This window comes from Cetorhinus maximus, chromosome 1 (genome assembly GCF_964194155.1).
Source record: "Cetorhinus maximus chromosome 1, sCetMax3.hap1.1, whole genome shotgun sequence".
In the NCBI taxonomy this organism is placed as follows: Eukaryota; Metazoa; Chordata; class Chondrichthyes; order Lamniformes; family Cetorhinidae; genus Cetorhinus; species Cetorhinus maximus.
Window position 1 is genome coordinate 238,502,625 of NC_135879.1, and position 71,853 is coordinate 238,574,477.

Sequence of the window (71,853 nt, forward strand, 5' to 3'; positions counted from 1 at the left end):
AAGTCAGATGCAGTTGTTCATTCTACATGATCCTTTCTGGCCCTGATTCTTCTGGCTTGGTTCCTAGCTTTTTCCAGGAGTGTTTGGCTGGGGGGGGTTGGGGGGAGGAAACCTGCTTGGTTTATTTCTCCGATTTGCAAACACGCACGGAAGGTTTTCACAAAGGAGCTCATTCTATTAAGATTTGCATCCCTCAGTTTTTAAAATCCCTCACCCCACCCGCTCTATCCTAACAATCTCCTCCAGCCTTAGGAACTCCGAGATCTCGGAGCTCCGACTATTCTGGTCCCCTCTGCATCCCTGGTTTTAAACACTCCACCGTGGCTCCTGTGCCTTCAGTCGCCTGGGCCCTCATCTCTGGAATTCCCTCCCTGAACCTCTTCACCTCTCGTTGGAGGGCTGTTTTGCGGAGGGCACTAAATTGGTTCCATCTATTAAGAGGCACCTGTTTAAAAATCAAGTTTTAACCTGCAATTTGGTGATTGATTGATTGATTGATTTACACATGCCTGAGACCTTCACATTGAACTTTAGGAGCAATTTTTTGTGGAGCATTGAATGTAACCTGCACGGAAGGTGTGGAGTGCGCTGGCTGACAGACAATGTCATGCATCAGAATTGCTCAAGGACCAAGGGAGAGATCTTATAGAGGAGGCGAGATGTCCAGTACCTGCATCGACAGGGGGGGGAAGAGGTCACAAAGGAAGAAAATGCAGCAGGTATGGCTGAAGGTCACCAAGGTGGTCACAGCCAGGAGCCCTGCCCCTAGGACTTGGCTCCAGTGGCGCAAGAAGCTTAACAATTGGACACGAATGGTTAAGGTAAGGTCCCAGCTCATAGACACACTTCACAATGAATAACTACAACACTGCCAGCAAGGCAACCTCAACCCCAACTCTAACTGTACACTGACACAAAGCAAAATACTGTGGAAAAAGAAACAAGAAATGCTGAAAATGTTCAGCCGCTCAGGCCGCATCTGAGGAGAGAGGAAACAGAGTTGACGTTTCAGATCCATGACTTCTCATCAGGACTCTGCTCCTCTCTCCACAGATGCTGCCTGACCTGCTGAATATTTCCTGCCTTATGGTGGATAGAGATGCGCTGCAGATTAAGGTACATGCACATCACATCACAATAGTAACGGCCAGTCGCTCATGGTCTCCAGGTTGTGGGGCATCAGCACAGACCCGCAGCACCTCCTGTTCCACTCTTCTCCGGCAGCTGGTGCTACTCTGCCTGCCCTCAATCGACCCTCACCTCTCTCCTCCAGGCCTCACTAACCAAACACTCCTTTTCTCCTGGTTACTCCTATTAGATCTTCAATAAGGTTCAGCAGTGTAGCACTCACTCACTTTAGGTCTTTCAGAGGGGACAGTGCGCTTGCTTGCACTATGTCCACTGGCGCATGCGTCTGCTTTCTCCCACCGGCGCTGGTTTGTGCCTGCACTTGGTAATGTCATGACACGCAGGCAATAGCCAGCTGTTCGCGCTCAGCTGCTCTCTCTGGCTCTGTTGTAACAATGTGTAGGCCAATCCACCACTTGCTGCCTGCAGCTGGGAGAGCCGTCCTGTTCGTCACCCTTCTCCCGCACCCTCACTGCTGGTCCACTCCCTCTGCTGCCATCCGCATAGCCCTCTCTTCTGAGCCCTCGCTCTCTCCTCTACCAAACCCTTTCTCCCTCCCCTTCCAAACATTCTCCCCCCTTCCGAACCCTCTCTCTCCCCTCGTCCCAAACCCTCTATGCACCCCCACCGAACCCTCTCTCTTCCCTTAAACCCTCTCTCTCTCCGATTGAACCCTCTCTCTCGCCCTCTCCCTCCCAAGCCCTCTCTCCCCTCATCCCAAACCCTCTATGCCGCCCCTCCCGAACCCTCTCTCTTCCCCCAAACCCTCTCTCCGATTGAACCCTCTCTCTCCCCCTCTCCCTCCCAAGCCCTCTCTCTCCTCCCCTCTAGTCCTGACTCCTCCACTCTCCTGAGCTCTCCCTCCTGAACCCTCTGTCTCGCCTTCTCTCAGCCCCTCTTACGCCCCCTTTCCCAAGACCTCACGCCCCCTGACCTGCGCCCCTTCATCCCCCCTCTCACACCCTCTCCCCAGCTCTTTGCTGTCCCCTCTCTTGCCCCCCTCTCCTGAACCCTCTCTCTCTCCCCCCCCTCGCCCCCTCTCCCAAGCCCTCACTCACCTCCTCTCTCACACCCTCCCCTGAGTATTTGGAAAGGAAAGCATTGGAGGATTATGAGAGAAAAAAAAGGGCTAAAGTTTGACTTTGAAGAAGAGTCATACGGACTCGAAACGTTAACTCTGCCTCTCTCTCCACAGACCCGCTGAGTTTTTCCAGCATTTTCTGTTTTTGTTTCAAACTTTTCACAATGGCTTAATAAAAAATATTTGCATTTATATAGCACCTTTCACAAGCACAGGATGCCCCATAGCAATTTACAGCAGGAGTCAGTGGAGTGGTGGTAATGTCACTGGACCAGGAGTCCATGCGTTAATGCTCTAGGGGACAGGGGTACAAATCCCTCCACAACTGGTGGAATTGACATTCAATTAATAAATCTGGAATTGAAAGCTAGTCTCAGTACTGGTGACCATAAAACCAACATCAATTGTCATAAAAACCCATCTGGTTCACTAATGTCCCTTTAGGGAAGGAAATCTGCCGTCCTTACCCAGTCTGGCCTACATGTGACTCCAGACCCACAGCAATGTGGTTGACTCTTAACTTCTGTCTGAAATGACTGAGCAAGCCACTAAGTTCAAGGGCAATTAGGGATGAGCAACAAATGCCAGCAATACCCACATCCCATGAAAGAATTTAAAGAACAGTCAACACAGTGATTTGGAAGTGCATTCACAGTTGTAAGGTATGGAACACAGCAGCCGATTTGCACACCGCAATGTCCCACCCAGCCGTGGCTCAGTTGGTAGCTTTGTTTGCCTCTAAAGCAGAAGATAGCAGGTTCAAGCCCTGCTCCAGAGATTTGCCCACAAACTAGGCTGATGCACCCAGTGCAGAGCAGAGCTGAGAGAGTGCGGCACTGTCAGAGATGTCACTCAGAGCCCCTTGCGTGCTTGCTCAGGTCGATGGGAAAAAATCCTATGGCAATTTCTGAAGAAGAGCAGGGGAGATCTTCCTGGTGCCCTGGCCAATATTTATCCCTCAACCAACATCCCCAAAGCAGGTTAGCTGGCTATGACCACATCCCTGTTCGTGGGAGCTTGCTGTACATAAATTGGCTGCTGTGTTTCCTACATTACAACAGTGACGACATTTCAAGCTCCACAGTGCTCCAAAAGTACTGCCAAGCGCATTGGAACATGCTGAGGTTGTGAAAGGTGCTATATAAAACGCATGACTTTCTGTTTAAAACTGAACGTATCTAATAGGAGCACTTGATGCTGACAGAGGTGGTGAAAGGTTCACTCTGAGAGTAATTACCAGGCAGTGTCTTGCTTACATTGTAGTGATTGCAGACTGAGCAAAGGTAGATTTGATTCGATTTGGCGGCAACATTAAGAAGGAAATAAAGACAAACTATTCCCTCCAATGGGGGGAGTTTATAATAAGGGGCACAATCTTAAAATTACAGCTATTTAATTCAACTAATCTCCCCTGCCTGCTGCCCCATCACAGAGCTTCCCTTTTGTTCTTTCCTCCCCTCCCCTGTTTCCCTGCCTCTGCACCTGCTCAAAACTTGTGACGCCCTCAATGTTTGCCAGTTCTGGTGAAAGGTCATCAGCCTAAAACATTAACTCCCTTTCTCTCTCCACCGACGCTGCCTGACCATTGCACATTTCCTGGATTTTCTGTTCACAATTCGAGGAGAGGAACATAACATGAGCTGAAGTCACTGACACCCGGGAGGCAGTCAGTGAAGTTGACAGGATGTGTCTTCCTACACTTCTGGTATTGTATGGAATCAAACATTGAAAACAAAGCTTAGACAGAGTCCTTGGTCATAATGCGGCTTCTGAAGTATCCAGGGACTGATTGAAAGAGAAGGTCGTTAATAAGTTACACGCACTCTTTTGTTAACATTTGGCATGCTTTTCCTTGACTGAGGAGCCTACCTTGCTGAGGCTTTTAAAGCCTCCCTTTAATCCAGTGTGATGGTCCACATCTGCCCAAAGCTTCCTGCATTCTGACTGTGTGGTGGAGGGAGCAGCCTAAGGTAGTTTGCAGCTCAAGGGTGACACTGTGTGGCCATTCCATGAACAGCGACTTCAGGAAACAAGAGCATTCCTTCTCCAGAAAGGCCCTTTTCTGCGCGTATCGGCATCGACCTTGTGTGGATTCCACCGGCACCTCCTCCTCCATTCTATGTGTGGACTGAAGGCTAGTTGACCATGAAGGAAGGAAGGGAAGGGTCTACAATTGGAGCCTGGGCCTAGTCTCAGCCAACATGACCAGAAAGAAGAACGACAGCTTACCCTTAGCTCGCATCATTAACGCGATGAGGTGCTCCACAGACACTTGGTCGGAGAAGACAAAGAAGGAGGCATTAGTAGCATTCCGCTTGGTTAAAGAGGCGGGTTTTAGAGACCATCTTTAAGGGACAAGGCAGGGGTTGTTTTGGGAGGGAATTCCAGAATTTGGGACCTAGGCGGCCAACGGAGCAGCTGCTCCTGCACATGTGTGGAGGGAAAAGGTATAAGAACCCAGGGAGGGAGAAACACAGGGTTCAGGGAAGTCACCCTGTGCACACCCTCCACCTCCCTATGTCCATCACCCTCAACACTCCCCCCACCCTCTGCCTCATATCCTGTGGTTGTATAAGGTGCGATATGTAAGTGTTTTTTTCCTTTCAATGGACTGTCACGATGGCAACCACCAGGAGATCAGACACTTGCTTTGCAGGAGGTGTTACTACTGCTGGTCAGAAATGAGTGGGAAATTGGCATTATTGAGTTGCATTTGTTTGGCGCCTGAGACGTCCACAGGGCACCACGTAGCATTGCACAGAATTAACGGCCCAGAAACAGGCCATTCGGCCCACCTGCCCTCTGCAGCCATGCTGCTCTCGTGAATTCATGACGAGTGGCATGATTTCTAAATAAAATTAAACCTCACTGACAATCTCGCTACAGAGCTCTGAAATCTTATTCACATGCGTTAAAAAACACATTTTACGTAGGCTCATTGAGTCATAGAGGTCTACAGCACAGAAAAAGGCCCTTCAGCTCATCAATTCACAAGTGCACATCCAAATACTTCTTCAATGTTATGAGGGTTTCTGCCTCTACCGCCCTTTCAGGCAGTGAGTTCCAGATTTCCACCACCCACTGGGTGAAAAAATTCTTCCTCACGTCCCCCTTAAACCTCCTGCCCCTTACCTTAAATCTATGCCCCCTTCAAGGGGAAAAGTTCCTACCTGTCTCCCTATCTATGTTCCTCATAATTTTATACATCTCAATCATGTCCCCCCTCAATCTCCTCTGCTCCAGGGAAAATAACCCCATTCTATCCAATCTCTCCTCATAACTAAAACTCTCCAGCCCAGGCAACATGCTGGTAAATCTCCTCTGCAGTCTCTCTAGTGCAATCACATCCTTCCTATAATGTGGATTCCAGAACTGCACGTAATACTCTAGCTGTGGCCTAACCAGCGTTTTATACAGTTCCAGTATAACCTCCCTGCTCTTATATTTTATTCCTCAGCTAATAAAGGCAAGTATCCCACGTGCCTTCTTAACCACCTTATCTACCTGTCCTGCTACCTTAAGGGACTGGTGGACATGCACACCAAGGTCCCTCTGATCCTCAGCGCTTCCCAGGGTCCTATCATTCATCGTGTATTCCTGTGCCTTGTTTGTCCTGTCCAAGTGCATCACCTCACACTTATCTGGATTAAATTCCATTTGCCACTGATCAGCCCATCTGACCAGCCCATCTACATCCTCCTGTAATCTAAGGCTATCCTCACTATTTACCACCCCACCAATTTACGTGCAATCCGTGAATTTACTGATCAATCCTCCTACATTCAAGTCTAAATTGTTTATATATACCACAGACAGCAAGGGATCCAACACCGATCCCTGTGGAACCCCACTGGACACAGGTATCCAGTCACAAAAACACCCCTCGACCATCACCCTCTGCTTCCTGCCACTCAGCCAATTCTGGGACCAATTTGCCAAATTGCCTTGGATCCCATGGGCTCTTACCTTCGTTATCAGTCTCCCATGCAGGACTTTATCAAAAGCCTTGTTGAAGTCCAAGTAGACTACGTCAAATGCATTGCCCTCATCAACACACCTGGTCACCTCTTCGAAAAATTCAATCAAATCGGTCAGACATGCCCTCCCCTTAACAAAGCCATGCTGACTGTCCTTGATTAATCCCTGCCTCTCCAAGTGTAGATTAATTCTGTCCCTCAGAATTGCTTCCAATAGTTTCCACACCACTGAGGTTAGACTGACCGGCCTGTAGTTCCCTGGTTTATCCCTTCCTCCCTTCTTGAATAAAGGTACCACATTGGCTGTCCTCCAGTCCTCTGGCACCTCTCCTGTGGCTGGAGAGGTATTGAAAATTATTGCCAGCATTCCTGCAATCTCCTCCCTTGCCTCACTCAATAGCCTGGGATACATTTCATCTGGGTCTGGAGATTTATCTACTTTTAAACCTGCCAGACCACTTAGAACCTCCTCCCTTTCTATGCTAATTCCTTTAATTATATCAGTCTTTCTGCCTGATTTCCATACCCACATCGTCCCTCTCACTTGTGAACACCGACACAAAGTATTCATTTAGAACCCTACCTACGTCTTCCGACTCCACACACAAATTACCACTATGGTCCTTAATGGGCCCTACTCTTTCCCTAGTTATCCTCTTGCTCTTAATGTATTTGTAAAATAACTTTGGATTTTCCTTTATTTTACCTGCCAATGTTTTTTCATGACCCTTTTTGCTCTCCTAATTTCCTTTTTAAGTTCCCACCTACACATTCTATACTCCTCTTGGGCTTCCGCTGTTTTGAGCCCTGGGTATCTGCCATAAGCCTCCCTTTTTCTCTTTATCCAATCCTGTATATCCCTCAACATCCAGGGTTCCCTTGATTTGTTGGTCCCATCCTTTATCTTTACTGGAATATGTTGGCTCTGTACTCTCCCTATTTCCTTCTTGAATGAGTCCCACTGCTCTGATGCAGGTTTTCCTAAAAGTAGCTGCACCCAGTCCACTCGGGCCAAATCATATCTGATCTTATTAGAATCGACCTTCCCCCAATTTAAAACTCTGATTTCTGGCCCATCCTTGTCCTTTTCCATAACAACCTTAAATCTAATGGAATTATGATCACTATTTGCAAAATGCTCCCCCACTGATACCTCTATCACTTGCCCTTCTTTTGAATAACCTGTGCCTCCTTGCATCGATGTGAGCCTCCTCTCAACAGGATGGCTGCTTCCCCCTTTCAACCTTCCCTCCTCCTCCTCCTGCTCTTCCCTTTTCCTTGTGTGGTTGCTACGCTATATCAGCGGTAACTGAAGGCAAGCCCACGGACCTGGCCGAATCCCCACGTTTTGATGGGCGCATTCAGACAGGGACTGCATCGCTCGAGCTGGTGGCCAGCAGCAGCAGAGGGAGAGGCATAGCAAGAAAGTGGGGTCAGCGATTGAAGCCCATTGTTCCGATTCAATGCAAGAAATACCAACCATTTCATTTCACCTCAAGGAATTTATTCATTCTTTGAAGGCGGCCTTTAACTCTAAATTCTCGGCCATGTTAGACGAGTCAAGGAAGTTCAGCAATGGAAGTAAATGTGTTATTTGAAGTATGTTCCACATTGTCGCTTTTTGCATGTACTTCGAAGCAATTGATGACTGAATCAAGTTCCTTTGGTTATCCTGCGATAGGCAAAGTACAGACCGTGTTCAATCAGCCCATGTTTGCAAAACCCAAAACAAGAAGTCTGCTGTTCGATGTGATTCCGTGATTGGGCAGCACTAACTGAACAATCCTGAGTGCGCTAATAGCTACACTAACGAATGATTTAAGATAATCAGTCAAGCTCATAACATGGCTCATTTACATTTGTTAGGAACAACATGCACTCATTCGCAGCAACCTGTTCTCTGCAAGCAAAAGGAATCTGTTCAAGCCTGGTCTCTCTTTTGAATTACCCGGGAGCTTGGGGAGTCAATAGTCCCCCGTTGCTTTCTCCATGGCAATGCCTTGGCCAATCAGAGTCAACTTGCTGACCAACCAGCACCCTTTTCTCCTTGCAATATAGCACCTTTAACATAATAAAACGCTCGAAAAATCCTAATTCGTACGTATTTCTGTAGTACCTTCCAGAAACTCAGGACTTCCAAAAGCATCCTTACAGCTAAGAAAGTACTCCACGAAGTGTGGTGACTGCTGCAATGATGAAAGCTTGGCAGACACTCTGTGAATAGGAAGATCCCACAGAAACGTGATAATGACCAGATAATCTGTTTTAGTGAAACAAAAAATACAAAATACCACAACTGCTGGAATTCTAAAAATCACAGAATCACAGAATCACACAGTGCAGAAGAGGCCCTTCGGCCCATCGAGTCTGCACCGACACGTGAGAAACACCTGACCTACCTACCTAACCCCATTTACCAGCACTTGGCCCATAGCCTTGAATGTTATGATGTGCCAAGTGCTCATCCAGGTACTTTTTAATGAATGTGAGGCAACCCGCCTCCACCATCCTCCCAGGCAGCGCATTCCAGACCATCACTGGGTAAAAAAGTTTTTCCTAAACCTCCTGCCTCTCACCTTAAACTTGTGTCCCCTCATGACTGACCCTTCAACTAAGGGGAACAGCTGCTCCCTATCCACCCTGTCCATGCCCCTCATAATCTTGTACACCTCGATCAGGTCGCCCCTCAGTCTTCTCTGCTCCAACGAAAACAACCCAAGTTTACCCAACCTCTCTTCATAACTTAAATGTTTCATCCCAGGCAACATCCTGGTGAATCTCCTCTGCACCCCCTCAAGTGCAATCACATCCTTCCTATAATGTGGTGACCAGAACTGCACACAGTACTCCAGCTGTGGTCTCACCAAGGTTCTATACAACTCCAACATGACCTCCCTACTTTTGTAATCTATGCCTCAATTATATGCCTTTTTCACCATCCCACTAACGTGCCCCTCTGCCTTCAGAGATCTATGGACACACGCCAAGATCCCTTTGTTCCTCAAAACTTCCTAGTGCCATGTCACTCATTGAATACTTCCTTGTCAAATTACTCCTTCCAAAGTGTATCACTTCACACTTTTCAGGGTTAAATTCCATCTGCCACTTATCTGCCCATTTGACCATCCTGTCTATATCTTCCTGTAGTCCAAGACACTCAACCTCACTGTTAACCACCCGGCCAATCTTTGTGTCATCCGCAAACTTACTAATCCTACCCCCCACATAGTCATCTATGTCGTTTATATAAATGACGAATAATAGGGGACCCAGCACAGATCCCTGTGGTACGCCACTGGACACTGGCTTTCAGTCACTAAAGCATCCTTCTGTCATCACCCTCTGCCTCCTACAACTAAGCCAATTTTGAATCCACCATATCAAATTACCCTGTATCCCATGTGTGTTTGCCTTCTTGAAAGTCTCCCATGTGGGACCTTGTATTCATTCAACACTCTACCGATGTCCTCTGGCTCCACCCATAGATTGCCCCTTTGGTCCCTACTCTTTCCCTGCTTATCCTTTTCCCATTGACATACTTATAGAATATCTTGGGATTTTCCCTACTTTTACCAGCCAGAGCTTTCTCATATCCCCTCTTTGCTCTCCTAATTGCTTTCTTAAGCTCCACCCTGCACTTTCTGTATTCCACTAATGTCTCCGCTGATTTGTCCCCCATGTACCTGCTAAAAGCCTCTCTTTTCCTTCTCATCGTAACCTGAATATCTCTGGTCATCCATGGTTCTCTGGGCTTGTTCCTCCTTCCTATCACCCTAGAGGGAACATGTTGAGCCTGTACCCTTCCCATTTCCTTTTTGAATGCCCCACACTGTTCCTCAGTAGGTTTCCCTACAAGTAGTTGTTCCCAGTCTAACTTGGCCAGATCCTGCCTTATTTGACTAAAATCCACTCTTCCCCCAATCCAAAACATTTTTTTGCAACTTGTTTATTTCTTTGTCCATAACAAACTTAAATTGTACTATGTTGTGGTCGCTATCACTAAAATGCTCCCCCACCACCTCAGCCAGCTGTCCGGCTTCATTCCCCAGAATTAGGTCCAGCACTGCACCTTCCCTTGTTGGACCCTCTACATATTGAGCTAAAAAGTTCTCCTGTACACATTTCAAGAAATCCACTCCATCCAAGCCCTTAACACTATGTCTATCCCAATTAATGTTGGGAAAGTTGAAATCACCTGATATAATTACCCTAGGAGTCTGGGAAATGGATAATGGAAAGTGGGGAGATGGCGGATGAATTAAACAGGTATTTTGCTTCGGTCTTCACTATAGAGGACACAAATAACATCCCGGAAATAGCTGTAAATCAGGAACTGGAAGGAGGAGGGAGGGACCAGGGAAAATTACAATCGCCAGGCAAGTGTTATTAAGCAAATTGTTGGGGCTGCGGGCTGACAAACCCCAGGTCCGGACTGACTTCACCCTAAGGTCTTGAAAGAAGTGGCTAGTGATATACGAACATACAAATCAGGGGCAGAGGTAGGCCACTCGGCCCCTCGAGCCTGCTCCGCCATTCAATAAGCTCATGACTGATCTGAATGTAACCTCAAACCCACATTCCTGCCTACCCCCAATAACCTTTCACCCCCCCTATTAATCAAGAATCTACCCAGCTCTGCCTTAAAAATATTCAAAGACCCTGCTTCCACCACCTTTGAGGAAGAGAGTTCCAAAGACTCTCAACTCAGGGAAAAAAATTTCTCATCTCTGTCTTTAATGAGCGACCCCTTATTTTTAAAGTGACCCCCCTAGTTCTAGATTTTCCCACAAGAGGAAACATCCTCTCCACATCCACCCTGTCAAAACCCCTCAAGGCATCCCACCCGTTCCTGGTATTAGCCTAGTAAACCTTCTCTGATCTGCTTCTAATGCATTTACATCTTTCTTTAAATAAGTACTGTACACAACATGGTGAGATGTGGTCTCACCAGTGTGTGTTTGGAGCCTTGGACAGTGAGAAGGGAGGAGGTGAAAGGGCAGTTGTTGCATCTCTTGCACGTGAAGGTGTGGTGGGAAGGGGAGGGTGAGTTGGGGGTGATTGAGGAAAGGACCAATGTGTCATGGAGGGAACAACCCCTTCAGCATGCGGAAAAGGGGGGGGCAGGGGAAGATGTGTTTGGTGGTGGCCACACACTGGCAGTGGCAGAGGATGATCTGTTGAATATGGAGGCTGCTGAGATGGCAGATGAGGGTATTGGGAACTCCACCCTCGATCTGGGAGGGGAAGGGATGAGAGCAGAAGTGTGGGGAATGGGTTGCACATGGTTGAGGACCCTGTCAACCACAGGGTGAAGATGGGGGAGAAGGAGAAAGATTGAGAAAGGAAGTCTCATTGGAAACAATGGTATAAATGATGAAGAACAGCACCTCATCTTCCGACTAGGCACTTTACAGCCTTCCGGACTGAATATTGAGTTCAACAATTTTATATCATGAACTCTCTCCTCCATCCCCACCCCCTTTCCGATCCCCTTTTTTCCAATAATTTATATAGATTTTTCTTTTCCCACCTATTTCCATTATTTTTAAATGTATTTCCATCCATTGTTTTATCTCTAACTTTTAGCCTATTTCGATCCCTTCCCCCCACCCCACCCCCACTAGGGCTATCTGTCCCTTGCTCGTCCTGCTTTCTACCCTTAATGTCACCTATTAGCACATTCCTTAGATAACATCACCACATTCAATACCTCTTTGTCCTTTTGTCTATGACATCTTTTGGCAATCTCCACCTATCACTGGCCCTCTATCCAGCTGTACCTGTCCCACCCCCCCTTAAACCAGCTTACATTTCACCTCTCTTCTATTTTTCCTTAGTTCTGTTGAAGAGTCATACGGACTCGAAACGTTAACTGTGTTCGTCTCCGCAGATGCTGTCAGACCTGCTGAGTTTTTCCAGGTATTTTTATTTTTGTTTTACTTTAGTAAGGCTTGTTGAGGGATAAGTTTTGTAACAGGGGCAAACTCCCCCGCTTTTCTTTTAAAAAGTGAAATCATTGAAATCCACCTGAGAGGACAGAAGGGACCTCTGTTTAATATCTCATCCAAAAGGTGGATTCTTAGAAAGAACACAGATTGTTCTGTTAGTATACTTTATTTTAACATCAGACAGAGAGATAGGTTGAGCGAGTGGGCAAACACCAGGCAGAGAACACAATGTGGGGAAATGTGAAGTTGCTCACTTTGGCAGGAATAAAAAAAGCAGAGTTTTACTTAAATGGAGAACGACTGCAGAATTCCGAGGTGCAGAGGGATCTGGGCGTCCCAGTGCACGAGTCACAAAAAGTTAGTATGCAGGTACAGCAAGTAATTAAAAAGGTTAATAGAATGTTATCCTTTATCACGAGGGGAATTGAACATAAAAGTAAGGATGTTACGCTCCATTTATACAGGGCATTGGTAAGACCGCACCTCGATTATTGTGTGCAGTTTTGGTCTCCTTATTTAAGGAAGGATGTAAATGCATTGGAGGCGGTTCAGAGGAGGTTTACTAGATTGATAGCTGGAATGAGCAGGTTGCCTGATGAGGAAAGGTTGGCCAGACTGGGCTTGTATCCACTGGAGTTTAAAAGAGTGAGGGGCGAGTATACAAAATCTTGACAAGGTGGATGTCGGAAAGATGTTTCCTCTTGTGGGTGAGACTAGAATGAGGGGGGCACTGTTTTAAAATCTTTAGGACAGAGATGAGAGTTTTTTTCTCTCGGAAGGTCGTGCAACTTTGGAACTCTCTGCCTCGGAAGGTGGTGGAGGCGGAGTCATTGAATATTTTTAAGGCAGATGGACTGATTCCCTTGCCTAACAAGAATCTAAGGTTAATGGGGGGGTCGATGGGGTTGTAGGATTAGTAACACAAACATTGAATGGTCGTGATCTTCTTGAATGGTGGAGCAGGCTTGACAGGCAGAATGGCCTGCTTCTGCTCCTGTTTCTTATGTTCGTGCGAGTTCCTTCAGACTGTAACTTGTGTGTATAATTTTAAACACTGTGAGCATTTGTTGTGGAGTATCTGTTTAAGGGATGCACATGTTTAGTCAGGCACTCTTTTCTGAAGGGGAACCGAATCCTGGTTCAGCTGCACCATCTAGTGGATAGAATAGAAACTACCAAACAATCGCCTCAGCTCAAAGTTATCTTCCAGTGGGTGGGAATGTATTCAACAGCTATTGACCAGGCCTTGACTGGACTGTGCTATAGTGAGAATTGATGCTGATTTACCCCACTGCCTTTCCCCAACCCCCCCCATCACTTCCTCACCCCCCGGGCTTCTTCACGTAGGCCGGCCTCAGTTGGAATGTTTTCAAGGGCCCACTCCAGGACAGGACAGGCCCGCCCTGACCAGTGCCCCGAAGCAACTCTCAAAATCAAGTGATTTAATTTGATCCCGGGGCTGAGTTTCCAACTCGATAAGACCCTCCACCTCTAAGACCACCTACATCCACCTCCACGACGCTGCCTCAGCTCATCCGCTGCGGAAACCTTCACCTTTGTTACCTCGAGATGCAACTACTCCCAATGCTCCCCTGGCAGGTCCCCCGTCTTCCGCCCTCCGTAAACTTGGGGGTCACCCAAAACTCTGCTGCCCGGTGTCCCAACTCCACACCAAGTCCCGTTCAGGTGAAAGCTAATATGCAGGGCGCCGCAAGCGATTAGAAAGATCTAGAGGGTTTTGGGGTACAGGAGTAAATAAATTTTGCTTCAATTGGATATAGCCTTGGTGAGGCTGTGCCTGGTGAATTGTGCAGAGTTGTGGTCCTCTTGCCTAAGGAAGGACATGCTTGCCACTGAGGGAGTGCAGCAGAGGTTCACCAGATGAATTCCTGGGATGGCAGGACTGTGACTGTCCTTTTGAAGAGAGATTGCAAGGCTGGGTCTGTAGTCTCTGGGATTTGGTAGAAGGCGGGGCGATCTCATTAAATCCTACAAAAATCTTAAGGGGGCTTGACCGGGCGGGTGCAGAAAGGCTGCTTCCGTTGCCTGGGAGTTGTGGAAGCAGGGGACACAGTCCCCGAAATAAGGGCCAGGCCATTTAAGACTGAGGGGAGGAGGAGTTTCTGCACTCAGAGGGCGCTGAATCTTTGGAATTCTCTACCCCAGAGGGCTTGTGGAAGCTCAATCATTGAGCATGTTCAAGACAGAAATCGATAAGATTTCCGGAGACTAATGATCACCGGGGATTATGGGGATAGTGGGAAAAATAGCCCAAGGAGTAGATGAGCTGCCATGATCTAGCTGAACAGCAAGAGCAGGCTCGTCGGGCTGAATGGCCTTCTCCTGCTCCTATTTCCTACGTTCTCCTATCACCCTTGTGCTTGCTGAGCTACACTGGCTCCCAGTCAGGCAACACTTCGATTTTAAAATTCTTATCCTGGTTTCCAAATCCCTCCATGGCCTCGCCACCACCCCTCACCCTCCTTCCCCCATCTCTCTGTAATCGCCTCCAGCCCCACAACCCTCAGGTATCTACGCTCCTCCAATTCCGACATCTCCAGTTAGGTTCGCTCCACCATCGGAGCAATTCCTGTTCTTTCGATGCGATAATGGTCAGGAACCTATTTTAGTGGTGGCGCTGCTTGAAGGATAAACATCAGCCAGGTCATAAAAACAGAAAGACCTGCCTTTATATAGCACCTGCCCCCACTCTCAGAATGTCCCAATGCGTTTTACAAGCCAATGAAATGCTTTTGAGGAGCAGTCACTGTTGTAATTTAGGAAGCGCGGCAGCCAACCTGCGCACAGTAAGATCCCACAAACAGCAATGAGATAATGACCGGGTTACTTGACTGACTGATGTTGGTAGGCAATAAACGTTAGCCAGGGCGCCAACTTTTTTGGGTCATTGCTCCAGATTCCCACTCGCCTGTGTGTGAAGAAGTGCTTCCTGACATTACCCCTGAACAGTTCAGCTCTAATTCTAAAATGAAGCTCCCTCCTTCTCGATTCTCCATTTCTTCACATCTACCCCACTGAATCTTAATGTTTAAAGCCTTGATCAGGTTACCCCTTGAATCTCCAAGCGTCCTGGGAAAACCAGCCAAGTTTATGCAAAGCGTCCTCATAATTTAACCCGTTAATGGCTTCAGGATGTCCTAAGGCACGTCATGTCCAAAGTGTAGTCACGGTTATCATGTAATTGTACAAACAGGAGCAATGAGCACAATCAGAACTTGAGCAGAAAAGAAAATAAATTTCCAGTTCAATTCAACTCCCCAAAAACATGCATAGATCAAAACATTCACATAAAACATTTAAAAATATGGAGTACAACACATATTGATTGAGAGGAGAGCATTAACAATACAAAGGCACAAATTTGGTGTACTTCAGTAAATATTGACTCAAAACTATTGCATCTCAAAAATCGATTAAAACAAGGCAACTCCTGACCTTCCTTGTGCTGAATCTGGGTATCAAACGACCAAGATTCATGGGCTTTCATTGGCCATTGCCTCCGTTCTTCCCTCAGCCTATTGGAAACTAGCACGGGAGGACAATGAGGGAGAGGAAGGGGCAAGACACAATATTCGCTTCCTCCCCTGCCCAAACTCTTGCTACCTGAAGGATCACATGGGGTTAACCTGGCTGGGCCGGGGGTGGGGGGAAGGGGGCGTTAGGGTTGTCAACTCTGTTGGACGTATCTCAGTGAAGGTTCCATCACATGACCTTTGGCCGCCCACCCACAGTTCCGCCATTGGCCGCTCTCCGCCTTCCCCCTCACTGATTGGTTAGAGAACAGACTCATTATCCAATTAGACGATTCTTGACTCGTTAAGTCCAATAGCCTCTTTCCTCACCTGCGTGTTATGGCCAGTGAACAAAATCGGTCAAAGGAAACGAAGAAACAGACATTTTTAAAGCTATGATTTTTTCTCCCAGAGTCGCTCACAACAGCGTGCCAGAGGTTAACCTAGCATTCCAACCTTTCCGTGAAGACTCCCGGACAATTCTCTGGAACTTTCTCCCCCCAAAACCCTGGTTGGGGCTGTGGTGTCAACTGAGAATGTCAAAGCTGAGAATACGATTTTGTTTTTTCTCAGGCAGGGTTTGAGAGTCAAGATGGAGTTCAAACACAGGTCGGCCAGGATCTAACTGAACAGCCGGAATGGAATTCCTCCTGTTCCTATTCCCAGAGGGTTTCCAACCTGCCTGCGGAGTCTGGGGGTTGAGGATGGAAGTGTGAAGCTGAAGAGAGTTTGGGGGGGGGGGGGGGGGAGGGGCAGAAATTGGGTGTCGACATCACTTCCCTCTCTGCTGTTCTCCTCCAATGACATTCAACAGAAACTCAAGGAACAGCCCCTCATCTTTTGACCAGGCACTTTGCCATCTTCTGGATTCAACACCCACTTCAACTATTTCAGATCCACTACTCCCATATCGTACATAGCTCCCACCTATCCATTACCTTCCATTTCATTCCACCTGCTCCAACCCCCTCTCAACCTGTCTAAAATCCATCACATTTCCACTTCTCCTAGCTCTGAGTCAGAGGGACTGTGAAACGTTAACTCTGTTTCTCTCTCCACAGATGCTGACGGACCGGCTGAGTTTTTCTAGCATTTTCTGTTTTTATTTCAGATTTCCAGCATCCGCAGTATTTTGCTTTTCCCACTACTTCCATGCTTGTAGACAGCAAGTACTGGTAATGGTTCCATCGCCATTTACATCTCCTCCAGACCCATCTCTTCTCTCCTCATTTACTATCTCCCTTTGGCCTTGCACCATCATCATCTCTTATGACATTTAATCCCTCCTGCCTTTCGGCCTATCACAGGGCTCCTCACTTCTGCTTCCTCCCCCTTCCCCAATTTCTCTGCCTCTCCGCTTGCATAAGGCCTGTTAATCTCCAACATGTTCCAGTTCTGACCAAGGGTCATCCATTTGAAACACTCTTTATTGAGAGAGAAAGGGAGTTAAGTATTTCCTGCATTTTCTGCTTGTAATTCAGATTCCCATTTTAACGGAGGTAAGACTGATTGCCCTGAGATACATTGGTAAGAGGGGACCATGTATTAATGGACAGGAGATACTGGAACAAAAGGAAAATGAGGTGATGTGTACTATATACAAGATGCACTGCAGGAACTCACCAAGGCTCCTCCGACAGCACCTCCCAAACCCGTGATTTCTACCATCTAGAAGGGACAAGGGCAGCAAATGCATGGGAACATCACCACTTGCAAGTTCCCCTCCAAGTCACTCACCACCCTGACTTGGAAATATATCGCCGTTCCTTCACTGTCGGTGGGTCAAAATCCTGGAACTCCCTCCCTAACAGCATTGTGGGTGTACCTACACCACATGGACTGCAGCGGTTCAAGGAGGCAGCTCACCACCCCCTCCTGCGACAAGGGGATTAGGGGTAAGCCAAAATGCTGGCCCAGCCAGCAACGCTCACATCCCTTGAACGAATAAAGAAGCGGGGCAGCAGAGGGACACCTATTTTTACCTCGTCATTCCTGGGTAGCTCAGGCCTCTGATAAGGTGCTAGCAGTAAAGGCTCCACACAACAGCAACCTTGGTGAAACACACACACTGGATGGGAACCAACACACTCCTCAGTGTGTTGGGCTTAAGTGAGGCCGTGGATACATTGGCTCAACTTTGACCCTTTTCCTTCCTGACTTCCCTGAAAACAAGCAACTTCCAAAATGGCTGCCACTGGATGACGGTCAAACTGGAATAAAGGTCAGAGTTCAACTTTTTATATAGCTACTATATATGCATAATCCGATTGTCAACATAAGCCAATTGAGTTTTAACAGTTAACGTAGTTTATATATATATTTTTTTATTTTCTCCCTCGTTTTCCAATCCTTAACACCGTCAACTCTCTTCGTCCCGTAAAGTTGGGGCTAGTCCTGAGGGGTCGTTCCTTTCGGAAAACGGTAAAGATTCCTTGCTCTCTGATGGTGTTCCCGCTGGAAATGGTTTAAAATCCTGATCGGCGTTTGGTGACTCGCTGCACACAGCGTCCATTTCGTCCTCTCCGTCTGTGCCGGGCTCGAGGCCTAGCTCCTCGGCAGGAGCCTGGTCGCAGTCGGGGCTCTCCTTTCCCGTCGCATTTACTGCCGAGTCCCTTTCCTCCGCGGGCTCGTCCTCTTCCAATTCTGGAATCCCGAAAGCCCCGTCGACCCGAGGGGTCTGAGCCCCTTCGGATTCTGTCCTCTGCTGAGATTCTCGGCCTTCGCCTCGGCACGCGGCGTTCTCCCGAAGATCGCCCTGCGGCCTGAAGTCCCCGCTGGAGCCGGGCCCGAAGCCTGCGGCCTCCGTGTGCTCCTCACCACCACCACCACCTCCGGCAGGGGCCGCAATACCATTTGCGTCCCTGTCTCCTGGAGGGGCCTGTCGCTGCTCGTGAGCCTCCTCCTCTTCCGTGGCCTGCTGGGGAGGTTCTGGTGGAGGTGGCGAAGGCTTTATGAGCTGGTGGCACATGGGGCAGGTTTTTTGCACGTACAGCCACCGCCGGAGGCAGGAAGTGTGGTAATAATGTCCGCACACGGTTACAACAGCCGTTCTCATGACCTGGGAGGAAGAAAGAAATCGCAAGAAGCAAATATTATTCAACATGTAGCAACCAAAAGCTTCAATCTCCATTTACTCTGCCATCACCTTGCTGTGGCCAGCAGTGTGTGTACCATGGACAAGAGGCACTGCAGAAACTCACCAAGGCTCCTTAGACAGCACCTTCCAAACCCACGACCACTACCATCTAGAAGGACAAGGGCAGCAGATAGATGGGAACACCACCACCTGGAAGTTCCCCTCCAAGTCACTCACCATCCTGACTTGGAAATATATCGCCGTTCCTTCACTGTCGCTGGGTCAAAATCCTGGAACTCCCTCCCTAACAGCACTGTGGGTGTACCTACACCACATGGATCGCAGCGATTCAAGAAGAAAGCTCACCACCACCTTCTCAAGGGCAGTTAGGGACGAGCAAAAATGCTGGCTCAGCCAGCGACACACACATTCTACGAAAGAATAAAAATTAAAATCTGTGGGAGCACCTTCGCTACTAAGGCCAAGTTTAAGAACGACTTTTAGATTTCCTAGCAGCTGAAATAGTTTCTCTCTATCGACCCTATCAGTTCCCCTTCACATCTTGAAAACGTCAATCAAATCCACCTTTAGCCTTCTGAATTCTAGAGGATACAACAATGGTTTGTGCAATCCCTCCCTGTAACTTAACCCTTTGAGGTCAGGTTGATGCAGTTCAGACAGCCAGGCAGTGAAGGATAGAACTAGAACCTGGACTCAGGAGCTTTTACTTAGAGACACACCTCACATATTGTGCACCTCCAATCGAACAACTGATCTGCTCCTCTACATGATGAGCACAAGTGAATTCCCAATAAATACCCATCACCCTGGAGACAATTAAACACCCAAATGTTAGAATTAACACAGGCTTCATTCTGGTAAACCTACACCGCAATCCCTCCAAGCCCAATATATCCTTCCTAAAGCTGTGGTGATCCTCAGGGGACATGGCAGGGTAGATACCGGGGAGGATGTTTCCTCTTGTGGGGGGAGACTAGGACCAGGGGACAGAGTTTAAGAATAAGAGGCCTCCCTTTTAAGACTGGGATGGAGGAGAAATCCTCTGTCTCTCAGAGGGTCATGAGTCTGTGGAATTCTCTTCCCCAGAGAGCAGTGGAGGCTGGGTCATTGAACTTATTCAAGGCGGAGTTACAGATTTTTGATAGACAAGGGGGGGGGGGGGGGGGGGGTCAAAGGTTATTGAGGGAGGGAAACAGGAAATTAAAGCGGAGACCACAACCAGATCAGCCATGATCTTACTGAATGGTGGAGCAGGCTCGAAGGGCCGAATGGTGCTCAATTCTATTCGGGACGATCAGTATTTAGTGGGAAGAACCTCCTGCTCCCAAGTCCCAGGTTCCAATGGTGCCCTGAACAGTTCACAGTATTCCCGGTGTGAGCTAACCAGACCATTGTACAGCTCAAGCATGACTTCTGCCCCCTTGTATCCTAGTCATCTAGATATGGAGGCCAGCGTTAGCCTGTCTGATTATTTCCTGTGTCCATTCCTGACATTTTAAATGATCCATGCGCCTAGACCCCTGACACCATCCCTGCACCGCCCAACCACATCCCAACCCATCCAAAGTCTCTTTGAATCTCCACTATCCCTAGCTCATCACCACTGAGGAAATTACCTGCTCAGTCCTCTGGAGTCACCACGTGACAGGTTTTGAACACATTTGCCCACATTGAAATCCATTGGCCACAGTTTTCCTCCATTTACTTCACCGATGAATATCTCCTTGCAATTTTACATAATTCCCATCATTTAAAAAAAAACACCAAGTTTGAGTTTCAAACGTCCGCAGGAGGAAGGGGACAGGAGGAAGGGGACAGGAGGAAGGGGACAGGAGGAAGGGGACAGGAGGAAGGGGACAGGAGGAAGGGGACAGGAGGAAGGGGACAGGAGGAAGGGGACAGGAGGAAGGGGACAGGAGGAAGGGGACAGGAGGAAGGGGACAGGAGGAAGGGGACAGGAGGAAGGGGACAGGAGGAAGGGGACAGGAGGAAGGGGACAGGAGGAAGGGGACAGGAGGAAGGGGACAGGAGGAAGGGGACAGGAGGAAGGGGACAGGAGGAAGGGGACAGGAGGAAGGGGAAAGGAGGAAGGGGAGAGGAGGAAGGGGAGAGGAGGAAGGGGAGAGGAGGAAGGGGAGAGGAGGAAGGGGAGAGGAGGAAGGGGAGAGGAGGAAGGGGAGAGGAGGAAGGGGAGAGGAGGAAGGGGAGAGGAGGAAGGGGAGAGGAGGAAGGGGAGAGGAGGAAGGGGAGAGGAGGAAGGGGAAAGGAGGAAGGGGAAAGGAGGAAGGGGAAAGGAGGAAGGGGAAAGGAGGAAGGGGAAAGGAGGAAAGGGAAAGGAGGAAAGGGAAAGGAGGAAGGGGAAAGGCGGAAGGGGAAAGGAGGAAGGGGAAAGGAGGAAGGGGAAAGGAGGAAGGGGAAAGGAGGAAGGGGAGAGGAGGAAGGGAAAGGAGGAAGGGGAAAGGAGGAAGGGGAAAGGAGGAAGGGGAAAGGAGGAAGGGGAGAGGAGGAAGGGAAAGGAGGAAGGGGAAAGGAGGAAGGGGAAAGGAGGAAGGGGAAAGGAGGAAGGGGAAAGGAGGAAGGGGAAAGGAGGAAGGGGACAGGAGGAAGGGGAAAGGAGGAAGGGGAAAGGAAGCTTTAAAACCGAGGGAAGAATTGAGGAAGAGGTGCATAAAATGACAGCACATTTGGGACTGAAGAACGCTGTGTAGGAAGCATAGCAAACAACTTCGCCTTCCCCATGGGCATTCCTGACCATCCCATCTCTTAAAAATAGTTATTTTGTTCACTCTTGCAATGTGAGAGTTGATGGCAAAACTAGTATTTACCACCCACCCCCCCATCAATCTCCATTTGATACAGCAAAGTGGCTGGCGAGGCAGCTAAGAGTTAAGATGTGGGGCTGCTTTGCAGCTTTATAATGTAGGCCCGTGCCCACAGCTTTATAATGTAGGCCCGTGCCCACCAGAGAGAAGACCAAACTCAAACGTACGGATTAGCAGCAGGAGTAGGCCACTCGGCCCCTCGAGCCTGCTCCCCCATTCAATAAGATCATGGCAGAGCTGATTGTAACCTCCCGCCTACCCCCGATAACCTTTCACCCCCTTTGTTTATCAAGAATCTATCTAGTTCTGCCTTGAAAAACATTCAAAGACTCTGCTTCCACTGCCTATTGAGGCTCACTACCCTCAGAGAAAAAAATTCCCCTTATCTCCGTCTTAAATGAGCGACCCCTTATTTTTAAACAGTGACCCCTAGTTCTAGATACTCCCACAAGAGGAAACAGCCTCTCCACATCCACTCTGTCAAGGCCCCTCAGGATCTTATGTGTTTCAATCAAGTCGCCTCTTACTCTTCTCACAAAGGACCTTCATGGCCAGACGTGACATCTTAGGCCCGTCTTTCTGGGGCTACATTTGAACTCTGACCTGACCCCCACCCCGCCCCGCACCCGCTACATCCCCAGAGGCGAAAGGTCAGTATCCAACCCACTGCGCCAACATCGCACCCGAGAGGTGTTAGCTGCGGCTCCATTATTGGCAGCACTCCCGCCTCTAAGTCAGAAGGTTGCCGGTTCAAGTCCCACTCCCTGAGCCCAATAGTCCAGGCCGACTGAGGGAGTGCTGCACTGCCACCTTGCAGGCGAGATGTTAAACCAGGAGACTGTCTACCCCACGAAGAGGAGGGTTGGAGGAGAAAGAGAGTTTTCCCAGAGGCGTTCGGTCCAACGTTGATCCCTCCTCCAACGTCACTAAAACAGACCGTCTGATCACATTCGCTTTGCTGTTTGTGGGATCTTGCTGTGCGCCACGTTTCCTACAACAACAACAACAACAACAGGGACTCCACCTCAGAGCGAGGCCCTACCTGGTAGCAAATGGCGCAGACGTCGGCGTAGTCCTGGAGCTGCTGCTGGGAGGCGCGGGACAGCGAGTTGATCTTGCGAGCTGCCTCCCTGCGGAGGAAGAAGCTGTTCCAGCCAGCGCGCGCCCGCAGCCAGACGTTGAAGTAAGAGTGGACGACGATGACCGAGGCCCCCATCCAGCTCCACTCGCCGAAGATGGACTCCACCGCGCCGTAAGCCACCACGCACACCGCCACCAGGAACTCCAGGACCCGGCATGAGCTGTTCACGTAGTAGATTATGTCCTCCAGGTTCTCAATGGCCTCCCTCCTCAGGTCCTCAGTCACAAAAAGCCCGTAGATGAAGAGGGTCCCAGTCACCTGGAAAAGGGAGGTTCAGCCACAGTATTTCATTATTACAGCAGGGTGGCCACTTTGGGCCCATCAGTGGGCATCAGCCCGCACAGGGTTCATCATTTGTCCCTGCCCTTAGGACTACTTCAAAGGGCAGGCAATGCCGATTAATATCTTTTATTAACCAAAACGTTAATCCAGCCAATTACATGCAGCGTCCACGAGTTTGGGACAACCAGTTACTCACAAGCCAAAGACTCGTGTCAGAAGCGTGCTGTCCGTCCTGCTCTCGCCAACCTAAACAAGACTAGGTCAAAGTTTCTCATGCTCGCCGCTGCACTGTATCTTTATATGAATCACATCTCCTTGGCATCACCCTGTGCCCATAATATCTGGATCTCATTGGAATGTATAAAATTCTCAGGCAGCTTGACAGGGTGGGCACAGAGGCTGTTTCCTGTAGCTGGAGAGTCTACAACTCGGGGTCATAGTCTCAGGATAAGGATTTAGGACTGAGATGAGGGCAAATTACCTCACTCAAAGAGATCTTTGGAATTCTCCACCTCAGGAAGCTGTGGATGCTCCACATTGTCTCATTAAACACACCCAGGGCAAGTTCAACATGGGCTAGATACAGAGTAAAGCTCCCTCTCCACTATCCCCATCAAACACTCCCAGGGCAGGTACAGCATGGGGTTAGATACAGAGTAAAGCTCCCTCTACACTATCCCCATCAAACACTCCCAGGGCAGGTACAGCATGGGGTTAGATACAGAGTAAAGCTCCCTCTCCACTATCCCCATCAAACACTCCCAGGGCAGGTACAGCATGGGGTTAGATACAGAGTAAAGCTCCCTCTACACTGTCCCCATCAAACACTCTCAACACAGGTACAGCACAGGGTTCAAACTAAACTGAATCTCCATTGCACCGTGTCCAGGGCTAATACATCATCCTGAGATACGGTGCCTGGAGCTAAACACAGTGCTCCTGATGGGGTCTAACCAAGACTCTGTAATACTGGAACATCACTTCCTTCCCCACTGTATTCTAGGGCCATTGAGATAAAGGCCAATATTCCATTAGCCTTTTTGATCACTTCTTGTACTTGTGACATGTGTATGTGGACACTAAACCCCTTTGCTCCTCCTCCTAGTCTCTCTTCATTGAGAAAATGCTCCCATTTGTCCTCCTTAGATCTAAGTGGGAAGGATTGTAGCTCCCAATGACGGGTCTAGTCCTCAGACTTAGGCGTTTACAGCACAGAAGGAGGCCATTCGGCCCATTATTTCTGCGCCGGTCAACAAAGACCTGACTACACGAATCCCATTTTCCAGTGCTTAGCACATAGCCCTGGAGGCTAACGGCAATGCAAGTGAATACCTAAATACTTCTTAAATGTTACGAGAGTTTCTGACTCAACAACCCTTTCAGGCAGTGAGTCCAGACTCCCACCACCCTCTGGGTGAAAAATATTCTCAACTCCCCTCTTAGCTTTCTACCTCTTACCTTAAATCTATGCCCCCTGGTTATAGTCTCCTCTACTAATGAAAAAAGTGCCTTCCTATCCATCCTATCTATGCCCCCCATAACCTTATACACCTCTATCAGGTCCCCTCTCAACCTTCGCTGCTCCAAGGAAAACAACTCCAACTTTTCCAGTATTTCCTCATAGCTCAGACCCTCCAGCCCAGGCTGCATCCAGGTAAATCTCCTCTGTACCCTCTCCAGTGCAATCACATCCTTCCTATAATGTGGTGACCAGAACTGCACACAGTACTCCAGTTGTGGCCTAACCAGCATTTTATAGAGTTCCACCATAACCTCCCTGCTCTTGTATTCTAAGTTTCAGCTAATAAAGGCAAGTATTCCATATGCCTTCTTAACCACCTTATCTACCTGCCCTGCTACCTTCAGGGATCTGTGGATATGCACACCAAGGTCACTCTGATCTTCAGTACTTTCCAGGGTTCTACCATTCATAGTGTAATCCCTTGCCTTGTTAGCCCTCCCCAAGTGCATTACCTCACACTTTTCCAGGTTGAATTCCATTTGCCACTGCTCTGCCCACCTGACCAGTCCATTGATATCCTCCTCATTATTTACTACCCTGCCAAATTTTGTGTCATCCACAAACTTCTTGATCATACCCCCTACATTTAAGTCCAAATCACTTATGTACACCACAAACAGCAAGGGCCCCAGCAATGAGCCCTGCGGAACCCCCATGGAAGCAGGCTTCCAGTCACAGAAACATCCCTCTACCATCACCCTCTGCTTCCTGCCTCTCAGCCAAGTTTGGATCCAATGTTCCACTTTGTCTCGGATCCCATGGGCTCTTACTTTCTTGACCAGTCTGCCATGAGGGACCTTATCATGGACTTTAGCAAGGCTTTGTAGACCACATCAAATACATTACCCTCATCAACACTCCTGGTTACCTCCTCAAAAAATTCAATCAAATTTGTCAAACACGACCTTCCCTTTTAACAAGTCCATGCTGACTATCCCTGATTAATCCAGTGTGTCTCAAGCGCATATATATTCTGTCCCTCAGAATTCTTTCTAGTAACTTCCCCACCACCGAGGTTAGACTGACTGGCCTGTAATTTCCTGGTCTATCCCTTTCTCCCTTTTTTAATAATGGGACAATGTTAGCAGTCCTCCAGCACCTCACCTGTGGCCGGAGAGGATTTGAAAATTAGTGCCAGGGCCCCTGATACATCTTCCCTTGCCTCCCTCAACAGCCTGGGATACATATCATTCGGGCCTGCGAGTTTATCCACTTTTAAGGCCGGTAAGCCTGCTAGTGCCTTCTCTATCTCTCTCTCTGTGTTAATTTCCTCTAATATTTCACAGTCCTCCACCCTGATGTCTATACCTGTGTCGCCCTTTCCCATTGTGAAGACTGATGCAAAGTATTGATTGGGGACTATGTATTCTGGGTCCACACAGGTTACCTCTGTGATCCCTAATTGGCCCTACTCTTTCCCTAGTTATCCTCTTGCTCTTTATATATTTAAAAAACCCTTTGGGTTTTCCTTTATTCTACCCACCAAAGCTTTCTCATGCACTCTCTTAGCTTTCCTAATTTCCTTTTTAAGTTCCCTTCTGCACTTTTTATACTCCTCTAAGGACTCTGCCGTATTGAGCCCTCAGTATCTGCCATAAGCTTCTCTTTGTCTCTCAATCCTAACCTTTATGACCCTTGACATCCATGGTTCTCCGGACTTGGTCCCCCCCCTCTTTGTCTTTACGGGAACATATTTGCCCTGTACTCTCGCTATTTCCTCCTTGAATGCCTCCCACTGCCCTGACACAGTTTTATCTGCAAGTAGCTGCTCCCAGTCCACTTGGACCAAATCGCATCTCATCTCAGTAAAAATCAGCCTTTCCCCAGTTTTAGAACTTTTATTCTCGGCCCAACCTTATCTTTTTCCATAACTATCCTAAATCTAACCGAGCGATGGTCGCTATCTCCAAAATGCTCCCCAGGGTCAAACGGACTCGAAACGTTAACTCTATTTTTCTCGCGGCAGATGCTGTTGGACCTGCTGAGTTTTTCCAGCATTTTCTATTTTTGTTTCAGATTTCCAGCATCCGCAGTTTTTTGCTTTTATCTGAGTGCTCCTCTGGTGATAAGCCTTCCACCTGCCCAGGCTCACTTCTGAATATTAGGCCCAGTCCCTTGTTGGGCTTTCTCCCTACTGGCTAAAAAAGTTCCCCTGGATGCGACCTAAGAATTTTGCTCTCTCCCTACTCTGCACACTAAGACTATCCAAGTAATTATTCGGGTAATTAAAATCTCCCACTATTGCTGCATTATTCTTACACTTCTCCGAAATTTGATTACATGTTCGATCCTCTTTCTCTCCCTGGCTGTTTGGGGGCCAACAGTACGCACCCAACAGTGTGGTTGCCCCTTTTGTGGTTTTTACTTCTACCCATTTGGCCTCATTTGATGATCATCCCTTCTCACTGCTATAATTGATTCCTTGATCAATATTGCAACCCCCACCCCTCTTCTATCCCCCTCTCTATCGCGTCAGAATACCCTATAACCAGGAATGCTGAGCTACCAATCCTGCATTTTCTTTTAGCCAAGTCTCGGTCACAGCTATATCATCGTACTCCCACATGCCTATCTGCGCCCTCAGCTCATCTGCCTTATTCCTCAGGCTCCTTGCATTAAAATATATTCCATTTAGCCATGTTAAACTAATTTCTTTCTTATCTAGCCCATGCCTCGTCTGCCTTCCGGACTCTCTTTTTAGCGTGTTTAACTTCTAATTCCATCTCAGCTACTCTCCTCCCTGAACTACTTTTCAGGTTGCCATGCCCCTGCCAATTTAGTTTAAATCCGCCCCAACTGCTTTAGCAAACCTCCCTGTTCCGGTTCAGATGTAACGCATCCAACATGTACAGGTCCCACCTCCCCCAGAAACAGTCCCAATGCCCCAGGAATCTAAAGCCCTCCCTCCTGCACCATCTCTCCAGCCACACATTCATCTGCTCTATCCTTCTGTTCCTATACTCACTATTGCGTGGCACTGGGAGTAATCTGGAGATTACTACCTGTGAAGTCCTGATTTCAATTTCCTACCGAACTCCCTAAAGTCTGCTGGTAGGACCTCATTTCTCTTTCTTCCCTATATTATTGGTCCCAACATGGGCCACGACCTCTGGCTGTTCACCCTCCCCCTTCAGAATGCCCGGCAGCCATTCCGTGACATCCTTGGCCCTGGCACCAAGGAGGCAACATACCATCCTGGAGTCACATCTACGGCCACAGAAGCGCCTGTCTACTCCCCTCACGAATTAATCCCCTACAACAATTGGCCTTCCACACTTCTTCCTCCCCGACTGAGCAGCTGGACCACCCACAGTGCCATGGGCTTGGCTCTGAGGAACTGTCACTCTCACCATTTTCCAAAGCCGAAAAACGGGTTTGCGAGCGAGATGCACTCAGGGGACTCCCTCACTACCTGCCTGGTCCCCTTCTTCTGTCACCCATTCCCTCTCTGTTTGCACTTCCTTAAGCTGCGGGGTGACCACGTCCTGAAACGTGCTATCCACAAACCTCTCAGCCCCGTGAACGCACCGTAGTGCCCCCAGCTGCTGCTCAAGCTCCAATGCCCAGAACTCGAGTTGCTCCAGTCAGAGGCACTTCCTGCACACATGGTCATCCAAACAACCGGGGCATCTAGGATTTCCCACATAGCGCAGGATGTGCAAATCACGGGACTGAGCTCCTCAGACAAATCTTAACTAAATACAATATGGGCCCTTGATTTTATTTTACCCTTTATTTTACCCTTACTCCTGCTTGAATATAGACGAGATGTTAGATCCTCTAGATAGACTAGATCCTCTAGGTGCTGCTGACTGCCTGTCCCAGGGTCCTCCTCTCACATACTCCTCTAGGTGCTGCTGACTGCCTGTCCCGGAATCCTCCTCTCTCACTCTCCTCTAGGTGCTGCTGACTGCCTGCCCCAGAGTCCTCCTCTCACACTCTCCTCTAGGTGCTGCTGACTGCCTGTTCCGGAATCCTCCTCTCTCACTCTCCTCTAGGTGCTGCTAACTGCCTGTCTCAGGGTCCTCCTCTCTCGCTCCTCTAGGTGCTGCTGACTGCCTGCCCCAGAGTCCTCCTCTCACACTCTCCTCTAGGTGCTGCTGACTGCCTGCCCCAGAGTCCTCCTCTCACACTCTCCTCTAGGTGCTGCTGACTGCCTGCCCCAGAGTCCTCCTCTCATACTCTCCTCTAGGTGCTGCTGACTGCCTGTCCCAGGGTCCTCCTCTCACACTCTCCTCTAGGTGCTGCTGACTGCCTGTCCCAGGGTCCTCCTCTCACACTCTCCTCTAGGTGCTGCTGACTGCCTGCCCCAGAGTCCTCCTCTCACACTCTCCTCTAGGTGCTGCTGACTGCCTGCCCCAGAGTCCTCCTCTCACACTCTCCTCTAGGTGCTGCTGACTGCCTGCCCCAGAGTCCTCCTCTCACACTCTCCTCCAGGTGCTGCTGACTGCCTGTTCCAGAGTCCTCCTCTCACACTCGCCTCCAGGTGCTGCTGACTGCCTGTTCCAGAGTCCTCCTCTCACACTCTCCTCCAGGTGCTGCTGACCGCCTGGCTCAGGGTCCTCCTCTCGCACTCTCCTCTAGGTGCTGCTGACTGCCTGACCCAGGGTCCTCCTCTCACACTCGCCTCTAGGTGCTGCTGACTGCCTGTTCCAGAGTCCTCCTCTCACACTCTCCTCTAGGTGCTGCTGTCTGCCTGGCTCAGGGTCCTCCTCTCGCACCCTCACACACTTACGGTGTTTGACTATGTACCAAGAACATTCCTTCTGCGTCGTGACCTCCTGCTCACTTGTTACAGGCACCACACTAACTTGCAGCTTTATCTTAACTGCAGTTAGTGCTCAGTACTGTAACCCCACACCTCGCTTAAGGGGGGGATTAGAAAGGGCTTAAGAACACACACAAAAAAAAACTATACAAACTGAACACAAGCGAGGTGTTACTTACTTAGAACCTTACTGCACAGGAGGTGGCCATTTGGCCCATCGTGCCTATGCTGGCTCTTTGAAAGAGCAATCCAATTGGTCTTCTGCCCTTTTCATTCCTACCCCAACAAATCTTTCCCCTTCAAAAATCTACCCAAATCCCTTACAAAAGTGCTGTACCCAGAATCGGAGACAGCAGGTTAGCTGAGGCCTAACCAGTGATTAGTAAAGTTCACTATAAATTCCTTGCTTTTCTACACCATGCCTCCGCATGGCTTTTTTTTTTTAAAACAGCCTTCTCAACTTATTGCTCCGCCTTCGAATATTTGCGTAAAAAACTCCAGATCTCTCTGCTCTCTTTAAAATTACACCAATCATTTTATATCGCTTCTCCTCATTCTCCCCAAGAGAAGGTCACTTCACACTTCCCTGCGTCTGCCCATTCCACCAGCCCCTGTCTTCCTCAAAGTCTGCAGCCTTCATTCCTCATTATTCACGACATCGCGAAACCTCCTGCGAAGCTGGAGACCGAGCCCTGTGTAGCCAAGCCCTGGTCGTTAATATATACCAAGGTGCCCTTTAACCCTACCCACCTGGAGAGAGGTCAGGGCACTGCTGGAGATGATGATCAGCAGCCAGAAGTCCATCTCGAAGAACTGTGCAATCCGATAGGCCATGAAGCTGGGAAATACTAACAGGAAAAGGCACATGGTGGCGGCGCGGAAGTGTTTCCATAAACTCCTGAGCAGGGGGGAGGAGGAGGGGGTGGGAGGGATACAAAAAAAAAAGGTGGAAAATAAGGAATTCGAGTTAGAGATGGGTGATTGGTCCCATCGACTTCCATTCAGCCCGTAGCCGGGGATCGGGAACCAGTTCCAGAATGAGATCCCTTCCCCGGGGAGCATCCCCCCCCTCCAAACCCACCCACCACCACACCCCGGGGAGCAGCCCCCCCACCAGCCTCCCCTTCCAGCATTCCCCCCTCCACTAGGCTGACCAGTAAATGAGAGATCCCCCCACCCCCGAGGGGAGACCAGGGAGCAAACCCCTCCCAGGGAGACCGGAGTGAACAACCCAAACTTTTTTTATTCATTCATGGGATGTGGGCGTCGCTGGCTGGGCCCAGCATTTATTGCCCATCCCTAGTTGCCTTTGAGAAGGTGGTGGTGAGCTGCTTTCTTGAACCGCTGCAGTCCATGTGGTGTAGGTACATCCACAGTGCTGTTAGGGAGGGAATTCCAGGAATTTGACCCAGCGACAGTGAAGGAACGGCGATATATTTCCAAGTCAGGATGGTGTGTGGCTTCAAGGGAACCTCCAACATCTATCTGTTGCCCTTGTCCTTCTAGATGGTGGTGGCCATGGGTTTGGAAGGTGCTGCCTAAGGAGGCTTGGTGAATTCCTGCAGTGCATCTTGTAGACGAATTCCCCGATAGCTCGACATGGAAACCAACTCAAGGGCGAAATCAGGTTCCATTGTGATGCCCCTGGTGGTCGACCAGCTTCCCGGTCAACTTCAAAACTCAATGAAGACTAACAGGCACTCTGGCCGAGGCGCTGGGAGATAACTGGGATCTGGAGCGCACCGGAGAGTAAGTTGGGAGAAGGTTCAGACGAGAACCTCGGCAGGTCCCGACTCCAGAGTGAGCCCACCCCGTGTGCCCTCCTCGCCCCACCTCTCTCACCTGTTTCTGGAAGCCCCCAGTGCGAGGACGATGGGGTCAGTGATTTCCAGCATCGACTGCAGGATGGAGGCCACGATGATGAAGAGGATGATGCTGAGCAGGAAGGTGCGCTGCAGAACGTGCAGATCAATCAGGTCCGTCTGCAGGGCCAGCAGTAGAAAGGTCACCCCTTCCGTCACACCTCTGGGCAGAGAATAAAATTACAGCGGGGAAAAAGCAGCGTCGCAACTCTGGGCGCAATTATTATTTTTAAACTACAAGATGGGACCCCAACAGGAAACGTTGAAACTAAGCACTTACCTCATTCTCTCCCACGTAACTTGCTTTACTGAGATAGGGTAGTTAACTCAAAGGTGGTAAGAAACAGTAATAGGCCATTCATCCCATCAAGCCCGCTCCGCCATTCAGTATGATCATGGCTGATTTGATTTTGGCCTTAACACCACCTCCTTGCCTGTCTCCCTTAACCTTTGACTCCCTGTCAATTAAAAATCTGTCTAATTCGGCCTTGAATATATTCAAATACCCAGCTCCACTGCTCTCGGAGAAAGAGAATTTCAAAGACGAACATAGGGCTTAGGAGGAGTAGGCCATTCAGCCCTTCGAGCATGCTCCACCATTCAATAAGAAACTTCTCATCCCAGTCTTAAACGGGAGACTCCTTATCGTTAAACTGTTTCCCCCCCCACAATCCTAGATTCCCTCCTGAAAGGAAACATCCCCTCAACATCTAGCCTCTTTCCTATTATGTTTCAATAAGATCACCTCTCATTCTACTAAACTCCAATGAGTATAGGCCCAATCTGCCTTTCTTCGCAGGATAACGGACTTCCACCTGAACTCCAGATTCCCATCCCAACCCCATCACTAGAACGACGTAGCATCCACAACCGTCTGGGGTGGAGGATTCCAAAAAGATTCTCAAACCTCTGAGTGAAGAATTTTCTCACCTCTGTCCTAAATGGTTGACCCCTTATTCTAAGACTGTGCCTCCTAAGTGGGAGCATGAGGGGGAGGTGAAAGGTCAGAGTAAGGCAAGTGGCAAGGGGAAACTGAGCCCTGACATTATAAACACAGAAAGTTAATAGGATAGGAGATTCTATCTAACAGTTCTGGCCAACACATTAAATCAAACCACTCTGACGAACCTCATGTAAATTGTCACCGGACCAGTAGTCCAGAGGCCCAGGGAACATGGGTTCAAAGCCCACCAGGCTGCTGGTGGAATTTAAATTCACTTAATAAATCTGTAAATAAAGCTAGCCTAGTAATAGTGCCCATCAATTGTCATAAAAACCCACCTAGTTCAGTAACGTCCTTGAAGGAAGAAACTCTGCTGTCCTTACCTGGTCTGCCCTACATGTGACTCCAGGCCCACAGCAGTGTGGCTGACCCTTGACTGCTCCTCTGAAAGTCTAACAAGCCACTCATTCCTACGGCACGGGGGCAAAAATGCTGGACATGCCAGTGACACCCATATCCCGTGAAAGAATAAAACAAAATCTCTCTCAATGATAGACCTTCCTTCCTATCTTTATTGTCCATAACATATGAGGAACGTTTGAGGACTCTGGGTCTATACTCGATGGAGTTTAGAAGGATGAGGGGGGATCTGATTGAAACTTACAGAATACTGAAAGGCCTGGATAGAGTGGACGTGGGGAAGATGTTTCCATTAGTAGGAGAGACTAGGACCCGCGGGCACAGCCTCAGAGTAAAGGGAAGATCTTTTAGAACGGAGATGAGGAGAAACTTCTTTAGCCAGAGAGTGGTGAATCTATGGAATTCATTGCCACAGAAGGCTGTGGAGGCCAGGTCATTGAGTGTATTTAAGACCGAGATAGATAGGTTCTTGATTGGTAAGGGGATCAAAGGTTACGGGGAGAAGGCGGGAGAATGGGGTTGAGAAACTTATCAGCCATGATTGAATGGCGGAGCAGACTCGATGGGCCGAATGGCCTAATTTCTGCTCCTATGTCCTATGGTCCAGCCCTGGGATGCTATCCTTCATCTGCTGAGCTCACACCATGCACGGGTTTATCATGTTTCTTAGGGAACTCTATCAACATGGTCTCTCCTTATAACTGCCAGTTCCATCCAGGTACCTGTGCAATCCCTCACTGCCACCCACAACCCTCCTGTTGGACTCAAATCAGTGGCATCCATGCCCACCCCCACCCCATCTAACTTTAGATGTTGTCACCACAGTTAAGAAACAGTTGACCAACATTTAAGCCTCAACTAACATCACCTCAAGAGTTGGGTCTGGGTTCAAACCCCACTTGAACACTAACTCAAGCTGATGCTCCCAGTGCTGAGGGAGTGCTGCGCTGCCAGAGGTGCTGTCTTTCGGGCGAGGCTTTAAACCAAGGCCTCGTCTGCAACTCCTCAGCAGGGATGCAATAGGTCCCCAGGCCACTATTTCGAAGAGGTGCAGGGCAGTTCTCCCTGGTGTCCTGGCCAATATTTATCCCACAACCAGCATCACTATTTTAAAAAAAAAACACAATCAGATTGGCTGTTTGTGGGATCTTACTGTGTGACAGTTGGTTCCCTACATTATAACAGTGACTACACTTCAAAAAAATTTGTTGTAAAATGCTTTTGGATGTCCTGAGATGATGAAAGATGCTGCACAAAGGCAGGGGTACCAGGCTACGGAATAGATCAATAGAGAAGTAGTGGCAGACATTTAAGGGGATATTTCAGAATACTCAGAATAAGTATATTCCTACTATGAATAAAAATACTAAGGGGAGGACCCACCATCCGTGGTTAATTAAGAAATTAAGGGAAGTATCAAACTTAAGGAAAAAGCACATAACTGCACAAAGATGAGTGGCAGGTCAGATGATCGGTCAGAATATAATAATGGCAGAAAATGACGAAAAGGTTAATCAGGAGAAATTAGAGTATGAGAGGAAGCTAGCTAGAAATGTAAAAATGGATAGCAAGAGTTTCTACAGGTATTTAAACAGGAAAAAGAGTAGGTAAAGTAAATGTTGGTCCTCAAGGGACTGAGAATGGGGAGTTAATAGTAGATAATAAGGAAATGGTGGATGAAATGAACAAATATTTTGCTTCTGTGTTCACTATAGAGGATACAAAAACATTCCAGTAATAGCTGTAAATCTGTAGGTGGAGGGGAGAGGGGAACTTGGTGAAATTATAATCACTAGGGAAGTGATACTGAGCAAACTGATGGAGCTGTGGACTGACAAGTCTCTGGGTCCTGATGGACCTCATCCTAGGGTCTTAAAAGAGGTGGCTACTGAGATAGTGGATGGATTGGTGTTAATTTTCTGGAAAGGTCCTGTCAGACTGGAAAGTAACAAATATATCCCCTCTATTCAAGAAAGGAGGCAGCAAACAGGAAACTATAGGCCAGTTAACTTGATGTCTGACTTGCGGAAGGTGTTAGAGGTGATCATTAAAGAGTTTATAGCTGGGCACTTGGAAAAACTCAAGGTAATTGGTAAGAGTCTGCATGGTTTTATGAAAGGGAAATCCTGTTTAACCGATTTATTGGAGCTCTTTGAAGGATTAACATGCACCGTGGATAAAGGGGAGCCTGTAGACCTGCTGTACGTGGATTTCCGGAAGGCATCGGATAAGGTGCCACATTAAAGGTTATTGCGGATAATAAAAGCTCATCGCATAGCAAGTAACATAGCACGGATAGAAGGTTGGCTGGTTGACAGAAAACATAAATGGGACTTTTTTCTGGTTGGCAGGATGTGACTGGTGGAGTCCCACAGGGGTCTGTGCTGGGGCCTCAACTTTTTACAAATTATATCAATAACTTAGATGAGGGGAGTGAAGGCATAGTAGCTAAATTTGCAGACGACACAAAGATAGGTAGGAGCTTTCTGTTATGTTATGAAGAGGACATAAGGAGGTTGCAGACGGATATAGATAGGGTGAGTGAGTGGGCAAAGATCTGGTAGATGGAGTATAATGTGGGGAAATGTTCACTTTGGCAGAAAGAATAAAAAAAGCAGAGTATTACTCAAACAGAGAACAACTGCAGAATTCTGAGGTGCACTGCTGAGACCACATTTCGAATATTATGTGCAGTTTTGGTCTCCTTATTTAAGGAAGGATGTAAATGTGTTGGAGGCGGTTCAGAGAAGGTTAACTAGATTGATACCTGGAATGAGTGGGTTGTCTTATGAGGAAAGGTTAGACAGACTGGGCTTGTTTCCACTGGAGTTTAGAAGAGTGAGAGGTGACTTGATTGAAGTATACAAGATCCTGAACGGTATTGACAAGGTGGGCGTGGATTTGTGGGTGAGTCCAGAGCTAGGGGGGCACTGTTTTAAAATTAGGGGTGGCCCTTTTAGGGCAGAGACGAGGAGAATTTTTTTTTCTCTCAGAGGGTTGCGTGACTTTGGAACTCTGCCTTCGAAGGCAGTGGAGGTGGGGTCATCGAATATTTTTAAGGCAGAGATAGATAGATTCTTATTAGGCAAGGGAATCAAAGGTTATCTGGGGTAGATGGGAATGTGGAATTCAAAACACATACAGATCTTATTGAATGCCGGAGCAGGCACTCGGGGCCGAATGGCCTACTTCTGCTCCTATTTCGTACGTTCCTAAGTTCTTTCCCTCTAACTTTGTTGGTTCAAGAGTGGCCCAGGCCATTGTCCTCCCCTTACCTGTGCATGAGGTTGCCATTAACAAAGGCCGAATATCCCTGCAGGTAAAACTTGCACAGGGTAAGCAAGCCTAGCGACAGGCGAGAGACCGTGAACGTCAGCCCCACCAGAGAGTACGGAGTAACGCAGCACCCGGCCACACTGCAAGAGGTCAAAGGTAGGAGGTCAAAGATTCATCAAACATCCGACAACGCCAATGTAGCTCTACTCGATAGTCTGCACCGTCAGACATTTTAAAGTGGAAACAGAGGGAGACCTGGGAGTGGGGGGGCATGTGGTCACACACGCAAATCTTTCAAGGTGAAATGATAGACAGAAGGAGGCCTTTCAGCCCATCATTCCGGTACCACCTCTTAGAAAGGGGTGCACAATCAGTCCCACTGATTGGTACTGGGTAGCACTCTTGCCGCTTGAGTCCAAAGGTTGTGGGTTCAAGTCCAACTCCAGAGACTTTGAGCATAAAATCCAGGCTGGCACTCTCGTGCACGACTGAGGGAGTGCTGCATTGTCAGAGGTGCTGTTTTATTTGGATGTTGGCCACAGCAACTAAAAGCTTGGGAGCAAAATACTGCGGATGCTGGAAATCTGAAACAAAAACGAAAATAGCTGGAAAAGCTCAGCAGGTCTGACAGCATCTGTGGAGAGGAACACAGTTAACGTTTCGAGTCCGTATGACTCTTCATCAGAACTGAGTTTTTCCAGCTATTTTTGTTTCTGTTGTAAAAGCTTGGGAGTTCTTTCCAGGCAACCCGATCAATATTTCTCTCTCAACCAACATTACTGTAAGAAACCGATTGGCTGGTCATTAACAAATCACGGCTTGGCAACACTTTTTACCAATTGGAGTCCATTTGCCAGCCAAAAATCGATATCAATGAAATTCTTTTCCAGGAAAAATCAAAGGGCAAATCGGTGAAACCAAAACCGTGAGCGAGAAACAAGCAGAAATGTCCCTCGTTTTGATTCAAGATCTCGGAGGTCTCCCTTAACTGAAGACGCAGTATCTCTCAGTACCTGGTGAGGAAGGCAAAGATCAGACCCTCGTGGGAAGCTGTCAGCTGGTTGCGAGAGCTGAGGTAGAAGTACATCTCCGCAACAAACAGCACCAGCCAGAACGTGGTGAAGAGCGCTGGCACTGCAAACTGGTTCCACAGCATCATCCCCAAGCCCAGGACTCCGTACAGCTCGCTCTCCTGCACACACAAAACAGACCCACCCGTCAGCAGTCAACACCGACCACCGCCGCGTCAGAACAGCAGTCCGCAGGGGCTCTACTCGGGGTCAAATGCTCCCTTCGCCTCTAGTCCTTGGCCATGCACCCATGTGGAAACCAAATCCCATGTCCTCCGCCCTACCCAGCCCATGTCCTGCCCGCCACCTTCATCCCCTTTACTAAGCAGTGACCAAGGAAAGGCAATCTTAACTGTTGCAGTCTCAGCGTGCCCCAAGAAAGTGAGTGCTCCTCCCCCAGCGAGAGGGACCTCCCACCCAGCAAGAGTGAAGAGTGCCTTCGCCCCCCAGCGAGTATAACAGCACCCCACCCCCCTCAGCAAGCGTCAATCGTATTACCTAGAAAATAGAGCATAGAAAGAGGTCATTCAGCCCAAACAATAGGTGCCAGTGTTTATACTCAACACAATTTCCTCCACTTCCATCTGCTTCATCTCCATCTTTCAGCATATCTTTCCATTCTCTTTTCTCCCACGTTCTCTCTAGTTTCCTTTAGAAAGCATCTAAGCTATTTGCTTCAACCTTTTCCTGTGGTAGCGAGTTCCACATTCTCACCACCGAGCAAAGACGTTTCTCCTATTTCCCAGCTGGACTTATCAGTAGCTATGTTGGATTCCCCCCCAAATGGAAACTGGCTCTCCGCATCAAAGGGAATTGGGCCGTTTACTTGAAAGGAAAATATGTCCAGGGCTGCGGGGAAAGGGCAGGGGACTGGCACGAGGTGAACAGCTCCTTCAGAGGGTCAGCACAAACATGAGGGGCCAAATGGCCTCCTTCCGTACTGGAATCATTCCATGATAGGCCTGGCCCAACCCGTTCATAATTTTAATGACTGTCAGGTCACCTCTCAGTCACTTTTCTAAAGAAAAAGCCCCAGTCCCTTCGACCTTTCCCAACAGCTGCAATCTCTCAATTCTAGTTGCTCTGAGGTCTTTTTTCACACTTTCTCCAATGCTTTTGTTAAATCCTTTTTATAGTATGGAGACCAGAGCTGCGCACAATGCTGAAGTGCAGCCTAGGCAGGCTCCTATACAAGTTTAACATGACCCATTTTGACCATATTCCTTTCAAAAGGCCGTCATTTCTACAGCATCTTAGCTTAGGAGGGATGGAAAGAAGGTCACTATAGACTAAGCCACCATATTGGGAGGCGTAGGCACAGAACCCATGCCCCATTTGGTTATCACTGCCAGACTGAGATGTGGACTGCTTCTCCCCATAACTGGCCAACAAGGGTAACTTTGCAAGGAAACACAGGCGTGCACAGATAAGCAAGATACCAATTGATAACCTGCTCACAGGCCTCCACCACTGCCATTAATGGGACGAGTGGAGTGCCACAGGGATCAGTGCTGGGGCCTCAGCTATTTACAATTGATATCAATGACTTGGATGAAGGGTCTGAACGTATGGTTGATAAATTTTCTGCTGACACAAAGATAAGTAGGAAAGTAAGTTGTGAAGAGGACATAAGGAGTTTGTAAAGGGACACAGATTGGTTAAGTGAATAGCCAAAAATTTGGCAGATTGAGTATAATGTTGGAAGATGTGAGCTTGTTCATAGAATTGAAAAGCAGCATATTATTTAAATGGAGAGAGATTGCAGAAATGAGGTACAGAGGGATCTGGGTGTCCTGGTCATAGAGTCATAGAGGTTTACAGCACAGAAAAAGGCCCTTCAGCCCATTGAGTCTGCGCCGGTCAAACAAGTACCTAATTATTCTAATCCCATTTTCCGGCAGTTTCATATGCACCCCCTTCATCAGACCATGACATCCAACTTATCTTTTCTCTTCACAAATACTGACTGGCCAGAAGAGGAAACCTTGGGAATTGATTTACACAATATTGGTAAAAATATTGGTTTATAGAATCTGGATTTGCACAGTTTTAGCGATAGCCTGGATTTACATGGTCTTGATGATAACCTGGATTTATGTTACCTTGGTGCCGGTACATGAATCAGGAAAAGTTAGTGTGCAGGTACAGCAAGTGTTTAGGAAGGCAAATGGAATGTTGGTGTTTATTGCAATGGGAATATAAAAGTAAGGATGTTTCGCTACAGTTGTACATGAGACCACATCTGGAGTATTGGTCTCCTTATTTAAAAAAGGATATAAATGCATTAGAAGCAGTTCAGAGAAGGTTCACACGACTGATTCCTGGGATGAGGGAGTTATCCTGTGAAGAAAGGTTGGACAGGCTGGGTCCAGGAGCTGAAGTTTAGAAGATTGAGAGGTGATCATATTGAAACATATAAGATCCTGAGAGGGCTTGACAGGGTGGATGCTAAGAGGATGTCTTCCTCTTGAGGGAGAGACTGGAACTAGGGGACAATTTAAAAATTAAGGCGTCTCCCATTTAAGACGGAGATGAGGAGAAATGTTTTCTGTCAGAGGGTCGTGGGTCTCTGGAAATCTCTTCCCCAGGGAGCCGTGGAGGCTGGTCAATGAATATTTTTAAGGCAGTGGTAGATAGATTCTTCTCTAACAAGGAAGCCAAAAGTTATCAGGGATAAGCAGAATATGGATTTGAGGCCACAGTCAGATCAGCCATGACCTTATTGAATGGTGGAGCAGGCTTAAAGGGCTAAATGGCCGACTCCTAATTTATATGTCTGTACGCTCATTGCAGATTCTCTGGCTCAGCCCATTTTATGATCACTACTGTCATCTTGTTCTCCCTCACCTCCCTCCACTGCTCTCTGCATTGCAAATCAACTCCTCATTCAGTCTTTCTGCCACCTATAACCTACAAACGTTGGACATTACCTACCCGCTACCTCTCACCTGGGCATCAGTCTGCAGCAACATTCCCCACAAGCTGCAAGGCAACCCGGGCAACAGACTGCAGCCTCGTTAAGAATCTTAAAGGGACTGCACGGTGCATCAAAAGGGTCGCGTGCAGCTGAGGTAACCTACGCACAGTAGCAGCAGTGTGTACCATTTACAAGATGCACTGCAGGAACTCACCAAGGCTCCTTCGACAGCACCTTCCAAACCCACAACCACTACCCTCTAGAAGGACAAGGGCAGCAGATAAATGGGAACACCGCCGCCTAGAAGTTCCAAGCCTCCAAGTCACTCACCATCCTGACTTGGAAATATATCGCCGTTCCTTCACTGTCACTGGGTCAAAATCCCGCAACTCCCTCCCTAACAGCACGGTGGGTGTACCTACACCACATGGACTGCAACAGGTCAAGAAGGCAGCTCAGCACCACCTTCTCAAAGGCAATTAGGGATGGGCAAAAAATGCTGGCCTAGCCAGCGGCGCCCACATCCCATGAACAAATATAAAAAAAAATCCTGGAGTATGCAAGTTGTTGATGGCAACAAAGCTCCAGATTTCCACTCCGGTTGTGTGTGAAGCTATACTTCCTGAATGGACTAGCTCTAAGGGTACGTCACCTCATTGTGGAGTCTGCCATCAAAGAAAATAATTCCTCAACCTACCCACTAATTAATTCAAAGGACCGTGGTTTGGAGTAGCCCTACCTGCACAATCTCTCGGTAGGCAGATTTGGCCAGATTGTAAGGTACAAACATGTTGCACAGCAAGAAGCAGAGCACCTCAAGGCTGGTGAAGACGATGGCTAACTTGTTGAGCACCAGAAGCATGGTGAGGGGAACCATGCAGAGCCTGGCCAGCAGGGGGAGCAGGTGGGCCGAGAACAACCAGAACGATTTGGGCTTCATGAAGAAAGAGCAGAGAGACGAGACCAGGAGCTGACCTGCAGGTACACAAAACGTTTAGTTTAATGCGAGGAGGGTCTCATACCCAACACCTCCAAAACCTGATCGAGGTGCACAAGATTATGAGGGGCACGGACAGGGTGGACAGGGAGCAGCTGTTCCCTTTAGTTGAAGGGTCAGTCACGAGGGGACATAAGTTCAAGGTGAGGGGCAGGAGGTTTAGGGGGGGATGTGAAGAAAAACCTTTTTACCCAGAGGGTGGTGACAGTCTGGAATGCGCTGCCTGGGAGGGTGGTGGAGGCAGGTTGCCTCACATCCTTTAAAAAGTACCTGGATGAGCACTTGGCACGTCATAACATTCAAGGCTATGGGCCAAGTGCTGGTAAATGGGATTAGGTAGGTAGGTCAGGTTGTTTCTCACGGGTCGGTGCAGACTCGATGGGCCGATGCACTGTGTGATTCTGTGAAAACCTACTGCTTCCTCACAACTCAGGAGATGATGTAGGAACCATCCTGGCAATGAACACCCTCCGCAGCCTTGGCCCTTTCTACCTCCAGTCCCACGAGCCCTCCAATTCTAGACCTTCCCTGCATCCTCAATTTCCTTATTCCACCACGGGTGGCCGTGCCTTCAGTTGTCAAGGCCCATGCTCTGGAATTCTCTCCCTAAACCTCTCCGCCTTTAAGGACGTTCCTTAAAATCCACCTTTCTGACCGAGCTTTTGGTCATCTGGTCTAACACCTCCTTATGTGGCTCGATGTCAAATTTTGTTTGATAATCACTCTTGTCAAGAGCTTTGGGAGGCTGAAGGCACTATATAAGTGCAGGATGTTGTTTTGATCTTAAGCCTCCATTCCACCTTCAAAGGAAAGAAGGATTGAAATTACACAGAAGTCATAAATTGTGCGATTGTTCAATTGGGCCTCTAGGATTCACATTGCAAATGCTGGGCCCAAGCTAAAGAGTAACATCACAGGAAGTGGCCGGGGCTTTTATTATCTTAAACAGCGATGCGGGGATAATTTTGAGTATGGGTGGTCAAAGCAATGAGGATGGAGATGGGAAAGATGTCCAACAAGCTGTTAAAATCTGTTTAGAAAACATTTGAGGTAAACGTTTACACTATCGCACAAAGCCACAATTAACCCCACTGAGTGCAGTAATCTAGTAAACTCTACTGGGTTTGCTTCTGCCCAGGTACAATCGCACTTCTAATAGACCCGGCTGGTAGCTTGTACCACAAACCATGGAGTCTGTCTGAGCATTAGCCATCTGTCAAGCAGAGAGAGGAGTCGTCTCCAAGGTTAGTATTCTCAAGGCCCAACTTATTGGTAAACTGGTTCACCTTGTATCCCGGGCTCAGCTACCTCACAACACTCAGAGACACCTGGTTTCAGGAGCCTCTGGAAACCACTCAGACAAGAACAGGTATCCGGAGTCCCCACCTCCCTTATAACACCTGCCTGAGATTTACCCGATTCAGGCGTGCTTGAAGCCAACATTGGAAAGACTTCTATTCCAATGATCTCCATTTATATAGTTCCTACAATGGAGTAAAACATCCCAAAAGCCTTCATCGGTGCATTATAAATCAAAAATTCGACACTGAGCCACATCAGGAGCTATTGAATATCACTGAAAAAATACACATTTGTTGAAGCTTTTCAACTTGCACTGACAGATAATTGGCGGTTAACTGGTGCATTCTCCATGGCAATGCCTCTACCAGAGTCCACCTGCCGACCAATCAGCCCATTCTTCTCATGCAGTGTAAATTGTTGCTCCCTTTACAATTTGGCATTCTGATGAGCGCAAGATGAAAAACTTCGACGGTATGTGTATTTTTTCAGCAATACTCAAGCTCTGTACCATCAAAAGGAGATATTCGGGCAGGTGGCCAAAAGCTTCGTCAAAAAGGCAGGTTTTAAGGAGTGTCTTAAAGGAAGAGCGAGAGGTAGGAAGGCGGAGAGGTTTAGGGAGGGAATCCTAGAACTTGGGGCCTAAGCAACTGAAGGTGGAGCGATTAAAATCAGGGATGTTTAAGAGACAAGAACTGGAGGAGTGTGGAGATCTTAGTGGGTTGCAGGGCCGGGTTCTGTTTACCAGGACTAACATCCCTTGCCAGATTCAGAAAAACAAAAACAACACGTGGGGGAAAAACAAAGAGTGCCAAACATCAAAACAGTTCACTTTAAAAAAGAAATCAGATAAGATGAATGTCTCACAGGGTCTAGACCAGTCAGGGGTCAGCACTGGAAACCTGGCTGTCACACCCTACTGCATGGGGAGAGGGGCTAATTGGAAAGTTCTTGCAAAGAGCCAGTCTAGGTGCAATGGGCCAAATGGCCTCCTTCTGTGCTAGATGATTCAGTGATCTTTGCAGAATCACAAATACCCATTCCGATTGACCAAAGAGCGACAGCCTTCTCGTTTAGCGATGGCGCAATAACCCCTTCCCTACCTGTTAGTGCACTCAGAAAGCGCTGCATTGCCATGAGGTCCAGATACACAGCCCCATCATAGCCCGATTCGAGCTCTCTGAGAACATAGTTCCTTTGAAGAGAACAAAACACCAGGTGATTAGCCAACCGCTTTCACCCAGGAATCCTTAAGACACCCCTTGCCTGAGATTAGTGCAGCTCCAAAAACTCTCAAAAGCTCGACATCGTTCAGATATAGGTTGGAGACGTTAGGGCTGCTTTCCTTGGAGGGGAGAAGATTTGATATAGGTATTCAGAATCATGATGGGCCTGGACAGAGTAGTGAGAATGGATGTTTTTTATATATATTTTGGGGAATATTGTATTATTCTGTAAAGAAGGCTTGGGGGGGGTGGGGCGGGTGTGTATGTGAGAGTGTGAGAGAGAGAGAGAGAGAGAGAGAGAGAGAGAGAGAGAAAGATTTAATTAAGCTGGGCAAGAATTTGATAGGAGTCAAGCTGTCTGGGGGCTTGGGTACATGAAAAGGTTAAAAGTGTTAAGTTGGTGTACAAGTAAATAGGTTAGATCTAACATTTGAATTTTTAGATAAGTTTGAATATCAAAGGGGAGTCAGAGGTAAACAAGTAGTGAGGATATGATATTTTACTGACCCAAAAGCAAAGATGAGATGAAAACATGTCAGGTCTTATATTTGGAAATGTTTGAGTTTTAAAGGGTGTGAGAACAATAGAAAGGTGATGAAAAGGGAAAAAAAGGTATATTAGAGTTACTGTGGATAGCTGTTGAGCTAGATATGACTGGAGATAGCTGGAGCTGTTTGGGCTGTTGAGATAGCTGGAGTGCTGTTCTGGGGGAGGATGCAATTTGAGTCACCATCCAGTCAAGCCAGAAAAGTCTTGGGCTGCAGCAAACAGTTTTAATCTGGAATGGATTCCACAGCAGGGTGGAAAAGGGTAAAGGTCATGTGGTACACCTTTACTGAAGTGAGCTGAGAGTGACTGCCTTTGACATCAAGGCAGCATTTGACCGAGTGTGGCAACAAGGAGCCCTAGCAAAACTGGAGTCAATGGGGATTAGGGGGAAAACTCTCCGCTGGTTGGAATCATACCTAGCACAAAGGTTGTGGTTGTTGGAGGTCAATAATCTCAGCTCCAGGACATCACTGCAGGAGTTCCTCAGGGTAGTATCCTCGGCCCAACCATCTTCAGCTACTTCATCAATGACCTTCCTTCCATCATAAGGTCAGAAGTGGGGATGTTCACTGATGTTCAGCACCATTCACGACTCCTCAGACTCTGAAGCAGTCCATGTCCAAATGCACCAAGACCTGGACAATATCCAGGCATGGGCTGACAAGTGGCAAGTAACATTCGTGCCACACAAGTGCCAGGCAATGCCCATCTCAAACAAGAGAGAATCTAACCATCACCCTTTGACATTCAATGGCATTATCATCACTGAATCCCTCACTATCAACATCCTGGGCTTACCATTGCCCTGAACTGGAACTAGACTAGCCATATAAACACTGTGGCTACAACAGCAGGTCAGAGACTGGGAACCCTGCGACAAGATCCAGGCAAGTTGGGAGTATTCTATCACACTCCTGACTTGTGTCTTGTAGATGGTGGACAGGCTTTGGGGAGTCAGGAGGTGAGCTACTATAGGGGAAGTGATGTTTAATGATTATTTTAGTTATAATCACACCATCAAAGCATATTAATCGATTAGACTTTAGCACCTTAGTATGATGTGACTGTTATTTTAAAAGCAGACAGTGAGTGCAAACAGCAGAGTGTTAATTGCAGGATGCAATATCAGTGCAAGACTTGCAATCGTTCAAGCCTGAATGAGCAATATCCCGTCCCTTGCTGATTATTGCTACTCACGACTGTATTAACTGAATGTATAAGGATATTTCACTACCTGACCTTTTGAACATTGATTATTGCTATGCACATATTTTATACACACACTGTGTAGGTTTTTAAGTATTACCTGTGTAATCCCCTGTATTTGATATCACTTCACTTAAAGTTATAAGTAGCTGCGATTTGTTTTGAAAATGAAGTAGCTCATTCCAAACAACAGCCACATCGCCCAGCAGGAGGCCACCTAAAGCAGACAGTCATTGATAGTGACTGATTTAATCAGCAGGCACATGAAGATGAGTTTCTAATTTAATTAGGAAGTCACACCAAATTAAGCAAAATGCAAGATAATGAGCTCAGAGTATCCAGCAAGTGACCATGCGCTGTACATGTGTCACCTAGCCAATCAGAATCTAATCATGCACCGCCTGGACCAACCAGGGATGCCACTGGTCAGGCTGTGGGCTGTAGTTTGGAAAGGGTTAATGAACAGTAGCCTCCGGTGAGATAGCGCACGGATCTCAAGTTTGAAGTTGAAGTTTACAGAGTCTGCTCTCCAGCAGAAGACCACAGAAGCGATGGAGAGAAGTCCAAGTGTCTACCTGTACCCTAGACTGAACCAGGAAGCAAGAATCATACTATGCCCGTAAAGTCACCATCCTGCTTTGCGAAGTATTACTTTATAACTTAAGTAAATTTTCCTGAGTTACTTCCCCTGACCTGTTGCTTGATGGTTAAAGTCTCATATGGACAATTAAAGTAATCTGAGATTGCAGGCTTGCAGAATTACAGTTTAAATTATACCCAAAAAAACATACATTACTCACCTCAGAATTCCCAACCTCTGGTCTGATAGTATTTATATGGCTAGTCCAGTTCAGTTTCTGATCAATGGTAATGGCCAGGATGTTGATAGTGGGGGATTCAGTGATGGTAATGCCATTGGCTGTCAAGGGGTGATGGTTAGATTCTCTCTTGTTGGAGATGGTCATTGCCTGGCACTTGCTTGGCACAAATGTTACTTGCCACTTATCAGCTCAAGCTTGAATATTGTCCAGGTCTTTCTGCATTTGGACATGGACTGCTTCAGTATCTGAGGAGTCGCAAATGGTGCTGAACATTGTGCAATCATCAGCGAATATCCCTGCTTCTGACCTTATGATGGAAGGAAGGTCATTGATGAAGCAGCTGAAGATGGTTGGGCTGAGGACACTACCCTGAGGAACTCCTGCAGTGATGTTCTGAAACTCAGATGATTGACTTCCAACAACCACAACCATCTTCCTTTGTGCCAGGTATGATTCCAAACAGCGGAGAGTTCTCCCCCTGATTCCCACTGAGTGCAGTTTTGCTAGGGCTCCTTGATGCCACAGTCAGTCAAATGCTGCCTTGATGTCAAGGGCAGTCACTCTCACCTCACTTTGGGAGTTCAGCTCTTTTGTCCATGCTTGAATCAAGGCTGTAATGAGGTCAGGAGCTGAGTGATCCTGGCAGAATCCAAACTGAGTGTCAGTGAGCAAGTTACTTCTGAGTAAGTGCCACTTGATAGCACTGTCGACGATCGCTTCCATCACTTTGTGGATAATCGAGAGTAGACCGATGGGGCAGTAATCGGCCGGGTTGGATTTGTCCTGCTTTTTATGTACAGGACATACCTGGGCAATTTTCCACATAGTCAGGTAGATGTCAGTGTTGTAGCTGTACTGGAACAGCTTGGCTAGGGGCGCAGCTAGTGGTGGAGCACAAGTCTTCAGTACTATTGCCGGAATGTTGTCAGAGTCAATAGCCTTTGCAGTATCCAGCACTTTCAGCCGTTTCTTGATATCACGTGGAGTGAATTAAATTGGCTGAAGATTGGCACCTGTGATGCTGAGGACCTCCGGAGGAGGCCGAGATGGATCATCCACTCGGCACTTCTGGCTGAAGATTGTTGCAAATGCTTCAGCCTTATCTTTTGCACTGATATGCTGGACTCCTCCAATATTGAGGATGGGGATATTTGTGGAGCCTCCTCCTCCAGTGAGTTGTTTAATTGTCCACCACCATTCATGACTGGATGTGGTAGGGCTGCAGAGCTGTGGCAGGTGGCGAGGAAACCAAGAGGAGGGAAAACCCTACTTTTAATGTTCCATGCACGCTTCCTCTCACCCGAACAGACTCTCATGCACTTATCTAGCTTCCCCTTAAGTGCATCTATACTATTTGTCTCAATACACTGCGGTGGTGAATTCCACATTACAAATTACTGTACAAAATGATTTGCAGATGGGATGAGATGAGATGGGATGAGATGAAGTAGGATGAGTCTGGACAGAGTAGAAAGGGAGAAACTGCTCCTGTTGGCAGAAGGGTCAAGAACCAGAGGACACTGATTTAAGGTGAATGGTCAAAGAACTAAAGGCAAGGAGGAAAAACTTCTTTTTGCACAGCGAGTGATTAGGGTCTGGGATGTGCTGGCTGAGTGTGTGGTGGAAGCTGATTCAATCATGGCTTTCGAAAGAGAATTGGATAAATATCTGAAGAGAAAGAGCTTGCAGAGTTATGGAAAGAAGGTGGGGGAGTGGGACTAGGTGAGCTGTTCTTACAGAGAGGCGGCACAGACAGGACTGATAAGAGCTTTCTCCTTCTAAGCTTTAACCATTCTACAATTCTACGAAAGGAGGCTGTTGACGAGCATTGACACGAGCACAGACCAGGTTTATTTTATTCTTTAATGGGATGTGGGCATCGCTGGCATTTATTGCCCATCCCTAATTGCCCTTGAGAAACATATGAAATTCTGACAGGGCTGGACAGGCTTGACTCAGGCATGATGTTTCCGCTGGCTGAGGGTGGGGGAAATCTAGAACAAGGGGTCAGAATCTCAGGATATTAGGACTGAGATGAGGAAAAACTTCTTCACTCAGAGGGTGGTGATCCTGTGGGACTCTCTACCACAAAAGGCAGTGGAGACCAAGTCACTGAATACATTTAAGGAGGAAATAGATCGATTTCTAGACTCTAAATGCATCAATGGTTAGGGGAGAGAGCTGGAGTACGGCGTTGAGATAGAGGATCAGCCATTATCATATTGAAAGGCAGAGAAGGCTCCAAGGGCTGAATGACCCACTCCTGCTTCTATTTTGTATGTTTCCACGTTTGAGAATTTGTAGATTGGAAACTCTTGTGTGAAAGACGGAGTTTGGTGAGACTGGTTGGCTCACAGTGTAACAAGCATCTGGAGAGGGGGTGGGGTGGAGGAGGGGAGAGAGTTGAGGAGAGATCCACAGCATCTGTTTGGGGTGGCATCTGTCACTTGGTTTCAGAGTGTGGTGTGTCTGATCACAGGGTGCCTATTGGTTTACATGGACTGTGTTTACTGCGAACATTAGAGAATAAGATAGCTTTTGTAACTTGTGTTATCCTTACAAATCTGTATATATCTGCAGAGGTTCTGTTGCGGGTGAAGGAGTATTGTAATATAGTTCATCCTTTCTTGTTTAATAAATGCTTTTGTTAAAAGCTCATTAGGTGAATCTGTTCAGTAGCTTCTCTCCATGTATCTAAACAAACAAAATTAGGATCTATCAGGCTGGGTTCCACTCTGGGATCAGGCTTGTCCAGGGGTAATCTCAGCTGGGGATCATAGCACCATCCCATGCATCATAAAGCCCCCAGCCTCCCACTATATCAAAGCTGCCGAGATTAAGTTTTAAGGGGCGCAGAGTTCCTCAGCACAGACAGGAGCTGAAGAATGGGAAAGCAGGAATCGCTGAACAGCAAGCTCTGGTTGTTCGGCTTTTACCAAACTTGTCCGACACTCACCTGCAGGTCTGGTGGCCCATGTAGAGTAATGAGGCAGTCAGCAAATACAGGTACAACTTCACCAAATGCTGGAGAGGCAACACCAGGACCAAGACACTGAGGAAATGACCTGCAAACCAGAAGGTGCAACAAAGCTCAGCACAAATGGAAGAATGAACTTGCTGTCTTAAATTTTTTTAAAAATATACATTAGTGTGTAAATAAAATCTCAGTTGATGGTTCAGCTGCTAGAGTCACTGCTCATTCTGGTGCCCAAGGCACAAAGTTAAGAGTTTCTGCAGTTAGCAGGAATTTCAGCATGGAGGAGGAGACCATTCAGCCCGTTGCAGCTAAGCCTGCTCTGATAAAGCAATCCCAAACTAGCCCCAATGCCCCATGGTCTCCCCTGTGTTTCATATAGTTACCCAGAAGATACAAAGGTGCCATAGCTACTCCCAACAGCCAATCAGTCCCTAACGGAATAACCGTCTCAAGAAATTTTCCCCAGCCCTCACTCCTTTAGTGGCAATTTTTAAGTGAAGGTCCATCACCGCTGACTCACCAGCCATTCGCCCCGTCAAAACCCTTCAGTTCTACAAAGCTCTAAACTTTCTCTCGCCTGCGGAGTCAGGAGGTTATCAGATCAAGTCCCACTCCAGAGACCAGAGCACAAAAATCTAGGCTGACCCACCAGTGCAGTGCTGAGGGAGTGCTGCACTGTCAGAAGTGCCGTGTCTCAGCTGAGATGGTAAAGCCAGGTCCAGTCTGCCCTCTCAGATGGGCGTAAAAGGTTCCACGGCCACTATTTTGAAGAATCACAGAATCACAGTGCAGAAGAGGCCCTTCGGCCCATCGAGTCTGCACTGACACGTGAGAAACACCTGACCTACCTACCTAATCCCATTTACCAGCACTTGGCCCATAGCCTTGAATGTTATGACATGCCAAGTGCTCATCCAGGTACTTTTTAAAGGATGTGAGGCAACCCGCCTCCACCACCCTCCCAGGCAGCGCATTCCAGACCGTCTGGAAGAGGAGCAGGGGAGTTCCCCCACCCGGTGTTCTGGTCAATATTTATCCCTGAACCAATATCGCTGAAACAGATTCTCTGGCCATTATCACATTGCTGTTTGTGAGAGCTTGCTGTGTGCAAATTGGTTCCCACATCTCTTGCAACAGAGGTCAAAACGTACTGAATTGACTTGTAAAGCAATTTGAGACGTGAGGCTGTGAAAGGTTCTAGATAAATACATATCTATCTTTTCTCTCCCCCACCACAGTCTGTTACACAAATTGCTATAAATGATAAATCCAAACTTAAAGTATTATTGAAATGTAGGGCACACGGGGTAGTCATTTGGACCATCATACGTGTGCTGGCCCTTTCGGAGACCCTTTCCAATTAGTCTCACTCTCCTGCTCTTTCCCCATAGCGCTGCAAAGTTTCCAAGGATAAGTGCTTCCTTATGAAATTCTGACCTCATCTTCATACTTTCCGATTTCCACCTCCATATCATCACCCAACTTCGCCCATCTCAGCTTATCAGCTGCTGAAACCTTCATTCGTGCCTTCAGTTCCTCCAGGTTCAGCGATTGCACAGCACTCCTGGCTGATCTCCCACATTCCCCCCTTGGTAAATTTGAGGTCATTCAAACTCTGCTGCCCATGTCTTAGCTCGAAGCAAGTCCTGTTCCCCTTGCGCCCCTGTGCTCACTGACCCACAGTGGTTCCTGGTCAAGCAAAATCTCGATTTTAAAATTCTCATCCTTGTTTACAAATCCCTACAGGGCCTCACCCCTCTGCGATCTGCTCCAGCCCCACAATCCTCCAAGGTACCTCTGCTCCTCTAACTCTGGCCTCTTGTGCCTCCTGTATTTTAATTGCGCCATTGGTGGCCGTGCTTTTAGTTATCTAGTCCCGAAGCATTGAAATCACCTCCCTGATACCTCTTTGCCCCTCTACCTCGCTTTCCTCTTTTAAGACACGTCTTAAAACCTACCTCTTTGACCAAGTTGTCTGACTTAATATCTTATGTGGCTCTGTGTCATACTTTGTTTTATAATGCTCCTGTGCAGTGCCTAAGGATATTCATTATGTTAAAGGTCCTATATAAATACAAACTGTTGTCTTAGTTATCTAATTTCCTTTTGAAATGTGCTATTGGATTTGCTACGAACACTTTTTCTGGTAATGTGGATTATCATAGCTCATTGCACTTTTAAAAAAGTCTCATCTCTCCTCCAGCTAAAGATCAAAGTCTTTGCCCTCAGGTTATCGATCTTTCTGCCACTGGAAACATCTCTCTTTACTTACTGCATCATGAAGACCTTGATTAAATCTCCCACGTAAATACTGTGCCTACATGAGGTCAGAGGCTAGGAATCCTGGCTCCCCAAACCCTGTCCACCATCTACAAGGCACAAGTCAGGAGTGTGATGGAATACACACCACTTGCCTGGATGAGTGCAGCTCCCCCAACACTGAAGAAGCTTGACACCGTCCAGGACAAAGCAGCCCGCTTGATTGGCAGCACATCCACAAACATTCACTCCCTCCACCACCAACAAACAGTAGCAGCAGTGTGTACCATCTACAAGATGCACTGCAAGAGTTCACCAGGGCTCCTTCAACAGCACCTTCCAAACCCATGACCACTACCATCTAGAAGGACAAGGCAGCAGATGCATGGGAACACCACCACCTGGAAGTTCCCTTCCATGCTATTCACCAACCTGACTTGGAAATATATCGCCGTTCCTTCACTGTCGCTGGGTCAAAACCCTGGAACTCCCTCCCTAACAGCATTGTGGGTGTACCTACACCACATGGACTGCAGCGGGTCAAGAAGGCAGCTCACCGCCACCTTCTCAAGGGCAACTAAGGATGGGCAATAAATGCTGGCCCAGCCAGAGACACCCACATCCCGTGTACGAATAAATAAATAAAAAATAAATTCTCCCCCTTAACCTCCTCTGCCCTCAGGAGAGCAATCCCGGCTTCTCCAGTCTCTCCGCAGAGCTGAAGTCCCTCCAGTAAACCTTCTCTGCACCCTCTCCAAGGCCTGGACATCCACTTTAAAGTGTGGCGCCCAAAACTGGACTCTGGCTGAATCCGAAGCAGCGTTAATGTAAAAACGTGGATTGGTGACTGGCGTACATCTGCGTGGCCTGGTTCAATTAATTCCGACTTCACCTGAAGGCGTCGGCCTTCTGCTCTTCGATACCCGTGTGCCAGCATCTACCTTTTAAAAAAAATAAGTTCAAGACGGGTCTTAAATACTTTAAAGTTTCCTCCACTGCTGAGGAGAAAATTTTGTTTGAAAAAACGTTTAAAGTTACCGATTGCAACATCACGACAAGATCATCACAACCAGGCTGAAAGAAAACTAAATTATTTGGAAATGCACAGTAGCATTTCCAGCATCTGAATTTACAAGCCAGAAACAGGCCATTCAGCCCTACACAAGCCCCATCTCACCCCACCAACATTGCCTGCTACTCCTTGTTCCGCCATACACTTCTTTAGCTACATTTAAACGCTATACTATTTTTCCCAACCATTCCATATGATAGTAAGTTCCACATTCTCACCACTCTCTGGATGAAGGTATTCCTTCTGATTGAGTGATGAATGACTACCTTACAATTATACCCCCCCCCAAGTTATGCTCTTCTCTACATCAAGCCGTTTTGGAATTTGAAGGGTCCGATTAGTTCAGCCTTCTCTTTCCAAGCCCCGATCAGTCTGCCATTTCTGGTAACCTCATTTTTACACACTCTCTACTGCTTCTACATCTTTTTGTAATATGGAAACCGGAAATGTTTCTTTTTAATTCATGGGATGCGGGCATCGCTGGCAAGGCCAGCATTTGCTGCCCACCCCTAATTGCCCTTAAACTGAGTGGCTTGCTAGGCCATTTCAGAGGGCAGTTGCCTTGGGACTGGAGTCACACGTAGGCCAGACTGGGTAACGATGGCAGGTTTCCCCCCTTAAAAGGGCATTTGTGAACCAAATGAGGTTTTTACAGCAATTGATGACAGTTGTCTTGGTTACTGAGACTAGCTTTCAATTCCAGATTTATTAACCGAATTTAGATTCAGGTTTATTAACAGAATTTAAATTCCACCAGCTGCTGTGGTGAGATTTGAACCCTTCTCCCCAGGATATTAGCCTGGGCCTCTAGATTACTAACCCAGTGACATTATCATTACACTATCATCTTCCCTGATCGTGTGGTCCGACCAAGATTCTTTACAAGTTTAGCATTAACTTCCCTGAAGAGACACACTGGTGCTTTGCGTTTGCAGGTGCTGACAGAGTCTGCTGTGAACGAGAGAAAACTTGCATGAGAAACAGGGGGAGAAAGCCTTATTGTCCCCTTGTGCCTCCCCCAGATGATCGCTGCCAAACCTCTAAAACAACTTTCAGGCCCTCTCGACATATAATGGTATCCCATCATCTGCGTGTGACATCAACGACATCCCAAAATGCTTTATAGCCAATGAAGTGTAGCCAATGTAGGAAATGCAGCAGCCAGGTGGCGCACAGCAAGATCCCCCAAACAGCCACGAGGCAACGACCGAATAATCTGGTTTTCAACCATGTTGTTTAAGGGGTAAATGTTGGCCAGGACACCGGGGAGAGTGCCCCTGCTCTTCTTCAAAATAGGTTGCGGAGCCAGACGAGACCTTGCTCGAGTGCCTCATCTGGCAAAACGGTACCTCCGACTGAGCAGCACTCGCTCAGTATCGCAATGGGAGCGTCAGCCTGGATTCTGCTCTGAAGTGAGGCTTGAACCCACGACCTGGTGGCTCAAGTGGCAAGAATGCTGCGCACCGAGACACAAACTGGTACGTTATCTTTATCCAGGATTGCTTCAGCTTTCAGCTTTCAATGGTGCTTTGAAAAGCTGCGGCGTACAAGGGGAACAGGTAGCTCGGTGCTGACCGGTTATGTTACTGGAGCGGTAATCCAGTGACCTAGCCTAATAATCCAGGGAATTTGGGTTCGAATCCCACTGTCGCGGTTTGAAACTTTGAATTCAGCTCTGAAAATGCTGGTAATAGAAAGCTGGGCTCAGTGAACATGACCACGAAGCTGTCAGACTGCCGTGAAAACACAACTGGTTAACCAGTGCGCTTCGGGGAAGGAAACCTGCAGCCCTCCTCCGCTCTGAGCCCATACGCGGCTCCAATTCCAAAATCAACACGGTAACTCTTTTAGTTGCCCTTGGAAGGAGCCCAATGAGCCGCTCAGTTGTATCAAATCTGCACCAGGCGGACTGCAGCAGTTCAAGGAGGGCATCATTACTGTTGTGGGGCAACTTGGAAAGGGCAACAAATGCCAGCCTTGGCAGCAATGCCCATGCCAGTGATGATGCCTGCTTCATAGCTGCAGCAACTGACAACCGTATCCTTTGCAAGGCAGGAAAAACGTCAGAAATCCTTACCCAGGTAGTACACATTCCACAAGACGTACTTATATTTGATGAGCATTTCCTCATTCCTAGCTCGGATCTGTTCCACAAAGTGACTGACATCCCATTTATACAGCAGGTCCAGCACCATGACGCTGGGCACCCGCAGAGCCACGTTGGCCACCGTTTCGGCAAAAGGCATCCTGGCCGGTTAACCACAACCTGTTACTTTATCACTGTGACGACATGGGTGGCAGTCAGGCTGGGCAGCCCTGGGTGCACTGAGCAGGCAACAGGAAGCCTGCAATCCCCAGTGCTGGAAATACCAGTAGATAACATCCACTCACTGCCCAGCCCTGTATATGCCCCAAACTCGCTGCCCAGCCTTGTATATGACCCACACTCGCTGCCCAGCCCTGTATATGCCCCACACTCGCTGCCCAGCCCTGTATATGCCCCACACTCGCTGCCCAGCCTTGTATATGACCCACACTCGCTGCCCAGCCCTGTATATGCCCCACACTCTCTGCCCTGCCCAATAAATGCCCCACACTCACTGCCCAGCCCTGCCCAGTATATGCCCCACACTCACTGCCCAGCCCTGCCCAGTATATGCCCCACACTCACTGCTCAGCCCTGCCCAGTATATGCCCCACACTCACTGCCCAGCCCTGTATATGCCCAACACTCACTGCCCAGCCCTGCCCAGTATATGTCCCACACTCACTGCCCAGCCCTGCCCAGTATATGTCCCACACTCACTGCCTAGCCCTGTATATACCCCACACACTGCCCAGCCCTGTATATACCCCACACACTGCCCAGCCCAGCCCTGTATATACCCCACACTCACTGTCCAGCCCTGCCCTGTATATACTTCACACTCACTGCCCAGCCCTGCCCTGTATATACCTCACTCACTGCCCAGCCCTGCCCTGTATATACCTCACTCACTGCCCAGCCCTGCCCTGTATATACCTCTCACTCAATGCCCTGCCCTGCATATACCACACACTCTGCCCAGCCCTGCTCTGTATATACCTCACTCACTGCCCAGCCCTGCCCTATATATACCTCACTCAATGCCCTGTTCTGTTTATACCCCACTCTCTGCCCAGCCCTGCCCTGTATATACCTCACACTCAGTGTCCAGCTCTGCCCTGTATATACCCCACACTCACTGTCCTGCCCTGTATATACCCCACACTCACTGTCCTGCCCTGTATACACCCCACACTCACTGTCCTGCCCTGTATATACCCCACACTCACTGTCCTGCCCTGTATACACCCCACACTCACTGCCCAGCCTTGTCCTGTATATACCCCACTCCCCACCCTGTATACATACCCCACACTCACTGCCCGAGCCCTATTATACCCCACACTCACTGCCCTGCCCTGCCCTGTATATACTCCACACACATTATTCCTCCTTGAAGTCAGTGTTCCTTTCCTTCCTCTTTCCCTATGGCCAGTGCCCGCTCTCTCCTCAGTAAATTCCCCTTCTCCCTCCCTAAAGTCATTGCCTTCCTCTCACTCTCGCTCCCTCTTTCTCTCTGACTCTCCCTTTTGCACAACCCTCCCCTGTCTCCATATACCACCCGCCCCTCTCACTACCTCCACACACACACACACACCGGAGACTCAAACTCCAAATCCTGCCACTTCCTCCATCTTCTCTGAACTTTTACCCCGTCCAGGAAGTGCCCGCCTGGCCCCGCCCCCTGGCGCTGCTGATTGGCCGCTCCACTCTGTATTAGAATTCCACGGTGCCTCAATCAGGAGGAGTGGCATCAACAGGGGGCGGGGCTCGGGTCTGAGGGGCGGGGCCCGGGTCCGTGGGGCGGGGCTCGGGTCTGAGGGGCGGGGCTCGGGTCTGGGGGGCGGGGCCCGGGTCTGAGGGGCGGGTCATTACGCTGAGGGGCGGGGCTGGAAAAGTCCTGGGGAGAAAGGTGGGAGAGTCTCCCTCTCTCTCTCTGCCTTAGTCTGTCTCATTCAATCTTTCCTCTCTCCCTCAGCCTATTTCACTCTCTCTCCCTCTGTCTATCTCTCACAATCTCTCTTCTCCCTCAGTCTATCTCTCTCTCCCTCAGTCTATTTCAGTCTCTCTCTCTCTCTATCTCTCTCTCCCCTTTAGTCTGTCTTTCTCAATCTCTCCTTTCTTCCTCAGTCTATCTCTCCCTCAGTCAATCTCTCTCTCTCTCTCCCTCAGTGTATCTTTCTCTCCTCAGTCTATCTCCCTCCCTCAAACTATCTCTCTCACTCTCTCCTCTTTCCCTCAATCTGTATCTCCCTCTCCCTTAGTATATCTCTCTCAATCTCTCCTGTCCCTCAGTCTTTCTCCCTCTCCCCCAGCCTAACTCTCACAATCTCTCTTCTCCCTCAATCTATCTCTCTCTCTTTCTTTCTGCCTTAGTCTGTCTCACTCAAATCTTTCCCCTGCCCCTCAGTCTATTTCTTTCTATCTCTCCCTCAGCCTTGCTCTATCTCTCTCTCTTTCCCTTCATCTATCTCTCTCCTCTCTCCCTCAGTCTATTTCTCTCCCTCCCTCAATCTCTTTCAATCTCTTCTCTCCTTCAGTCCATCCCTCTCTCTCTCCCTCACTCAGTCTTTATCTCTCCCTCTCCCCTAGTCTATCTCTCTCTCCCTCAGAAATCTTGCTCTCTCCCTTAGTCTGTCTATATCTCTTCCCTTTAGTCTCTTTCTCTCTCTCCCTTTGTTTATCTTTCTTAATCTCTCCTCTCTCCCTCAGTCTATCTCTCTCTCTCTCTCTCCCTCAGTCTACCTCTCTCTCTGCCTTAGTCTGTCTCTCTCTCTTCCTTTGTATATCTCTCTAAATCTGTCCTCTCTCCATCAGTCTATCTCTCTCTCTCTCTCTCTGCCTTAGTCTGTCTCACGCAATCTTTCCTCCCTCCCTCAGTCTATTTCTCTCTATCTCTCCCTCAGCCTTGTTCTCTCTCTCTCTCTCCCTTAGTCAATCTTCTCAATCTCTCCTCTCTCCCTCAGTCTATCTCTCTCCCTCCCTCAATCTATCTCTCTCAATCTCTCCTCCCCCTCAGTCTGTCTCTCTCACTCTCCCCCTCCCTCAGTCTATTTTGCTCCCTCTCCCTCAGTGTATCTCTCTCTCCCTCAATCTATCTCTCTCAGTCTCTCCTCTTTCCCTTAGTCTATCTCTCTTAATCTGTATCTCTCTCTCCCTCAGTATATCTCTCTCAATCTCTCCTCTCTCCCTCAGTCCATCTCTCTCTCCCTAAGTCTATCTCCCTCAATCTCTCCTCTCCCCCAGTGTATCTCTCTCTCCCTCAGTCTACCTCACTCTTTCTCCCTCAGTCTATCTCTCTCTCTCCCTTAGTCTATCACTCTCTCGCCCTTAGCCTACCTCACTCAATCTCTCCTCTCTCCTTCAGCCTATCTCTCTCTCCCTTAGTCTGTATTTCTCTCTCTTAGCATATCTCTCTCAATAATTCCTCTCTCCCTCAGTCTACCTCTCTCTCTCCCTCAGTATATCTCTCTCTCCCTTCGTCTATCTCTCCCTCTCTCCCTTAGTCTAGCTCACTCAATCTCTCCTCTCTCTCTTTCAGCCTATCTCCCTCTCTCCTTTAGTCTGTCTCTCTCTTTCTCCCTTAGTCTGTCTTTCTCAATCTCTCCTCTCTCCCTCAGCCTCCTCTCTCCCTCAGCCTATCTCTCTCTCCCTCAAGCTATCTCTCTCTCTCCCTTGGTCTATTTCTCTTATTCCCCCTCAGTCTATCTCTTTCTCTCCCTCAGTCTTTCTCTCTCTCAATCTCTGCCTCAGTCTATCCCTCTCTTCCTCAGTCTACATCTCTCTCTCCCTCAGTCTCTCTCCCTCTCTCTCCTTCAGTCTATCTCTCACAATCTTTCTTCTCCCTCAGCCTATCTCTCCATCCCTCTATTGAGCTCTCATCTCCCACAGTCTATCTCTCTCTCACTCAGTCTATTTCTCCCAGTCTGTCCTCTCTCCCTCAGTCTATCTTTCTCGCTCTCCCCCGAGGGAGAGTGGAGAGATTCAGAGTGATAGACTGACGGCGGGAGAGATTGAGATTTGGCTGAGAGAGTTTGATAGATAGAGTGAGGGTGAGAGATTGAGAGAGAGATAGAATGAGGAGAGAGATTGAGAGAGACTGAGGGAGATTGAGAGACAGAGGGACTGAGGGAGAGAGAGATTTAGAGAGAAAGGGACTGAGGGAGAGAGATTGAGAGAGGGAGACTAAGGGAGTGAGAGATTGAGAGGGAGAGAGAGAGAGAGAGATAGACTGAGGGAGAGAGAGATTGAGGGAGAGAGACATACCGAGGGAAACAGATTGAGAGAGATAGACTGAGGGAAACAGAGATTGAAAAAGATAGACAGAATTGGAGAGAGATTGAGGTAGATAGACTGAGGAAGAGAGAGATTGAGGGAGCGTGAGACTGAAAGAGAGGGACTGGTGGAGAGAGAGTCTGAGGAGAGAGAGTTCACAGGGCAGAATTTAAATTCCAATGATTATTATATCAATCTAGAATGAATCAATAATGATGATCATGAAGCCTTCACATTTCTTGAAGAAGTCCATCTTGTTCAAGAATACCCTCCAAGGAAGGAAATCCACCATGCTTACACACCTTGGCTGACACGTCACTCCAGACCCACAGCAATGTCATTGTCTCTTAATTACCCTCTGCAATGAATTAGCAAACCACTCAGTCGTATCAAACCCTTGCAGATAAGTTATTTTATCCAAGAATAAAGATGGACAGACCACCCAGCGTCATTCTAGGCACTGGAAATGACACCATAGAAACCATAGAAAAGTTATGGCACAGAAGGAAGCCATTCAGCCCATCATGTCTGTGCTGGCTTGAAAAAGAAACTAGCCGCTCATTTTAATCCCACTTTCCAGCACCTGGTCCATAGCCTTGCAGGTTACAGCGCTTCAGATGCAGATCCAAGTACATTTTAAATGAATTGAGCATTTCCGCCTCAACCACTAATTTAGGCAGTGAATTCCAGATGCCCACTACCTTCTGGGCAAAAAAATCTTTCCTCATGTTACCGCTAACCCTTCTACTAATCACATTAAAATCTATGCCCCCTGGTAATTGATCCCTCAGCTAGGGGAAACGAGTCTTTCCTGTCTACCCTATCCAGGCCCCTCATAATTTTGTACACCTCAATTAGGTCATCCCTCAGCCTCTCTGTTCCAAGGAGAACAACCCCAGCCTATCCAATCTTTCTTCATAGCTGCAATTTTCAAGCCTTGGCAGCATTTTTGTAAATCTTCCCTGTACTCTCTACAGAACAATTATCTGTCAGAGCAACTATGTTCTTCCTGGAATGTGGTGAACAGAACTGTACACAAAATTCCAGCTGTGGCCTAACCAGTGTTTTATACAGTTCCATCATTACATTCCAGCTTTTGTATTCAATACCTCGCCCAATAAGGAAAACATTCCTCATGCTTTCTTTACCACCTTATCCACATGTCCTGCCACCTTCAAGGACCTGTGGTCATGCACTCCAAGGTCTCTCACGTCCTCAATCCCTCTCAATACCCTCCTGTTTATTGAGTATTCCCTTGCTTTGTTTGCCCTCCCTAAATGCATATCTCACACTTTTCTGGATTGAATTCCATCTGACACTTTTCTGCCCACTCAACCAAACCATTGAAAATGTTCTGGAGACAACAGCTATCCTTTTCACTATCAACTACATAGCCAATTTTGGTGTAATCTGCAAATTTCTCAATCATACCTCCCACATTTATATCTTAATCATTAACATTTACAATGAACAGCAAGGGCCCCAACGCTGAGCCCTGTGGAACACCACTGGAAACCGTTGTCCATTCACAAAAACATCCATCGACCATTACCCTTTGTTTCCTGTCACTAAGCCAATTTTGGATCCAACTTTCTACCTTCCCCTGTATGCCATGGGATTTTTCTGACCAGTCTGTCACGTGGGAACTTGTCAAATGCCTTACTAAAATCCATGTAAACAACATTCACTGCGCGACACTCATCAATCCTCCTTGTTACTTCCTCAAAAAATTCTATTAAGTTAGTAAGACGATTTTCCCTAACAAAACCATGCTGACTATCCCTGGTCAACCCCTGCCTTTCTAAATTACATTTATCCTGTCTCTCAGAATTGATTCCAATAATTTGTCCACCACTGACTGTCCGGCTTATAATTTTCTGGCCTATCCCTTGCACACTTTTTATATAACGGTGCAACATTTGCAAACCTCCAGCCCTCTGGTACCTCACCTGTATCTAGTGAGGATTGGAAAATGATCCTCAGAGCATCCTTTATTTCCTCCCTGGCTTCCTTCAACAGCCTGGGATACAATCCATCTGGCCCTGGTGACTTATCCACCTTCAAGGATGCTGGTCCCTCCAGTACTTCCTCTCTCACTGTGCTTAATGTATCTAATATTTCACACTTCTCCTCATTAAATAGGATGTCCACATCATCCCTCTCCTTCGTGAAGACCGAGACACAGTATTCATTGAGATCCTTGCCCACATCTTCCGCATCAACCCACACATTACCATATACATCTCTGATAGGCTTTACCCTTTCCTTAGTTATTCTTTTGCTCTTAATGTACTGGGAAATCATCTTTGGGATTTCTCTGATTTTACCTGCCAATATTTTTTTGTATCCTCTCTTTTCTTTCCTAATTTCCATTTTTAACTTCACTGTACTGCCTAAACTCCTCTGGGCTTTCTACAGCATTAAGTCTTTTGTGACTGTCATAAGCTTTCTTATTCTGCTTTATCTTGGCCTGTATGCTTCTGGATAACCAGGGGGCTCTAGGTTTGGCATTACCACGCTTTATTTTTGGATACACGTCGACACTGTGCCCTTGCTTTTGAATGCCTCCCACTGATTTGACACTGTTTTCCCTTCTAACAACTGTATCCAGTCCACTCTCGCCAGCGCGCCTCTCAGTTTTGTAAAATTTGTCTCCCCCCCAGTTTAGAATTTTTACTCCTGTTCTATCTTTATCCTTTTCCATAATGATGCTAAATCTAACTATATTCTGGTCACTATCTCCAAAATGGTCCCTCATTGCTACTTCATCCACTTGCCCATCTTCATTTCCTCAGACTAAATCTAGAATTTTGCCCCCTCTCATTGGGCTTGTTACGTGCTGGCTGAAAAATTTCTCTTGAATGCAGCTCAAGAATTTTGTGCCCTCTGTGCCCTTCACACTGTTCATATCCCAGTTGATATTCAGGTAGTTGAAGTCCCAATGATTACTGCCCTATTGTTTTTGCACTCAAAATCTGCCTACATATTTGCTCTTCTAACTCCCTTCCCCTATTTGGGGGCCTATAATACACTCCTAGCAGTGTGGCTGCCCCCTTTTTATTTCTGAGCTCACCCCAACTCATTTGATGCCTCATTTACTTAGTTCTGTTGAAGAGTCATGAGGACTCGAAACGTCAACTGTACTCCTCTCCGCCGATGCTGCCAGACCTGATGAGTTTTTCCAGGTATTTCTGTTTCTGTTTTCATTTGATGCCTCATTTAGTATATCATCCCTCCTCACAGTTGTAATTGATTCTTTAACCAATAATGCTACACCCCCACCTTTTTAATCTTTTTCCCTACCCTGTCTGAAAACTCTATATCCAGGGGTGTTGAGCTGCCATTTTTGCCCCTCCTTAAGCCAAGTTTCTGTTATAGCAACAATATCATGCTGCCATGTACCTATCTGTGGCCTCAGTTCATCGGCTTTATTTACTATGTTTCTTGTGTTTACATATACACCTTTCAGAGTACTCACTAATTCTCCATCTCCCGTCCCCTGCTCTGAATTTGCTCTCAGGTTCCCATTCCCCTGCTGATCTGGGCTAAACCTCCACCATAGCACTAGCAAATCTCCCTGCGAGGGTATTCATCCCAGTCCCGTTCAGGTGCAGATCGTCCAGCTTGTACAGGTCCCACCTTACCCAGGACCGGTCCCAACGCCCCAGAAATCTGATGCCCTCCCTCCAACACCAGCTTTCCAGCCACATGTTTATTTTCCCAATTCTCCTATTTCTACACTCATTGCATGTGGGACTGGGAGTAATCCTGAGATTACTGCTTTAGAAGTCCTGCTTTTCAATCTCCTTCCTTGCTCCCTAAAGTCTGCTTTCAGGACCTCAGCTTCTTTCCTACCTAAGTCATTGATACCAACGTGGACCACGACCTCTGGCTGATCACCCTCCCCCAGAAGAATGTCCTGCAGCTGCTCTGTGACATCCTTGACCCTGGCACCAGTGAGGCAACATACCATCCTGGAGTCACATCTACGGCCACAGAAACATCTGTCTGTTCCCCTGACTAATAAATTCACTATCACAATTGCACTTCCTTTCTTCTTCCTCCCCTCCTGTACAGCCGAGCTACTCATGGTGCCACAAACTTGGCTCTGACTGCACTCCTCTGAGGAACCAGCGCCCTCACCAGCTTCCAAAGCAGAAAACCAATTTGTGAGCGGGACCCCAGGGGACTCCTGCACTACCTGCCTAGTCTTCTTGGACTGACAGGTGGTCATCCATTACCTTTCTACCTCCAGGCTCCTAAGCTGCGGTATGACCACCCCTCTGAACATTCTATGCACGTAGTTCTCAGCCTCGCGGATGCGCCAGTGACTCCAGCCGCCGCACGAGCTCTGAAACCTGGAGCTCAAGGTTCTGCAGCTGGCAAGGGCACAGAATGTACTCTGGGCAGGGGACATCGACATCCATCACCAAGGGCGGCTCAGTAGCACCACTACTGACAAATCTGGCCAACCCCTGAAGAATATATCTGCCAGACTGGGCCTGAAACAGTTGGTGAGGGAAACAACAAATGGGAAAAAAAACTACTTGACCTCGTACCTACCAATCTACCTGTCTCAGATGCATGTATCCATGGCGGTATTGTAAAAACGCACCATTCTTCACACTGAGGACACCCTCTATTGTGCTGTACGGCATTGCTGCTGTGTTTAATGGGATAGATTCAGAACAGATCTCGTTGCTCAAAACCAGGCAGCCATGAGGCACTGTTGGCCATCAGTGGCAGGATTGTATTGTTACAAATATCTAGTTCGTGGTTCATGCTAATACTTTGGAGATAATTTTTAGTTCTGAAAAGATTAAAGATAACTGATGAAAATGGGATTAATGCAACCAAAGCAGCTTGGAGCCTGGATTCTTAAAAGGCTGGGGCCATGTTGACCTAACAGGGGCTAACAGCTAGAAAGGTAAGAGCCATAAAATAGCAAGGGGGTGGTTACTTAGCTGGAGAATTGGAGACATGATGTCTGCACTCCTCACAAAGAAGTGCAGCCCAGAGAGATGTTTTGTTTTGGAAGTTAGAGCTAAATTGGTTAACCTTGAAAGGCTATATCATCACGGAGATGGGTAGACCTGAATAAGGTTCTCTGGTTTCAATTTATCTGTGTGTTTGCTGGGTGAGGTGATTGGTGACAGTTTGGACCTCGTGTGGTTTTCAGCTCACAGAGATGCCCTGCAGCTCTTAGGAGGCTTCAGGCAGTTAGGACTCAGAGAAGCCATGGGAGCCATTTATATTATAGTGCAGCTGGCAGACTGGAGTTTGGAGAAACTCAGGGGCAGTGCTAGCTTGGTGAAGCTGGCGGTTTGCAAAAGAGTTGGAATTGCGCTACTCAATAGAGGCCAGAGTGCAGCTTTGTGAATCCTGTGCAGCACAATCTCAGGAGGATAAATTGAACCATTCGGAGGTAAGCAGTCATTGAGGAAACCTGAGTTGGTGTGGTTTTTGAGGGAATTGAGAGGATAGATTTTAGAAAGTGAAGAGTTGAAATCCTTGTGAAGGAGACAGAATTTTAATGCGGTTTGGGCGTCACTGGCCATGCCAGCATTTTTCAAACCCTAATGTCATGAGGGCATAATAATTTTCATTATATTTTTCTGGTTTATTGTAAAGTAGGTTTATGGGGGTAAGTAGTTGGGTCTGTCTGTGTGTGGTTTAATTACATTTGGAGTCAAATAGACTGCAGGCTTTGACTCATCAAAAGAAGCCAAGTGCTTGACATGCTAATGAGTAAACATGGGTGCTGGCTTAGCATGTAAGGTCTGAAGGGAATTTGCATTTTTAGATAGGTGAAGAGGGATGTGGTTTTCAAAGGGATCTTTTTACAAATTGCCAGACAAGCAAGGCTAAGGAATGTGTTTATTTTTCTCAAGGGTTACTGACAATATATAGTGACAACATGCAAGTTTTTATGTTATGAGGGAGATACGGTTTCAAAGACTTATCACAGAATCACAGAGTGCAGAAGAGGCCCTTCGGCCCATCGAATCTGCACCGACACATGTGAAACACTTGACCTACCTACTTAATCCCATTTACCAGCACTTGGCCCATAGCCTTGAATGTTATGACGTGCCAAATGCTCATCCAGGTACTTATGAAACAACAGAATTCACTTACTAAGAAGAGAGAAACGTTTATAAAGGAGAATAGGGCTTTGTGTCAGGAGAAGGCATTGTGAGATCTAACAGAAGTGTTTGAAGTAGCCTGCTGTCTACCAAAACTGAAACTGGGGGAGAAAGCCATTTGGAATTCCACTGTCCTGGGTATTGTGTTAATGTGTTTTTGGACCATTGCCTGAAAGGGGGTGTAACTGGTAGTCAGGCTAATTAGGAATTTTAGGAGTTATTATGGTAGTAATTTGTAGTCCTATGTATGTCTTTGAAATCTTTTCTTCTATTAATAAATATTTTAATTTAGTTTTTTTTTTAATCTCTAAAAGTCTTAGTGGACTTATTACTTCTGAATTCAGTGCACACACCTCAAAATAAATACAAATTGCAAAACCATTGTAATAACGTGATCAAGTTTTCCTCATGGATTTGATCCACCTGGCACACATCATCTACCACGTCATAACATTAATTGCCTTTGAGAAGGTGGTGAACCGCCTTCTTGAATCGCCGCAGTTGGTACACCCATAGTGCTGTTAGGGAGGGAGTTCCAGGACTTTGGCCCAGCGACAGTGAAGGAATGGCGATATATTTCCAAGTCAGGATGTGTCTTGGAAGGTTGGTGGTGGGGCGTGGCTAGTACTGGGGAACTGGGGGCTGTAAGGATGGTCTACACCTGAACCGTGCTGGGACGAGTGTTCTTGAGAATCACATAACTAGGGAAGTAGAGCTTTAAACTAAACAGTGGGGTGAGGGATCAAACTTGGGTAGATGTGGCAAATCAAGGGGTAGATTCAAGGCAGGAGGCCATACTAGTAATATGGGAAATGAGGACCACAGAATAGAAGGAAGGGGCAGAGAGATAAAACCTAAGAATACACCAATAGTCAAGACTAGATGTTACAAATATAAAAAGATAGAACTGAAGGCTCTGTATCTCAATGCTTGTAGCATTCAAAATAAAGTAAATGAATTGGTGGTGCACATTGAAGTAAATAAATATGATCTGATATCCATTACGAAGATATGGCTGCAGGACAACTAGAATTGGGTCCTGAATATTGAGGGGTATATGATATTCAAGAAGAATAGGAAGCTAGGTAAAGGTGGAGGGGTAGCACTGTTGATCAACGATGACATTGGTGCAATAGTTAGAGATGACCTTGGTTCAGAAGATCAGGATGTATAATTGGTTTGGATGGAGATAAGGAGTAGTAGGAGAAATAAGTCACTAGTGGGAGTGGTCTACAGGCCCTCTGACAGTAACCACAATGTAGGACAAAGTGGTGCTTGTGATAAAGGGACAGCAACGATCATAAGGGATTGTAATCTACATATAAACTGGAAAAATCAGATTGGCTGTGGTAGCCTGGATGAGGGATTCTTAGAATGCTTTTGAGATAGTTTCTTAGAGCAGCATGTTCTGGAACCAACCAGAGAGCAGGTTATATTAGACTTGGTATTGTGTAATGTGACAGAATTAATGACCACAGAGTGAAGCTACCCCTAGGCAGCAGTGACCACAATATGATTGAATTTTACATCTCGTTTGAAAGGGAGAAGAGTGGGTCAAAGACTGATATATTAAACTTAAATAAGGCCAACTTAGTGGGGATGAAAGCTGAGCTAGCTGAAGTGAACTGGGATGCTAGTCTAGGAGATAGATCAATAGAGAAGCAGTGGCAGACGTTTAAGGCGATATTTCAGAATACCCAGAATAAGTACATTCCACTATAAAGAAAAATTCTAAGCAGAGGACCCACCCTCCGTGGTTAACTAAAGAAGTTAAGGAGAGCATCAAATTTGGAAGCACACAACTGCACAAAGATGTGTGGCAGGTCAGATGATTGGTCAGAATATAAAGAACAGCAGTGAATGACAAAAAGATTAATCAGGAGAAAGAAATTAGAGTATGAGAGGAGGCTAGCTAGAAATGTAAAAACAGGTAGTAAGAGTTTCTACAGGTATTTAATAAGGAAAAGAGTAATTAAAGTGAGTGTTGGTCTTCCAGAGAGTGACAGAGGGGATTAATAGTATATAATAAGGAAATGGCGGATGAAATGAACAAATATTTTTCTTCTGTCTTCACTGTAAAAGAGACAAAAAACATTCCAGTAATAGCTGTAAATCTGGAGGTGGAAGGGAGAGAGGAACTTGATGAAATTACAATCACTAGGGAAGTGGTACTGAGCAAACTGATGGAGCTGTGGGCTGACAAGTCTCCGGGTCCAGATGGACTTCATCCTAGTGTCTTAAAAGAGGTGGCTAATGAGGCAGTGGATGGATTGGCATTAATTTTCCAAAATTCCCTGGATTCCATCAGACTGGAAAGTAGCAAATATAACCCCTCTATTCATGAAGGGAGGGAAGCAGAAAACAGGGAACTATAGGCCAGTTGGATATCTGTCGTGGGGAAGGTGGTAGAACTGATCATTAAGGAGGTTATAGCTGGGAACTTAGAGAAACTCAAAGTAATTGTGAGGAGTCAGCATGGTTTTGTGAAAGGAAAATCATGTTTAACCAATTTATTGGAGTTCTTTGAAGGAGTAGCGCTGTGGATAAAGGGGAGCCTCTGGACAGGAGCCTGTAGACAAAGGAGAGCCTGTAGACCTGCTGTACTTGGATTTCCAGAAGGTATTTGATAAGGTGCCACATCAAAAGTTATTGTGGAAAATAAAAGCTTATTGTGTAGGGAGCAACATATTAGTATGGATAGAGGATTGGCTGGCTGGCAGAAAACAGAGAGTATGTGTAAATGGGTCTTTGTCTGATTGGCAGGATGTGACGAATGGAGTCCCGCAGGGGTCTGTGCTGGGGCCTCAACTTATTACAATTTTTATCAATGATCTAGATGAGGGGAATGAAGGTATGTTAGCTAACTTTGTGGATGACACAACGATAGGTAAGAAAGTATGTTGTGCAGATGACATAAGGAGGTTGCAGATGGATATAGACAGGCTGAGTGAGTGGGAAAAAATCTGGCAGTTGGAACACAATGTGGGAAAATGGGAAGTTGTTCGCTTTGGCAAGAAGAATAAAAAAGTAGAGTATTACTTAAATGGAGGACAGCTGCAGAATTCTGAGGTGCAGAGGGATCTAGTGCGTGAGTCACAAGAAGTTAATATGTAGGTACATGAAGTAATTAAGAAGGCTAATGGAATGTTATCCTTCATTCTGAGAGGAATTGAACATAAAAGTAAGGATGTAATACTTCAGTTAGACAGGGCATTGATGAGGTCACATCTCAAATATTGTGTGCAGTTTTGGTCTTATTTAAGGAAGGATGTAAATGCGTTGGAGGCAGTTCAGAGGAGGTTTACTAGATTGATACCTGGAATGAGCGGGATGTCTTTTGAGGAAGGATTGGACAGACTGGGCTTATTTCCACTGGAGTTTAGAAGAGTTGGGAGTGACTTGGTTGAAGTATGTAAGATCCTGAACGGTATTGATAAGGTGGACACGGAAAGAATGTTTCCTCTTGTGGGTGAGACCAGAACTAGGGGCCACTGTTTTAAAATTTAGTGGTTACCCTTTTAGGACAGAGGTGAGGTTATACGATGAGCATTGTGTGACTTTGGAACTCTCTGCCTCAGAAGGCAGTGGAGGCGGGGTCATTGAATATTTTTAAGGCGGTGGTAGATAGATTCTTGTTAGACAAGGGAATCAAAGGTTATTGGGGGTAGATGGGAATGTGGAATTCGAAACACAGTCAGATAAGCCATGATTTTATTAAATGGCAGAACAGGCTCGAGGGGCCGAATATCCTACTTCTGCTCCTATTGCATATATTCGTATGACATGAGGAAAAAGAGAATTGAGGGTGACAGAAGGATTTTTTCTTCCTCACCTACCCCATTCCTGCCCCATCCCATTCTGGCCATCCTTTCCATGTCCCACCCTCTTCCTGCCCCACACATTCTTCCCATCCACCCCTTCCTTCCCCACCCCTTTCTTACCCCATCTCCTTCCTAATCCACCCCTGCTTACCTTACCCCCTTTCTGCCCCACACCTTCATGCCCCACACCACTTCTTACCCTTTCTCATCCCTTTCCTGCCCCATACCCCCCTGCCCCACCCACTTCATGACCTACAGTCACTTCCTGCCCCGCCCCCTTCTAATACCCCAGCCCCTTCCTGCCCCATGCTTTCCTTGCCCCATTCCCTTCTTGTTTCATCCCCTTCCTGCCCAACCATTTCCTGCCGTACACTTTCCTCTCCCACCCCCTCCCCATCGCTTCCTAGTCCATCCCTTCCTCCCCCAGCTCCTTATTATGCCATCCCTTCCTGTCCCATCCCACCCTGCAGTACCCCCCTTCGTACCATACCCTTTTCTGTCCCACTCCCCATCCTGACCCTTCATGTCTCACCCCCTTTCTGCTCCACCAATTTCTGTCCCTATCCCACACTGCCTGGTCCCAACCTGTCAGCTCCCCATTCCCATTCCTCCTTCTAATTAGCTCTATTCACCTGATGGTCATTTCCCTTTCAACGTGTAACACTTCACTCTCGTCATTGCTGAATGCTTCACGCTTAGGTTTGCCAATCCCCCAGGATTGGCCTGGAGTCTCCGGGAATTGAAGACCAACCTCCAGGGGAAGAAAAGCACGCTTGGTGGGTGTGTGCGCGCATGACCCGGCCCAGCGTAAAATGACGCGCGATGACATCGGGGAAGCATCCCGACATCATCACGCTGTCCCGCGATATTTCATTCAGTGGGCGCGCGCTGTGGTCGGCAGCACCTCCGCCATTAAGGCCATTAAAAAGTTGATTAAATTCAAATTTACACTGCCCGTCCAGCCTGACGGTTGGCGGGCAGGCAAAAAGGGCCAAGCCAGCCTTTATATTTTTTTAGGAAACCTCATCCATGGGCGGGATGAGGTTTCCTAAAGCAAGTAAACATCAACTACAAATTTGACACTTGAATCCAATGCGTGTCCCTGCTCACGTGACAGAGTCACATGAGGCGACATGTTTGATGACATTCTTATTTTGTACATTAGGTTTTTTCAAAGGGCGCTTCATCTCCCTGAGGCAGCTCCGCGCACATGCGCTAAGTTTGGGCTCTGCCCACTCACCCTCCTCCCCCCCTGCCCGCACAGGCAGTGCTCAGCGCTGCCACTCGCGTTTCACGCTGGGCGGGCCTTAATGGGCACAGTGCGGTGCCAATCACGGGCGGTGGCCGGCTTCCCGACCTCCCCCAACCACCCCCGCCAAGCACCCCTGTCAAAGGCAAAATCCTGCCCCAGGACACTGTTGTGTGCAGCCCTGGAGAAAAATCAACGGGACATTAAAAATGATTGGTGTTTTTTGTCATCCACTTTGGACATATCTCTTTTCAAGATATTGAAAATGGGAAAAAAAAAAAGCCTGTTTGGCTGGCAGTCAAGCATCATCCAGTTAGGTAATGAATCTTTTTGCTTTCCAATTAGCGTAAGAAGGCAGTGCATCATAAGGATGGATGTGTTGGCTGAGTATTGGCTGGAGCATGGGAGAGTCTCATGTGATGAAACCACATTTAATCACTGTTGGCAACCCAATCATGCTTATTACCCTCGATGGGCTGGAGGTCTACAACTGAGACCCACAGAGGATTCACAGTGAACCAGGTTGGATACTTTACATTGGATTGTTCCCCCAGTGAGCAGGAGAGGGCAGTGTATAATCACAGGACCAAGTGGGGCCCTTTCAGGAGAATCAAACTCTTCTGTTCTTAATCATTTTATTTCCTTTTCTCTCGCATGAGCTGAGTTTGTTCTTCACTAAATCTGATGATTGAATAGGTTTGTGAAGTCTGGCTGCAAACTACCAACTAGTGGGAAAATTACCCAAATGCCAGCCTTCACTCAGTGGCCCTCTCGACTCTCCGTCAAAAGATTCTGGGCGGAATTTTCCGGTCCCTGCTGGCGTCGGGCGTGATCGGTGGCGTGAGCGCACAGTATGGCGTGATCGGTTTTACGACGACGGGAAAGCAGTTTGCGATCGTCTGCTCAGCCCGCTGATGGCGGGGCCGCGTTTCCCGCCATCGGACGCCGGGAACCTCATTGTAATACATCAGCGTATCATTATGAGGCCAGCCCGCCGGAATCATCCACGCCCCGCCCTTCGCTGGATCGCCCGTCCACGTCGGCGGGAAAGCACGCTGACGTGTTTCACAACAGCACGTTAAAGGCGCGCACTTGGCGGCCTGCACTTTGACGCTTTGAGGGGAGCTCGGAGGTGAGCGCACAGTGACATTGTGCAGCGCTCGCAAGGGTCGCCTGTTGGACTTCAAACTTCAGGGGAGGTGGGGGTTGTGGGGGGGGGGGTTGGGGGGGGCGGTGTGGGGGGTCAGGGTTAAGGGCAGCCCAGCTGTTGAGGTGGTTGGGGGAGTAGGTGGTGGGGGATGCTGGGGGGGTGGGGGCAAGGGCAACCCTGCCGTTGTATATAGCGCATAAGCATTCAGGGTGGGGAGTAGGGTGGGTGAGGGATGTGGCCACACATTAGGGAAACCTATATAAAGCGACCATTCCTCTGCAACTGAGACAGGTCAGGCACAGCCACATTGATATGATTGGAGTCGGGCCTCTAGATTATCTGACCCCCTTCAGGAGCACAACATCACCGGTCACAGAAACTGAAGAGATGGGAGCCAGCCCCACCTTAAAGGTGCTGAGAGCACACAGAGAGAATGACGGAACTCAGTGACGCCTGCCCACTACATTCTGGCAGCAATGACCAGCACCATCGAGGTGCAGTCATCAGTAATGTGTCCAGGGAGTGTGAGACTGGACCATCACTTTGGTCTGAAGGCTGCACAAAACACAGGGAAGAGGCCCTGGACTGAGACACCTGCCTTTATTTTGTGCAGAAAGGTTTCACATCTGAGTGACAAGAACACTGCTCATCAGAACAAGGAGCCATAGGCAGGGAGATATTATTGGGAGTTTATTGACAATAGTGAACAAGTGATTAACCCCCATGTCCAGGCTGTGCAACTAATTCTCCTTAACTTTCCTAACCCTGCCGCTGCGTCTTGGTGCTCCCCGGACATCCCTGACTGCAACACCGTGTTTGTGATGACCTTGACAGGCATCCTCTGGAGAGCCGAGACCTGGAGGGCCCCAGCCTGCTCTTGGAGTCCTGCTGTGTGGCAGTGGCATCCTCCTCGGCCTGTGGAGCTGGAGCTGC

At 47.7% G+C, this 71,853-nt stretch overlaps 1 protein-coding gene across 3 annotated transcripts; it reads right to left on the reverse strand.

Annotated features, from left to right (window-relative positions):
* Positions 1–16,677: 16,677 nt before the first annotated feature.
* On the reverse strand, positions 16,678–54,676 carry LOC144688245 (RING finger protein 145-like). Of its 3 annotated transcripts, XM_078554713.1 has the most exons (11): positions 54,534–54,676; positions 54,271–54,498; positions 48,842–48,950; positions 43,187–43,278; positions 40,527–40,762; positions 36,814–36,992; positions 35,800–35,940; positions 31,142–31,324; positions 30,050–30,197; positions 22,629–22,985; positions 16,678–18,725 (listed from the first exon to the last, which is right to left on the reverse strand). In XM_078554713.1, exons 2-11 carry the CDS (start codon positions 54,437–54,439, stop codon positions 18,027–18,029), a joined length of 2,313 nt encoding a protein of 770 aa, XP_078410839.1. In that variant the 5' UTR covers positions 54,440–54,498; positions 54,534–54,676; the 3' UTR covers positions 16,678–18,026. The 3 variants fall into 3 exon arrangements, with proteins under 3 accessions (XP_078410839.1, XP_078410841.1, XP_078410840.1); XM_078554715.1 differs by lacking the exon at positions 35,800–35,940 and having other exon boundaries at positions 54,534–54,673; XM_078554714.1 differs by lacking the exon at positions 54,534–54,676 and having other exon boundaries at positions 54,300–54,375.
* Between the last annotated feature and the right edge of the window lie 17,177 nt (positions 54,677–71,853).

What these genes read in the sequence shown, in the direction of transcription:
- LOC144688245 (XM_078554713.1), bottom strand. Translation starts at nt 54,439, where the DNA reads ATGCCTTTTGCCGAAACGGTGGCCAACGTGGCTCTGCGGGTGCCCAGC. An exon ending in ATCTTTGCCTTCCTCACCAG is followed by an intron (nt 35,941 to 36,813) that starts GTACTGAGAGAT and finishes GACCTCTTGCAG; the next exon opens with TGTGGCCGGGTGCTGCGTTA. An exon ending in GTGCCCTGACCTCTCTCCAG is followed by an intron (nt 22,986 to 30,049) that starts GTGGGTAGGGTT and finishes TCCCTTTTCCAG; the next exon opens with GTGACTGGGACCCTCTTCAT.